The 60,948-nt window shown below is 34.3% G+C and overlaps 1 protein-coding gene across 2 annotated transcripts; it reads right to left on the reverse strand.

The window, feature by feature from the left end:
- Positions 1–26,238: 26,238 nt before the first annotated feature.
- On the reverse strand, positions 26,239–60,014 carry drm (odd-skipped family member drumstick). Of its 2 annotated transcripts, XM_089649307.1 has the most exons (4): positions 59,596–60,014; positions 32,433–33,075; positions 29,101–29,185; positions 26,240–28,541 (listed from the first exon to the last, which is right to left on the reverse strand). In XM_089649307.1, the coding sequence occupies exons 2-3, from the start codon at positions 32,651–32,653 to the stop codon at positions 29,161–29,163; spliced, it is 246 nt and encodes an 81-aa protein (XP_089505433.1). In that variant the 5' UTR covers positions 32,654–33,075; positions 59,596–60,014; the 3' UTR covers positions 26,240–28,541; positions 29,101–29,160. The 2 variants fall into 2 exon arrangements, with proteins under 2 accessions (XP_089505344.1, XP_089505433.1); XM_089649218.1 differs by lacking the exon at positions 29,101–29,185 and having other exon boundaries at positions 26,239–28,541.
- Between the last annotated feature and the right edge of the window lie 934 nt (positions 60,015–60,948).

Below are 60,948 nucleotides of genomic sequence, written 5' to 3' on the forward strand. Positions count from 1 at the left end.
CTATTGGGAAATTGTAACAACCAATTGAGGAATGTTGAAGGTAGAAGAAAACTGAAAGTTACGACTATCTATAAATCTCTCAATTCAGATCATATTTAACACCGTTATAATTATTCTAGGCAACCTTTTGATTAGGAGTTTTTAACTCTGCTTTACACCAAATAATACATTTGGATTAAGAAATTTAAAAAGAAACCATGCCAAATTTAAAAAAAAAACAAAAAAGTACACTTTTCGACAAAAACTCACGAATATTAGCTGTACCCTACCGCAACAAAATGTGTATTTGTAATAAAGGGTATTTAAAAATTGATACTAATGCAACCTAAAGCCCAAAGCCTGTATATCGATCCGCCCATCTCCTTGAGTCCTTACAACTGTCAGATTCTGAAATCATACCATCTTCAAATCATCCTCTATTGTCCCGCCCGACGGCATAATGAAAGGTTACATATCCCTTTGAAAAAACAACTGTTAACCGAAACAATATTCTGTTTTCCTGGTAGGAGGGAGCGCACGTCATTCACGCTACGCTTTTTGAAAATTTTCAATTAGCACTTTAATAGTGCTAATAGTCAAAAGTGTGCACTCATCGCGTTTGACAGTCGCCAATTTGTAACGGCCGTCTTTTTGCGTTTCGAGAACTGTCAAAATGACTTACGATTTTGATCGTTCAAAACAAAAAATAAAATTATTTCTATATTTTTATGTTTGCGTCCATGAAGAGAGCTGGTACTTTGTAATAAAACAAGCTACAAAAAAGTAATCAATAATGGATGTTAAAATAGTTGAATTGGCTCTCATCTAATTATACATAAAAGCAGTAAAACTCGAAAACAGTGTGCTCTGAAGTCAAGATTTTTTCGCATAGATTTTTTGTGAAAAATTCAACTCATCTACTTTTAAATCATCATGAGGTATTGAGTTTTTTAAAAATCGATTTAATTGCAACAAAATATTATACTAACAATCATTCTATAAGAAAAGGGCGTTGGAACTCAAGCAGCCGTGTAGTGCTCGTATAATTAAAAATATAATTCATATACCTTTGAATGAAAGCGCCCAAAGAACTTCGGGAGGCCATTGCACTTAAAATGTATACATAGAAAAAAAGCTTTCACTCATACTAAACAACAGAGGTTTAGGGGTATGCTTATCTCTTTCGACTGCTTTAAGGTTCCCATAGATATTAATGTACCATTTTCCATCTACCGAAATAATTAATTCTTTTATTATTATTTTAACGTCTGCCTCGCTAATCACAAGCCTAACCGATTGGCTACCGAAGTTTGAATATAGAATAGAATATTGTGAGATCGCCTTTTGTTTTTCGATTAGTGGCGGGAATATTTTTTTCCAAACGTCAGTCAATATGATTCAACTTTGTTGGGTTATAAATCGTCTTCATTTATTTTCAGCTAATGACTTCTGAAGATCCTAAACAAAATATTGAAGGCTCAATCAGGTTACTTCGAACCCATCATGTGAATGTGAAGCAGGTTGAATAATATATGAGAATATGAACCTGCTCCACTCCTAAAAATAATATATACAAATAATAAATTACAACATTTCTTATATACTGCAAAGCGTATTCGTGTAATTCAATGGAAGCTAATTATTATTGTTAGTAGTTGGTACCAAAGGTATAAATACATGACTATTATTACTAACTTAATAAAACAGCATAAAAAGCGTAATGTGTTCATAACATCTTCATAAATTAGAAAAAGTGTGAATATAAAAAAATTATTAATTACCATTTTTTAAATAACCAATTATTATTTAGACCTCTTCGTTGTTCCTAGATTCTATTGGGTTAATTTTAAAAAGTTTTTGATATTTCTTTAATCATTTTTTTATATATACATAAATGAGTTAATTTATGTATTTTTTATAAGTTCATAAATGCAGTAATTACCCATTTTATAATAATTATATTTATTTTTATAATCTTCTTCTTTCGTATAGTGGGTGGGTCAAAGGGAGACATCTAGGTCTGCGAGCCAGTCTAGGGCCTCAGGGACCTTATCAATCCCGCCGGGGAATGAATGGAGCGGGCACCGCACCACATTCATACATCGCCGACTCTTTAAGGCCCCATCTGTGCATCATGTGGGCACAGCGGCTATGGGAGCACCTTAACCTATTGATGGCGGACAAGGTTTTGCGAGGCAATGAAAACACAGGCTGTCTCTCGGTGGGGTCCTGTATGAGATGGGCATTTCCCACATTGGCCGTTTGCCACTCAAGTTTCCACCTATTTTCTGGGGTGAGGGGTAATCGGAGTAGCCTCTCTCCTTCCGCCCACAAGGTATTGTAATTTTTTTGTCCATAGCTACTTATTTAACTTTGTTTACTTGTTTGTCTATTCTTATTTTGTTAACTTTCACATTAGTGGTTTACTTTAGTGAAATATGTAAATTATTTTGATTAAATGGTGGTTTATATAATTTTATTTATTTTATTTAAATGAAAATCACGCCACAATATTAATTTCCAAATATTGAAGAAATTTTAATGTATTTTTATAACACCCTCGCCTGTTGAAGAATAGGGAAATTTTGATCCTACAGAATGCAACCTGTAACTTTACTTATATACCAGTTGGTTGTTATTATGAAGCCAGGTTGTTATGAAGCCAAGAGGTGTTGTCCTGAAGAATTTTTCTCTTCCATATGTTTCATTAATTTTTCCATAATTTGATAGTCGTCATTTTTATCACCCACAATGTCATAACTGAATGCTTCTTTAGTGACAACGCTGATACTTTTAGAGTTTCGATATATAAGTTGATTGACGACTGATGGAATCTGTCTGTGTTCTCGAAATGTGTAGGCTAGAAATTTAATACATTTCTTCATATTGACATTAAATGCAAGATTCTAACTTATCCATTCTTTACAGCTTCTATCGGTATAAAAATTAAAAACGTATATTAAATATTATCAACATTGTTGATGAATAACATCTGACATAAACGAATGTCATTTCAATGTAAGCAGATGTTTTTAGATAAAACAACAATAAATTTACTATTTCATTGTAGAAGAAGATAATACCAATAAATCTTAATGAAACATGAAACAGAACAAGACATAGAAAAACTAATAAGTAAGAGAACGACTCCCAGTTGAAACCGTTATCTATTTTATATGGATTAGTATACTATCTTCTTCTTCAATGATTTATTACATTTATGGGTAGTATAACCTTAAATAATTATTAAAGAAAAAGTTGTTCCAATAAATTTTTTTTAATAAATCCACTATTATTTATGTTTCAAGATTGTATGGTACATAGTTTTTTTATTAATTTTCCAAGGTTAACACTAATAATTTGTTTATGTTGCCTGTTTATTTATCAACGACAAACAATTATTATCCAAGTGCCTTTAAATACATAGAAATTATGGTATTTTTTTATAATGCGTAGATGAGTCGCGCGAATCCTGAGTACCTATTTTTCCTAAAACGCCCGGCAATTGACCGCATTTTTTGTTCTGAAATATTAAACGTTATCCATAGGACAAACAAAACTTCATAAATAATTAGCTTTTAAAGTACAGGATGCTTCGCAGGTGTTTTATCACAAGAAAAGCTCATTTCAATATATGCTTCATGGACAAAAGTGGATCAATGTTGTTATTATTGTTAGTCTTATTACAACGATCTCCAGTTTAATTAAAAAGCCCTTTATTCTCGCATCGAGTCTGCCCGTTTAGAGTTAATCAGCTTCTACAGTGGTGGTCCATCACCTGCCTCTCGCCTCTACAGAAGTCATTTCTCTTCGCGGATGAATAAGATGTTATGAATACCACATTAATATTGCCGATGGACCTGAGAAGCCATGATGCGATGCTGTGCCAAGGATGAAATACTTGTTATGTAGTTTAATTAAAACACTCCAGTCTCTCACAAATCGATTATTGTGAGGGATTATCTTTCGATAGAGACTTCTTAAAATAAGATTTTCTTTAATATAACAATATGCTTTTAAAAGAAGTTGTTATTTGATAAAAATGTTTATTACATTTTGTAAAATCTACATAACACCTTTCTTCAGGGCCATTAGTTTTAATTTCAGTTAAATCCACATTTTCGTGTCATCGACAGAATAAAGATTTTATTTTATAAAATTTTGATTTAATTATATCATACACGGAGAAAAATCAGTATTGCTAATTTATTGGGAATCTTTTCAAACAAAAAGGAAGACTTGATAGATTTTCTGTTAATTTTTTAGTAAAAGAGGAATGTATTATCACGATGCCAGAACATGTGTTCATAAAAATCATTATATTTCGCATTTCGTCATTGTATATCATCAAGGCGAATGCGGATGAATGAACTCGTGTTCCGATATATTAGGTATGTACTAAAAATTTATCGGGAAACAGCCTGCAATCCCATTTTTAACCGAATTTGAAGGTTTTAATAAATCAACAATACTCATTTTTCTCAATGTGGATTAACCTTTGCTTAGCATTACACTCTGAAAGCGACGTAGGTACCCATTTTGCGGGCCATGAAAGTGTAATTTTCAACATGTGCTAACAGTGCAACGTAATACTTGATTTTCTAAATAAACCTTTCCTTCAATAATTGCAAATTCACTCTGTGGTGGCATTTTAATGTAAATACAATTTTACTTTGTGCACACAACAATTTAATCAAATAATCGTCATGTTTCATGACGAAGAAACTATTGGTTCTGAAACATGTGCATTGTTTTGATTAAATAGTGGTGTGTACAAAGTTATTTATTTTATTTGAATTCTAAATAAATCTTCAAAAGTGTAAATTCAGCAAAATTTTTGCTTCAATTAGTTTCTTTAAACATTTGATTTAAAAATATTGGTGAATTATAATGGTTTAAATCTTCTGAAGATATAAAATTTAGAGTATATTTAATATTTATGTTCACCGAGTGTTGATTGGTGAAAAAATATAAATGAGTGTACTATTTTCACACCCGCATGGAATTAACGTTAATAATAAACAATTAGCCACTTCCGATCGTAACCAAGATGTGTCGTTTCACACATTTAGTGACCTGCATAAAAATACCGCAGTAATAATGAAGTATTTCCCTCGAGTTCATCGTCGCTCTACGACTTTCACGCCTGACTGCTCGCCATTTTGGTAACCAAATCGCCGAGGGTCCCTATTGCATTACGCCCATGTCAATGTGCCCGACACTACAATGGCAATCGTCCCCGCAATTGTGAATGGCCTGAGAGGATATTTGTTATTTTTATAGCGAGCTGTAAACGCGAACACAAAAGATCGGCACTGCGGTCGATGGGACCGTGACAAATCACGGGACATTAAGACATGGAAGATTGTCCTCGCCTCCGAGAGACGAGAGAAGATCTCGCCGCTTTTGTTTTGCTCGTCGCCTTGGTTACGGATCGCAGCCTCTCTGCTCTCATATGGTCGGGTCAATCAGGCCCGTCGTATTTCCAATGCCCGATAATCAGCGTAATTAGATCTGGTTGTATAAATTAATCGATTGTTATCGTTAATATACCCACCTCAATTTTGGTGTTAATGATAATTTTATAGGTGTATTGATCTTTTTTGTACCTAATATCACAGATTATTGGAGAGTGCTGTGAGGTGGAAGTAAATAAAAGGGGGTGTGTAAGTTGCGGAAGTTACAGTTTACACTGTAAAAAATGTAGGTGAAATATATAATTTAAAATTTCATATTTTGTAAATAACTTAGCATATTGCAATTTTTGTTAGTCTGTGTGTCTGAGTTAGTGATCGATTTAAGTGTAATTGGGTTGTAATTAACGTGTACCGGAGACTGTGGAATAATAGTGAACAAAAGTCACTTATGAATGTACGCCGCATACGGAGAATATATATGGCAAATTCGCATGTTCGTCACTCTCTACCATTGTTTACTGTTACCAGTTGTACAATTAACATATTATTATTGGAGTCTATATTTTACAGCATCTTTCCATTTACAAAAACAAGTTTATTTTATCCGCCATGCAAATAATTTTATGAGTATTAAATTTTATCATCCAACGTTTAATAATTATTGTTCTCCGGAGAGATGCTGAAAGTAACATGACAAATAAAAAATATGCCCAGTAGTATTATTTATCGCGAATCCGCAAACATTCTCACGTTGCATTTCACAAAACTTCATCTTTCTAACTCGATTCTAAAATCGTTAATTTTTAGGTAATCTCTAATCTCAAAAGAATAATTTCCTTCAGGGCCTGTCCAAACAATTGGTATGACACACCAATTGGTATGACACATAGCAGAGGTGATGTTTGTCCAATGTCAATATTAACGGTTTGGAATTCTCTTCGCAAAACCACCAAATGACAGGAAGCGGAAACTCAAGAGCTAACAACTCGTTTTAGCAATTTTTCTGAAACACCATAGTCCAACGATGAAACTATCGACTGAGCATACGAAAAGACTGCGATCAAAAATAATACAAATAACTCTAAATTATAAAGGTCTAGGCGATAGCTCCCAATACAAGATCCTACTACACCCCTGTTGTTGGATCAAGTGACGCAATTTAATTCCGGATCATGCTCCACAGATGGCATTATATTGTGGAGATGAAATATATTTCGAATACAAGACGTCCTATCATGTCATGTGACATATTATAGTCAGTAACGTTTACATTGTTCGATTTCACAAGACACAAGACGCGTAGATTTATTTCACCAATCTGTTCGTGTCACCGAGGAGCTTTTATATTATTTACACCGTGATATTGTATCGCGTAGAAAACTTTATACTAAGCGAGCTAATTTTTTACGAATTAATTAATAAGGTTTAAAATGATCACCTGTTGCAACTGTCTGGAGCCAAAGACATATTATGGTATCTGCAATTTTGGGATTGACATTATGTCACGAAGATGAAAATACTGTGGAGAGAAATGGGTAATATATGAGGAAAAGAAATGGTTAGAGTTAGATAAGAGGAAAGTAATAAAGTATCTGGCTATTCAGTTCTGGTCATCAATCACGTCTAAAGCCAGATATGATTTACACTGCCAAAACTATTATAGCGATTCATTTTGGGTTATTATGCCGTATTGCGCTACCTCCTTCTTTAGCCAATGTTTCACATCTCCCCTGATGATAGACACTGTAATGCTGTCCGAAACGTTGGATAAAAGGGAGGTAGCGCATCACGGCAGAATACTGCAAAAAGATATCTCTGTAATATCTAAAGCCATTTCAAACAACGTTTATATTGTGCTCTTTCACGAGGGCGAAACTGGGAGTATTTTCTACTCTGAAAAGTGCCGCAAATATAATATTTATGAAACAAAACAATAAAATTTACTTATGCACGCCGTGATTTATCAGTGTGTTAACTTATATTTGTGATTACTGATACGTGAAATTATTTTTTTTTTGAATATATGTCAAAATTAATTTCTAGGTATCCTTTTAAAATATGTTTTTATTCAATAATATTCACAATACTGGTAAAATTTCAGTGTGCCATGAATAATTATTCTGTCATTAAATCACGTAATGTACCGACGTGTGGTCCACCAACATTCGCACCGGATGGCAATGGGCACTAGTACCTATTGCATTACCGTGTGGGCGGTGGTGAGTCACCCAGTGCTATCTTCCCGCCAATCTCAATGCAATGAAGTTGTTCCCGCAACGAGAACTAGCGTTACATCTCAAAACATTCGATATATTAGCGATGCGCACAGCAAGGGAGTCAAAGAAAAACTGAGCCGGATTTCATACTTTTTTAGGTGAATATGGCACAAGGGTCCCAATTGCTTCCAGACTATGGCATCCCCAATTGGGGTATATTGTGAGGCTGAAGGTAGTAGAGAGGGGAAATGGATAGGGAAGAGGAAGGTGGTAGAGTACCTGGCTATTCAGATCTGGTCACAAAACACTGCTAAAGTCATTTAAGGCAACATTTCAATTCTTAATGGTGGTCTTACACCAATGCGATACTAAGAGTATCTTCCACTCTGGAACACGCCGCAAGTAAATTATATATTAATTCAAATGAATAAACTGTAAAAGAATACAAATTCATCGTATACAATTTACTTGTGCACTCCGGGATTTGAGCCCGTGACTTTCGGATTGTTAGCCTTACTCCTCGACCATGGAGGCCGTCAGCTTATATCGTGTTTAGAGACCATGTTTACTACTTTCAATTCGTTGGAAAAGTCTGTGGACTTTCGAGTGGATCGAAAATTTTTCCACGTGATGAGAAATAGATAACTTCTTAATTATAAAAAAGAGTTTTTAAACTCTTATGATTTGCACCTCGGGCGTAAACATTCTACCTTTAAAACTCTTCTAACACATTTTTCTTAAATACGCTCAAAATCAGAAGAGATGTAGCTAGTGGATGTTCTTAAAAATCCATCTATTCATAATTCAACTGAATGTTTTTCCAACGAGTTAGTGCAGTGATCATCGAAAATGACAACATGGACTGTAAAAACAAGAAAAAAATATATGATTTTTTTTTCTTAAATTCTAAAAAATAAATACAATTTAGAAATCACGTTAGGATTTGTAAAATATTTAGCAGGTACTGTTAATTTAAATAGTATTGATACCCGATTTCTTACATCTCAATAAATTACCATAACATCGCCTGAATTTTTTTGCAGTGGCTTTTTAATGACGTTTTACACGAATCTTTTTTTCATACCGATCCCCACATGTAAAATATATCGGTTTGGACCCATATGAAAGCTCTTTGCTTAGCACGATAATTATTGTCATACTGATGATTTCATGCAGATAGTCATTAGAAAAGAAATAATAGTTTGGGAGGGTACCTTAAACATAATCATGATATGAAAGCATCTGTCATTTGCCTTTGTTGGTGACGTGAATAAATCATCAGAAATATAAATTACCGAACAGTAATAAACGGATGCACCTGCAATTATTTAAATATGAAACAAAATAAACATGTGACATTTCAACATAACATATAAACGTAAAACAATGACAAATGAAAAATAGTTTCCGCCTTCTTTAACTGTACGAAAATCGGGAAGAACCAAAAGAAAATTGGTGAAAATCAATATGGAACAATTAATTTTTTTCACCACGAATCCATCTGAAGAGACAATCCACATAGAAAATGGACGAAAAAATCATCGTGTAAAGCCACCATAATACAGCGAAACATGAATGGAGGGATTTACACGGAATAATTGATTGGACTAGAGTAATATTAGTAATATTACATTCTTTAAGGCCCCGTTCAAAGATGGTTTGAAAGGGGGATATTTAAATACGAATATTAGACGGATTGGGCTAATATTAAAAAAAAACTATAGCAATTAAGCAAAAATGGTGAAAATATTTAATAGAGCAAAATCTCTCGAAAATGCTTTAGTTGCAATTAAAGATACACTGTGAAGTTTACAAACCTACAATATATTAAATAACATAACAAAACGTGTTTGTAATAATTTTCCGAGCTTACTTTGTGTTTTTTTTTTCATTCGAGCCAATTTCATAAAATTATCTTTTCTGCATTACAAATATAAAGATATGATTTATAAAAATAACATAAATTTTTTAGAAACTTAAAAAGTTAATGTTTTAAAGCCAAATATGTTATAGATTGATAAAAATTCGTAATGCGGGAGCTTAATATAAGCTCGGGTTAGTGAGAAATAACCTTAAAATTTTACTAGCCAAACAACCTTTACCTTAGACCGAACACCCTACATACATAATTGACTATTTTCGCATATCCAAACAGTTCTGATTGTTATTACGTTAGGTGTACACTTGTGAAGTTCCACCTACGTGAAGGGGGTTACGGTAACTATTTTCGCATATCCGAACAGTCCTGATTGTTATTACGTTAGGTGTACAGTGTACACTTGCGAAGTTCCACCTACGTGCAAGGGGCTTACGGTAACTATTTTCGCATATCCAAACAGTTCTGATTGTTATTACGTTAGGTGTACACTTGCGAAGTTCCACCTACGTGCAAGGGGCTTACGGTAACTATTTTCGCATATCCGAACAGTCCTGATTGTTATTACGTTAGGTGTACAGTGTACACTTGCGAAGTTCCACCTACGTGCAAGGGGCTTACGGTAACTATTTTCGCATATCCAAACAGTTCTGATTGTTATTACGTTAGGTGTACACTTGCGAAGTTCCACCTACGTGCAAGGGGCTTACGGTAACTATTTTCGCATATCCGAACAGTCCTGATTGTTATTACGTTAGGTGTACAGTGTACACTTGCGAAGTTCCACCTACGTGCAAGGGGCTTACGGTAACTATTTTCAAAAATTCCAACCCCAGGACATTGTCGTGACATTAAATTGAACTAAATTTAGCATAAAAAATTATTTACATATTTTATTTTTTATATTAAGAAAAATAACAAAACCTGCAGACCAGCTGCTATGTGGCAGCTTTGCATTACTAGATACTAGTACTTTATTTGGTTATTATTAAAATTATTGTAATATCAATGTTTTATGAATAATAAAAAAACAATATCGCAAATAAATTCCATAAAATGTGTTTTACATTTTGTAAGTGAATTCCGCGTAAGAATCCTAAGGACGGGTTGTTTCGGAGAATTTGAACAATTCATCAAATTTCAACATCCACTTTCAAGCTCTGTGAAAGACTGTTTTCAGTTCAGTTCTGTCAAGCAACTAGCCTATAATGATATAATAACAGAACTTCAATAGGACTTTCACAGAACTTGAAAATGAACGTTGAAATTTGATGAATTGTTCAAATTCTCCGAAACAACTCATCTTAACTGTTGGTACCCAGTGAGACTATGTTAATAGGCTGACGGTAGTGTGAAGGGGAAGGAGATGAGATGAGGAAAGTGGAGTGACTAATGCTATTCAGGTCACCAAACACGGACTGACCAATCCTTTTCAACCAACGTATCAATCCTGAACGGTGGTCTTACGTACATTAGAGCGATACTGAGAGTACATTCCAAATGTACTTTATATTATTTTTTAAATAAATAAGTTGTGAAATAACACAAAATCATTAAAATTTACATGCGCATGCCAAGATCTACAAACAATAATATATGAACAACAAAAATTCTGAAACATGATACAAATTCGAGTGATCAATTTAACATATTAAAAATTAACAAACATTAATATCGTGCACTAGTGAATTTGACTTATTCAGACAACACAGTCTAGAGTCTAGAGCCATCCCACCCTACCACCATCCCATCACCATAGGCTAATGTAACTAATCTGTGAAAACCTTGTTGAATTATAATACTATTTTACTAAACATTTTTAAATATTGTAACTATTGGTTTTACAAATAAAATGAAATAAATTAGAGTCACTGCACGCCACTGTACTGATAATATCCGCTAGAAAAATCATCGCAATCGTGAAAATGTCGATTATTTAGCATTAGTGCTTATGCCATCCTCACTTCCTGTCCGACTCGTGTCCCGACCTGCCCACCGCCCCCACCTCCTCATCCACCACCCACCACCCACGCAGTTCGCCACCCAGACCCCAGCCATACTCAGTCTAGGCCCCAGCCAGACCCCGGCCATAACCTGGCTATGGACACACAACCACAGCTGTAGTATTGTGCTGTATTCGCCAGGACACATAAACGCCAGGTGACAGTGGGTGAATTACCGCCTTAGACTGCCGCCCTCTCAATAGAAGCGACACGGATGGAGGAAACTAAAAACTATTATTATGCAAAGGTAATGTCAACAATGCGAAAAGGATAATAAAATCATAGATACACTTGAAACCACCGCCTGTTTATTACCTACAGCTTTTAAAAAAGCGATCGACAACAAATTTAAAATCGATTTTCAATAAAATAATGATTTAAACTTTCTTAAAAGTATTAAAATCTATTAAATTCTCACGAAAATTAGATCAAACCAACACTAGGGTCAAATAGGAAAAGGTTAAAATGGTTTTTTCATTTTATTTTATATTTTCTTTTTTTTTTCCGTTGCATCCCTAACTTTGGATTTATTGTGCAGCTAAATTTGAAGGGGAGTGGTATGTTGGAAAGTATAAATTTGATCACCAAACATAAGTAAAGTCATTTCAAGCAACGCTTTATTGATGAATGGTATCACATAGAGGTTGGATTGAAGCGAATTCCGACTCCACGTGAAAAATAGTTTACCATTTCTTATAAATACTGATTTCTAATCATTTTCAATCTGACGCACTTCAAAGATACCTGGAGTTTTAAATTCAATACCAAGTAGTCTTAATCTCTTTCTAGTAATAGTACTAATACAAGTATGATGCTCGTAAGTTGGTTGATACAATAAGCTTACATTATTCGTTTTATGCCTTCTCCAATGTCTTAGCTGAAAGAGGTATCATTCGCGCACGCTGTGATAATAATATATTGACAGAAGAAAGTACCCGAAGTACATGAGAGAACAGGAGAGCGGAAATCGCACACGTCGAATCCTCCCTCCTCCCCCGTCCCCCGCACGACCCTCCCACCCCGCGCCCTTAGGGCCGCCCCGCCCCACGCGACAGGGCGCCCATTGTGTGCCGGACCTAAAATTATTATAATTTCGCATTAAATCAAAAACACCGTCCGCTATCGAACGATTGACTATTGTTATTGTTCCGAGGGTACCAGGAACGCGAGGAGGCGAGGAGATGCGCCGAATGTACGCAGCGCCGAAAGAATAAATCCATTTGCATAATGTTATTAATCTAGTCGACACAAAGACATGTGTGCTCGAAACGTCGATAAGAGATGTATGGGAATGAAACGAACGAGAAACAATACGTGCAAGGATGGTTGTACAAGGTAAATCATTTTCTCTTGCCATCGCAATATGTTTCACTCTGTTATTTCCGTGCATATTTTGCAGAGGATTAAAAAAATTAAGTATTAACACAGATTTCAACATGGTGCTCACACCCGAGACCAATCTGGGAGGGCAATTCGTTAAAACTGTAAAATAACGATTTCCATAACCGCAAGATGCTAATAAAAAATAATAATCAATATTGTTTCAGTTTAGTATTTAGTTTCCACGGGCAAATTACGCAACTGATGTGTAATGAATCATCACATTTCGTATGAACAATCTATATTTGAGTCGCTGACGTGGGATAAATCTATCCACCTTCTCAGAGAGCTGTGCGGCTGGGAACTGGACCAATATAACATGGCCCAGGGCGGTTCCGAGCGTGATAACTCATTCACTAAGTATGAAAAAACCTGTGCGCTACCTATGTGTACACTAAAATGAGAACTATTGGATGCTGAGTCAAATTTATGTTCACAGAATTGAGATTCATCATTGTATGTTTCGAAGATCCGGAAACTTCATCCTGGTCCGAATTTCGCAAAGGGTTGATAAAAATGTGCAATTTTGTGAATCATTTTTGGTTGGCTCATATTCATTGCCCAATAACATCACTATTCGGAAGTAGCTCGTCTGTGACTGTAGTTGTAGTTGACTGTACTTTTAAACTATTATTCATGCAATAAATATTAGAATATTTACATTATAAATATATCTATAAAACTATATGACAAATTATGGATATTATTCAGGGAAATTGCAATAAATCTTATAGATTTTCACTATGTTTATATTATACCTTTGAAATCACTTTCGAAAACCACAAAAAGCGGCCTTGATACAAAATGAAAAGAACTTCTGCGAAGGTTTGAAGAAAGCTGGATAATTTGTAAATACCTGTAGACACTTATATAAGACAGTATTAGATTGAAATGAGAAATCACAACATACGATCACGCTTGTTCTGACCTAAGGGAGACAAGGCGAGACACATTATGAACAATATGAACTGACGTGGGCAGATTCCGTTGACCCGTGGAGCCTCGTGACAGCCTGGGAACTGGTGCCCTAGGGCGGACACGTGATCCCAAGAGAAAACCTTCATTCATGATCAGCCCACCATTATCACCTGTAGCAAATGTGGCAATGGTAAATGAACAAAGCAGTAAATTATACGTAATGAACAAATACGATAGTTGGTTGCTGCTTACGACAAATGAAATCCGATAGAAAATATAATAAGCTAAAAAAAAATAACGTAATTTTCCACGAATATTTAGTGTTAGTATATGTGCTATATAGTTTAATAATTTTTTACAAAAACTTCCCTACGCAAACCGTACGAATATTATTATTAAAATTGTATAAGTATCTTGAATTTTTAAGATAACAGCGTTGAATAAAAATCAACCCTTGGTAAGCGTTATTCTTTAACTAATTTATATAGACTTGCAAGGTTTTTCACCCCGATAGTTGTAAAAATCTTAGAATTAAATTTAAAGCGAACTAGTTTTAAAATGTGCTTAGCATGGTGAAACTAGTGAAAAACATACCAATTTGTCATACGGCATAAACATAATAATATAGTAATAAATTTCACAACGAATTAAAATAAAAAATCTTTATCTTTAACTGTTGTTTTATTACTATTTTTAATATTCAAGAAGAAAAAAATTGACACGACTGATGGTTGACTAACATCTTATAGACATGATGATTCCTTGATAATTTTTAGTAGTAATAAAATCGAATATTTTTCATTAAATATGCATGTGCTTAAATGTATACACAACATGTTTCGATAATCCTTCTCGTACGCAACAGTTTAAAAGAAACAGAACAAGACTATTGATAAATAAACAGACAAAAATTGTCTTGTAACTCTCGTAAAATGAGCCACGACACGGCACGATAATATTGAAATCTTTATAACATTTTTCTTTTCTCATCTCGGCCGTGTCGACAGGATAAAACATCGCCAAGTAGGCTGGATGAAATCTGATGGTATCGGGATTCAACTCAATTTACATAACAATACATATTGGGCATTGTTCGTCGAGGACCAGTTTGTCCCCCCTTTACTGCCGATGTTTTCAGCGTCAAAATATTATTTATAAATGATGAACTCGTGACGAACTCTTTTGTTAAGTGCGTTTATTATTATGAATATGTATAATGTTATGTAACCACTAATTGATGATAATATGGTTGCGTGTTGAAAAATAATAATTCGTAGAAAGCTATCACTTTGTGGTTTGAGATTATTTATTGAATACATACTACTTACTATTTACTACATCACTTTAATTAAAAACAATATTATTTAACAGAAAGGTGATTTTTCCAGGCTTACGGCAAGAATTGTTTTATGAGATGATAATAAATGCGATGACCTGGCAAGACCAGACAGAAAACGTAGTGCAATTTTATCGCCCCAGAGTTTCTATAAAAAACACACTAACTGTCGTGATACCGAAGAAGATTCCCGAATACACGAAGACATAATTGTATTCCTATTTGAAGACATTTTTTTAATGCTGAAGTAACTGTGGAAGAAAAATACGATTTTTAGAGACTAATAGAAATTTATAGATATTTTTTATTGTTCTGATCAATTATATAACAAAAAAAATACAGTGTGTGGCAAGCCTACGCACGACGGAAGTGAAACTTTTATTATTCTTCTCTCTCTCTTTTCATTTCATTCTCTTTTTTTCTGTCTATTGACATATGTATAAGTAGCATGTGATAAAAAAAATTAAAAGTTATAAAAATATGGGATTCGAACCCGGGTCCTGCATAACGAGTGTCGAACGCTCTTCCTCTAGACCGCGGTTATTACGTATTCGACCAAAATATCATATGGTCAAAATATCTAAAAGTCGCAGCACGAGAGCATTTTATCACTTTAAAAAAAATCACAAAAAGAAAAAAAAAAATGGTTAAAGCGGGGATCGAACCTCGGTTCTTCACGACGAGAGTCGGGCGCTCTGTCTCTAGACCGCGAAGCTGAGTTTGGAGAGTGACCTTAAGTAGGTATATAATATTGGCTAGGCTCCTATAGAGAAATGATCACGGTTTTTCATGACGGTGATGAGTTGGTTTTACTCCGGTCCTCGAAATTGCATAACGCGCGTAAAGAAGTTTCATTTCAATTATACATATATCTAAGTGCGGGTTGTTTCGCAGAATTTGAAAAATTCATCAATTTTATAGTTGATTTTGAAGTTCTGTGAAGGTTCTATTCAAGTGTTCTGTTATTTTACCATTATTGGCCAGTTGATTCACAAATCTGAAATGATGAAAAAACTTGAATAGAACCTTCACAAAACTTGAAAATCAACTTGATCACTTCTTCAAATTTGTGACACAACCCGTCCTTACTGTATATTCCAACACATCATCAATTCGTTAGGATTAATCAAATGAATTTCGTTTATTTGGATAAATATTAGTAATACGTTGTCTCTGTTGCTCACAATGAATCTGCACTGAATTGCGTATTTCTGAACACAAGTTGTAAGACTTTGGGTGATACTGATGACTTAATAATAATAATATCACAGACTCTCGATAATAGCATGGTCCATTCCGGAACAAGATCTCAAACCAGTTTGGATAAGCCATAATAACCAGGGCATCAAATGGTACTATGTGCCTGTAGAACACTGAGTCACAGTTTTTGAGCTGTCCCACTTCTTATGTTTACTTTTCAGAGTCATACACACAGGTGAAACCAGTAGCAATGTTAGTCACCTGCACTAATAAGATACTACATCATGGTGCTTAAATTATGTGGCGGATATTGAGAAGTATTAGACGGCATTCTTTAAACGTGTTCACACAGATTTCAATTTCATTCATGGGGCCTAAAGTTCGAGATTCTCACCTGATGATGATAAATCGGAAACAGAATATTGAGGTAGGCTTACTGTTTTACCAGTGTTTCTTAAAAAACATTCCTTTTTATCTAGCACGGTCGATCGATAAAGGATTTATATTGTCGATAAGCTGATCGTTCCCGAGCACAACTGCAGATCGCTAACGTACAAACCACAGTTCATGCAGAATATATTCAAAACATTTAGTAGTTGTTAACTGCTGTTTGTTCTTTGGCAATCTGCAGTCATGCTCAGGAACAATGACAAGTAACCAACAATATTGATAAAACCTTATATCTATCGATGTTGCCAGGCACCCTGATTCATTTATGTATTTTACTAAGTGTTACCAATTTTGTCAAATCAGTGGAAGTCAATTGCATCATTATTATCTTACTGCTAAGGAGCAAACCATGAATTCCTGGTAATATTTTCTTTTCCTATTTTTATTTTTTTATGTGTATACTGCACATGAGTCCTAAATGCTTGCTTGCTGGGGTATGTTGTAAGCCTAAAGGTGGCAAGTAGGGGAAGGAAATTGATAAGCGGAAGGTAGGGAAGTACTTACTTATTCAATTCTGGTCACCAAACACATCTAAAGCCTTTTCAAGCACCATCTCAACTCTGAGTGTTGGTATTTTGCTGTTCTAGCTGTACTCCCGGGCGTTGCTCGGGCTTGACACAGATTTTATTTAAATCAGACTTAGACAGTGAAGTGTTGAAGGTCATGTGTGCAAAATTTCATTAATCTGATCAATAATCAAACATCAAATCGGCGATGGATGGTTTCATACAATCGACTACTAAAGAAACTGGTGTGGGCTCAAAGCCGTGGTTCAGTTGACAATGCTCCGAAGCAGTTCGACGAAAAAACGCGGCTTACCGAGCCTACAACACATCTCGAACGCCCGAAAGCAGATCAGCATAGAACAAATCGGCAAAGAAATGCAAGAGAATCATTAATAGGTCAAAATTCGAACACGACCTGCAGATCAGCAAAAAGCTGGCTGCCTGCCCGCATGGCAGCAGAGCATTCTGGTCGCTTGCGGGCTCAATAGGTCAGAATTTTCGCAAACCCAATTTGCCACCTCTTATCAGATCTGACGACTCACTAGCAAACACCGCCACCGAAAAGGCTAACCTATTAGGGAAAATGTTTGCGGAAAACTCGACCCTCGATGACGGAGGTGCTGTTCCGCCGTTGGTTCCTCACTGCGGCTTCTATATGAAAAAGCTGAGGATCCGGCATCGGGATGTACTCCACGTTATACGAGGGCTCGATGTTAACAAAGCTAGTGGACCTGATGGAATACCTGCCCTGGTATTGCAGAGGTGTGCTGCGGATATAGTTCCAGTTTTGACAAAGCTCTTCAAAATGTCCCTGAAGTGTGGCACTGTGCCCTCTGGTTGGAAAAAAGCGGTCATTCACCCTATTCCCAAGAAAGGTGACCGCTCCAACACGGCCAACTACCGCCCCATAGCGATCACATCAGTTCTGTCCAAAGTGATGGAACGTGTGATCAACGATAAACTGCTCACATACCTCGAGAAGAACAAAATTATCAACGACCGTCAATACGGATTCCGGCGGAACCGCTCATGCGGTGATCTTCTCGCGTATGTGACGCATGTTTGGGGGCGGTGCCTGGAACGTCACGGTGAGACCCAAACGGTCGCACTAGACATATCCAAGGCCTTTGACCGGGTCTGGCACCGAGGACTTGGCAACAAATTGCCTTCTTACGGACTTCCCGCATCCCTGTGTAAGTGGATTGCTGACTTTTTAAGGGATCAGGTCGATTCAGGCGGTTTCTGACGGTTTCACCTCTTCCTCGCACTCTATAAATGCTGGCGTCCCACAGGGATCGGTTCTGTCTCCGACTTTGTTTTTGTTGCACATCAATGACCTTTTGACATGTGCACCGATTCATTGTTACGCGGATGACAGTACAGTTCATGATAGCTTTTTGTTTGACAGGCCCCCAAAAAGTACACAAACTCCAACGGCTCGGAGGGCTTTGAAGCAGAGAATGGACGGCTATCTCGAGAGTATTTCCTCCTTGGGTAAAAATAATCTCGTCGAATTTAATGTTTCAAAGACCCAATCCTGTCTGATTACGTCTAAAAGGGATCCTAATGATAATCTAGCCTCCTTCAACGAAAGCAATCTTCCGAACAGGCCTTCCATTGATATGCTTTGTGTAACTATAAGTGACCAGCTCAGGTACGGGGGCTACATCGAAGCCAGAATAAAGTTGGCCTCTCAGAAGCTGGGCGTACTGTACAGGGCCTGCAGATACTTTAATAGTACACAACTGCTGACCCAGTACAAATCGCAAGTGCGCCCTACTGTCGAATTTGGCAGCCATCTCTGGTCCGGAGCCCCAAAATACCTGAAAAAAACCCTTGACTCTGTGCAGAAACGGGCGGTCCGTTTGATAGATTCCCCAATCTTAACAAACGGACTGCAATCTTTAGAGCACATTCGTCAGGTAGGTATGCTGTCCTTGTTCTATCGGTATTATAATGGAAGATGATCTGAGGAACTAGCGTCATTGACCCCTTCAGCACCGGTGCGTAGTCGGGATACACGCCAAACGCGCGCCCAACATTTGTACACGAGTGACATTTGTCACATGAGAACGAGTCGCTTCTACGATTCGTTCTTAGGTTCAACAGCTCGGCTGTGGAACGAACTGCCGGCCTATGTGTTTCCTCCCTCCTACAACTTGGGACTCTTCAAGACCCATGTTCACTTCTTCCTCTCCACAAAAAGACCCTCCACACAGCATCCCCAAAGATGACATAGGTCCTGAGGGAAATTATTTTCTTGAGGGCCTCCTGTGTGGAATTAATATTAAAAAAAAATATAAAAACAAACGCCAGCTGCCATAGACAACCTCGTTAACATAAATAGTTGAAAGGAACCCGGCATTTCTCGGGATTTTTCATGGTTTTGAGTAAAATTTTGGGGTTGTGAATTCTAGTAAGCTGGGTGTAGTTTCAAGGTGGTAAAAATAAACATATTTTTAATAATTGACAAAGTATATTTTGTTGGTATTTGATTCACTCGTGCCATATCTTCAACGGGCGTCCCCGACTTCTTCTATCCACGTCATACAATCATTATACCCAAACAATCTAAGCATCCCTTTCTTAATCCATTTCGATTACATCAGCCTTATTATATTAAGCCTCGCTTTACCATCGATTAGGGCCTATTAGTTTCATGTCTTCATCGGGTGACCTCAACTTCTTCTACAATTCACTTCCATGACATACATTCTTCTTACATATGTTCATCACATACATCTCATTTTACCACACATAATTATTAGATCCACTTGATCGTTCCATATCTCCTCGGGCGTCCAGGATTTTTCTACCATGAACTTCCACTACATAATTCAAAATCCTTATAAGATAAACAGACGGTGCAATCTCAGACTGTCATATTATACGCAAAAAATTATGCGCAATTATATTTCATGAAAAATAATTAGTATAATGCGTACTAATGATTACATAAAAAATGCAAACAAATTATATTTAAAAGAGGATTTTCAAATAGGAATATTTACAAAACTATTTTCTTTTTTAGACAGTTTTAATTGAATAAATTACTCGGATTAATATTTTATGATACACTTTAAATACAAATTCACATTAACTGTTAGACATGATGAATAATAAGATATCTCAATTCCTTTGTGAAAAGCTATCTTTATTTAAAAAGAGGTTGAAAATAAAAATATCTACGTTCTGAAAAAAAAAATTTTTCACTAAGTGCATTTTAGTTCTACAATAACATTCTATTTTTTTTACAAAAACATAAATTATATCTTAAAAAACAATACAAAGTATTATATTTTCATATAACAAAATTAATGTTGGCTTTATCTTTCAAAGTACCTAATAAATAAAAATAGTAATAATATAAAAAATTCTTTAACACCTACTGTCGATATGTCTATACAACAAAATGAATAAGTAATACCTAGACAAAAAAATTTATAGTGAATAAGAAATCTTTTTTAATGTAATTTTTACTGTAATGTAATATATTTATATTCAGATAGATTGAAATACGATAGTAATAGCTCTTTCACATTATATATCTGCCTAGTTATTTCACTTTTATATGGATGTAGGTACGTAGTACGTAATTACACTTGTGAACATTTATCAATTTCTATTAAAATGAAGTAGGTAAATAAATTGAATTTGAAAAATCTGAAATAGCCATTTACATACAGAATAAAAATAAATAGAAAACTGTTTCGAGAAAATATTTCGCTTTGAGAAAACGCTCCTCGTTTAACGGGTCGTCTCTTAGGGTGTGACGTTGGTTAATGTTTTATTTGGGCCTTAGAACTTGGAGATTTGAGATTCGACCTTTGATTTTCGGGACTTGAGTTTGGAACATTGAGCTTTGGGATTTGAGCTTAGAGCTTTAGGTTTTAAGCTTTTGAAATTTTATTTGAACTTTTGAGTTTCGAGCTTTGGGCTTAGAGCTTTGAGCTTTGGGCTTTATGCTCTCAGAATTTATTTCGACCTTTGAGCTTTGATTTTCTAACTTTGAGCTACGAACTTTGAACTTTGTTCTTCAAGCTTTGTGTTTCAAATTTTGAGTTCTAGGCTTTGGTTTTTGAACTTTGAGCTTTAATATTTGAGCTTTGAATATGTCTTCAATCTTTGGACTTTGAACTTAGAGCTTTGTTGAGCTTAGTGCTTTAGTCTTTAATTTTATCAAAAAAGTCGACGATATTTCACGTCCCTGGCAAGGCCTGGTCTTCATTCTGAGTTTTTCTTCACGAGAGAGATTTCAGATGGAAACACTAAGGATCCTCTTATTGTGAACTTCGAATGTTAAATGTGCGAAATTTTAACATGATGTATCAAAATAAGGGTTTGGAAAGAGGGATGGGGGTGGTTTTTATATGGACTTTAATTCGACTACGTGTCTCATTCTGGTGCAGAGATATTACGTGAAGTATTCTACGGGCGTCCTCAACTTTTTTCCACCATTCAAACCAACCAAAAAAAAACAGTCAAACGGTTAACTACTTTTCGAGATTTGCGAGTGCATACATAGGCAGGCCCAACTTTTGTATTTAGAAGAATAAGATTATTTTTTTTATCAATGAATTGCGAAATAATACAAATTTATTCAATCATGTTTGCCCGCGCACGCCAGGATTTTAACCCGTGACTTCCGGATAGAGCCTTACCCCTCGACCACGGAGGCATAATTTATGGCGGTTTATAGTTTTTATTTCTGGGTCTTGATAGGCAGGTACTTCATATTCCTCTTCCCCTTCTCTTCACATCTCCCAACTTCGCCACCATTAGCTTCGCATAATCCCCCGAATACGGGATGCCATAATCCCACTGACTTCTGGCAGTTGTCAATATTATGCGGTATTTCACATAAAACTATTCTAATTTTTAGTGATTCGGAAGAAATTTTCGAAAGGAAGGAAATACAAAGAAGAGATTAAGGAATTATATTTAATTTTTATTGTATTTTTCATTTTAAATGTTCACCTTCTAACATAAATACCAGTATTTTTTAATTCTTACTTAATTAATTCTCAAATTTACTATTTAAACGTCGTGCATACCTCGATTTTGTCGGTTATCATTAAGGTCTCCCACTCGGTTCGGTGATAAAACATCTCAATCCAATTTAAATACGTAAGTTTGCAAAACAACATAAATTCATGAAAACACACGTGTGCTAGTATACGCAGCAGGACTTTGGCATAAAATCGTCCCCATTATTAATGCACGTTACCGGCCAACCAGTGAGGTAGCCGTTTAAGTGCTATCTGAACCAATCACAGTATCTTACTTTCGTTTCGTTTATAAACGACGATTTATTCATTCTGTTTGAAATTGTATAAATTAACCAATTTCCTGAGAACCTTCAAGAAAAACGGATAAGTGTGTTTCTTTTTTTTCGTTTTATTGGAATAATAATAACTTTAAGGTCATACCTATAAAGCATTTTAAAGTAATATTAACCCTAGCCTATAAAAGCGATGCACTACGTCGTATAATATTTTAAATTGAGCCGCTATCAATAACAACCCTTACGTAGATGGCGATAAGGTTTAAATTCCCGCTTAACACCATCCAGCTGTTTTGATTTATGCTAGAAAAAAACATGGCCAAAAAGTGCCTTTTATTTTATTTTGTGGATGTTCAAGCATAATTTTTTTTCGATCATTTTATAAATAACTTAATTTGCCACATTATACAATAAAATCATAACCGATAATGGGTTCGTAAGTAGGAGATTTTGCACTTTAAAGCAGTTTTCATAGGCCTTATACATTATTTTTTTCTGGGCCTATAAAAAGACTTATCTAAAAATAATTGATTGTTTTAAAGGCCAAGATGTATTCTACTCGCAGTATTTAATGAATGTATCTGAAACATTTCTAAGCGACCAAATTTTCAAACCAAAAACACATTATTTTGCATTACTACGTATGGCATCGCCTTAACCCGTTATACAATATGCTTCCCATCTAGAATTTTGCCATTCCTAAACAGTGAAGCCTATAACATTTTTAAGTTGGGACAGTGAATATATTATGTATGGAAAATCAAAGTCAGTGCTGTTTTGTAATCACTTTTTTAGTTACAGCAGTCAGATGCGTAAAGAAGTTCAAGTTGGGTGATTTTCACAACTATTAATAATTTGTGCAAAATTTCTTAAATGATTATTTATTTATTTATTTATTAACGCCCTATTGGGCTTTTACATAGTAAGTTGACAGTATATGTATATAAGTGTAACATGTACATGGATAAAATAGCTAAATATAATTTACTCATAAGGTAATTAGAAAATAATATGGTAAAGTAAATCAAAGTATGAAGGCTTGACCTTTTTTTTAAAGCTAATAAATACTACAAGTTAATACTTAGCAAAAAGGTCTAAAATTAGTTGCCTTTTGAAACTCTCAAAGTTATTAACACCAAATATGTCGATAAGTTTACAATATTTGTTTATTTTATCGGAGACATTGTAACTAACCTATTCTATCCGGCATGAAAGTATAGTATGGTATATGTAAACATCTTTCTCTCATCTATAAAAATACATTATTCTTACATATCGTGTAACATCTCAAAAGCCGGCCTTTTTCATCTGGACCAAGCGTCAGATAAGAATTATGATAATTTTATTCGCACAAATGAGGCAAACAAAGGAGGTAATATTAAATTTAAATTGTCCAGGAGCCAAACTTTATTCGGAGAAGACTCACAGAATCACTCGATAAGTATCTTCAGAGTTGTTAAGTGGCTACCTGCTACAGCCTCTTAATAATAATTACCTGGGGTTTCTAAGAAAAAAAGTTTCCTGACATTTGACAAGTTAAAAAAATTAGGATGACTTGTGGTTTTGTTAAGAATGGCACGACATCATGTCAGATATTATAGGCTGTATAATTATTAAGAAAGATCATGAAAAATGTTTATTGTCAATTAAAAATACCGGTCGGTGAATCATGTTTTGTAGCAAATAGCATCAAAACTACCGTGAATGGGAATTGATTATCTATCTACTTTTAGCTCATAGTATTCATGAGTTATGAAGTTAAATACTGACACAAACACCTTTCAATTCAATTCAATTTTGGAGGCGGGTAAGGGTACCGCCGCCCCGGGAACCATTTATTGGATAACCAACACCAAATTCACCCCAAAAGGTGACTTAACAAGGGTGCCCGTGTTCATTGGGTGTTACTTTTTGCCGGCGAATGTGTTTGCCCACCTACTGTGTGGCGGGTGAATCTAGTCGAGATATTCGTTGAAGGAGACCTTTTGACTTCTCCAGCCGGACTCTCTCGACCCATTGCCTAGTATCGCAGTGGGAGGGATGGAATCACACGTCCGTCTCTCCTGGACACATTGTACCCCTGATTCCCATTCAACCCTCATACTTGTTTCCTTCCCATAACTTCCTCTCCTTCCTTTCCATAAAAAACCTTACACACAGCATCCCCAAAGATGACATAGGCACTGAGGGAATTTTTTTCCTCAGGTTCTCCAGTGTGCTGCTTATGTAAAAACAAAACAATACAAAAACGTTCGCCATAATATCCATGCTCATTTGGTTAGCTCTCCAACCACCTCGATTACTAATCATTTTTATATTTATTTCACTACTAACCAATGTCTTTTGCAGCCGTTTCGGGAGGTAACATTAGTATACATAACCAAAGCATTAACTTCGAAAAACCAGGTACACAATCAACCACGTTATTTCTCAACAGGGCCTGTGGATTTGCAAGGTTTGGCAGAGAAGACAGAACGTAATGCCAGACATCTCTGTCCTGGCACACACTCCTTGTTTCATTCTCATTGATACACCGTCTCGTATTTACTCATCTGTTATTCGGGCTCTAGTCGAGATTATGAAAGGTCATGTATTCTAGATCTTGTTTTCCTAGAACGTAACGACTTGTTTTAGAGACTTGTGAAGAATACTTCGCATCAGGTTGAGTTTAATAACATATTTAAGTAATTTAATATGACGAAGGCTCAGATTTCAGCAACCTGTTGTCTGCAGTCTAGACATGTATAGCCATTTGGTAGGATGATGTAAGGTAGCACTTAATCAATATTGCAACCTCCATGCATGACCTTTCAACTGACTTCAAGTTTCGACAAGTTGTTAGCGCCAGCTAAGTACTTAGTAGTAAGTTGGTACTTTCGAGAAAATCAGTTTAATAAGTTTTAAAGTTATTTGAATGCAAAATGTAGTAACATACATAAATAGTAATAATTTGAAGTTTATGCATTTACACTTGGCTAGATCCAACATAAAAAAGAATCCACAATATTTTACTCTTTATTCTGAATTACTGTTTTTTTTTCAGGGCGATTTTAAAAGTATTGTAGACTCGTGATACTGCTTTAGCAGTGACTTGTACAAAAGTAAAATTTGATGATCGTTGAGTTGGAGGATTAATTTACACTTCTCTATGATCATAGAGAATTAATGGATTATTTCAATATTGGATTAAATATTTAAAACTAGTCTCTTTACTTTTAGTGATATTCTGACGCCATCTATGTCCACAAGTCCGAAATATATTCATCAAAGACCCAAACCACTTTTATCATCAACTTATTTACCATTTTATACACATACTTATTTACCTTCTATTAATACTTGAAGCCTCATAATTAAGCTATTTATGTCTTTGTAAATAAAAGCGTGAAAGGAATTACTTTTCATGTCAGATTAACAAGTGACATTATCATATTATAAATGCTTACTCCCATATTACCATTGAGAATCATTTGTGGTTTTGCAGAATCAAGACATCGTTTTAAAATATTCATCTTATTTTCAGGTTGGGTAAATAAAAGATGAGTTAATAGATAATATATTTTTTATTTCTATTTAACTACCTAATATACCGTAATCTACATAAATAATATCCTATTCAATGTAAAAGCATTAATCATAATCAATATGTTTTTTATTATTGATGCTCTCGTCCAAAATATTTTTATAGGTATTAAATATATACTTCCGTAAAAGAAACAGAAAACTCTATTAAGATATTTGAATTTTCATAAATGTTTTTAGTTTTTTGTGTAAATTCTTCCATTTTATATAAATTAATATACAAAAGAAAGTGTTTTAATAAGAAAGTGTGTATTAAACAATTTCTTTTGCAGAAAAAAATGTAATTCTCTATTGTTTGTTAGAAAAATATTGAGGAATAAAAAGATTTACTTGTTAGATAGTTTCAATAAATGAGTTTTTTGTCTCTTTTTAAAAATTACAGCTGCCAATAATAGTAATATGTTTATTTACAATAAAAAGTTCTTACTTTTTTCATAAGGTTATATTAATTAGTAATCAGTTTTTTTTATCGGTGATAGTTTATTTCTGATATGCAGAAATGGTACCACATTAAATTTGTTTAACATGCATTATGATATTTCGATCAAAATAAATTAGATTTTATTTTCAAAAACTATTTCCACATATCCAACTTTGACTCTCAGGACTAGTGATGTTTCCAAAGTTTTAGTATAACATTTATATTAATCTAGTATAACATTTATGTTATTTTTATTGCTTAAGGCTTTAGCCATAAACAATAATATGATTTATATAATAACCTGCCTTGTATATTTTTTCTTTCTTCAGTTTTTTTTATGTTATATTCTCAAACCAATCATATAAAATCGGAGGAAAATTTAAACACAGCAAAAAAATATTAAAGTGGTTAAAGAATATTTTATCAAAATTCTTCACAGGTCAAACAGATAAGCGATGATTTTATTTCTAGTGGAATTCCTTAAATAGTATTGTTCAATAAGATAATAATTATAAAAATAGCATAAAATCAGTTATTCCACTATTTATATACTTAAATATTAGTAGTACCTTCATACTGCACTTAGCATAAATCCCATTACGTACTGATGGATTTGTTATTACTAGTAAAATAAGGCAATATTATAGATTTCAAGATTCTTAGCGGCAAAAATGTAATTCTATGATATATGTTATTGTTATGGCGAGGGGACATTATGTTTTAATGTTAATCATTTTCCAATAAAAAATATAACATTATATGAAAATGTAGACAATGCTGTTTCATTGATATTTTGTTATTGAAGGGAGCCTTACGTTTTTAATAAAATTTATCAAATATTCTCCCTCCTAAACTCAAGTCGTTCAAATTAAATATAATATTTATTTACAAATTACTTATTTTAAGGAAAACATTAATTGTGGAATATAAATATGTAGGCATTAACAGAATCATACAGCGGTGGAAAACGCTTTAAGTTTTAAACTGAGAGACTTTAAAGAAAATATCATTTATTAGCAAAAGTATGTAGTATATCATTCATCACAAAAAGCGTTTTTCACAGACTGAAATATTTAATTAAAACTCATAGATATATCGTAGTATTTCTTATCCCAATAAACATGATATTTCTGAATAGTAGATATAAATATAAATCCTACGTTAATATTGCTTTTAGGAAAATAATTCTACAACTCAACATAAGATCAAAAATTTAAAAATGGAGATTATAATATGATATATTATATAACCCCTTAAAAGGTCCTTCAAGATCACAATTTATGGCTTCTCCTTAGGCAAAAATACTGATAAAAAGCATCGATTATTTTCTTAGAGCCGAAGCTTAATAAGATTATAAGCAAATCAAAAACCAAACTTTATCAAATAAGCTTGTCAAAAGCCTTAAAATAAAGCGGATATATCATTTATGATTCAGTAATAAGACACACCTTTCTTGTTACAGTTCTAAACTGAAAGAATCACTTGATTATGAAAGTAAACAATGTTGATTGCTTATGTGCTCATTAAGAATTGTTTGTTTCGTAAACTTTTTATCAGTTTTTTTGTCTAATATCCTATTAAATAGGCACGTCCATTTAATAGGGTGACACTCCTTTATATCCTGCCGGGAAGTACAAATCCGATCCTTTGGGCAAGTTTCTTCTCATGATGTTCGGACGATTCCTGGCACAGTTCGTTTTTCTATTTCAATTAGTAAATGTTACCTTACTGTACATTTATAAAAAGCGTAATGAATACGTCAATAAAATGATGTATGATGTGTTTCATTTTTATGAACTTAACGTTACAATAAACACAAATAGTTAATGATGTAATAATACTGATGTTAGGTAAGTGTAAATATATTAAATCTTATATTTTTGATACTTAATAAAGCACTACTGCCATTGTTTTAATTATATTTTGAATACGAACTGTAGCCACTGTCTTTAGATGATGAACTGTGTATGGTTCTGTAAGCGAAAATATATATTAGTACAGAAAAAAAATTTATCAATCCAGTTTTTGTTGCTCCTGTAAAATTAATTAATCGTTATTTGGTGCAACCTCTCATTTTGTGATGGTGGTTATAAATTTTGAAAAGAGAAGATTCAATTCCAGTCCAAGCTTTTAAAAGGTAGGTACCAAAGAAACCAGATGAAGATTTGTCCAAAATTTTAGTACAACTATCGGATTCCATTAATCAATTCACCACGTTACCTATTTGTTATGGATACTTAGTTCTAACACTGTGCATTGTTGTTCTTTGTATTGTTGGTGGACCTCCTTCATTCATGATTAATCATAGTGGGTAGTATTTCAGTGCCGGAACTTGGATTTCGACAAATTATTGTTGGAAATAATTTATACAACCAAAGACAAAGAGGGTTTTGCATTGATTTGACATTGCAAAGAGCTTTCAATAAGTTGGAAGCTATAAAAAGGCAGAGCATTTATCAAATTCTCCTGTGTGTCACAAGTTCCGGTTCCGAATAGAAAATAAAAGAGAAATAAAAAAAGTAAAGTTCTTACTCTATGTGTTAGAGAGAGACCGCCGCTTGGGATCGAGGAATGTTGCTGTCCCCCTCCCACTCACCGCCACAAGCATTGACTACATCTACAACAGGCAAGTGGAAAAATGTCTCTTTGATGACAATCGCACCACCAGTAGTCTCAAGACCGTATTTAAAAGGAAAGGCACACATTTGTGGCGCAATATCAATATCAATGAATTCAACAAAAAAGGAACTGCAAAGTGAATTTCTACCGTCCCAATACCGTAATTATCAGTAAATCAATATTTTACACAATATCATTGATCTGGTTGCTTCAAATGTTTTAATCCATTAAGGATGCGCCTTTCCATTAAATGGATTTCTTAATATTATATTTCAAAAGTAGCATCAGAATTCAGAAACACTGCTTTCTCAAAATCAAATTCAATTTAATTAAATTAAAAGAAACGAGATTAACTTTTGCAAAGCATTGAGAACTAACAAGTCAGTGGAAAAATTTAATAAACAATCATTAAAGGGATGTACAAAAGTTAACTTAAAATAAATCTTCGGAGTACTGAAGGTTTTGGGGAAATATTTCTTAATAATAGAATAAGGGACCTCTTTGTGTTATGGGGGTGACCATTGTTAGGATTTTGCTGGTGTGAGTTAGTTAATTAAAGTGCAGGTGGTTATTTAAGCGTGTTAAGTCCTTGCAAAGTGTCATCCAGTCAAAATATTTCGTTACGGGAAAGGGTTTGGTGGAAATTTGGAAGACCGAGGCGGAATGTGCGAGCCGTAAGTGCTCAGTGGATCGTGACATGAATTGCAACTGAAATGCAATTAAATCTCACCAAAACTGACGGGGAAAGCAAGACAAATACCCGTGGGATTTTATGAACTCCTGGTAATGACAGTGTTTTGTTCGTTTTTTGTTGGTTCATGCGTGCTGTGCTTTTCTTTTTTGCGTGAAAAGATGTTGTAATATGTACATAGTGTATAAAGTTATTTTCACTCTTATTATTTATATATTACTTATGAATATTTATTTTCAGCTGGTTTTTAAGAAGTTTTATAAAATATTAAATGCTTTAATTTGATAACAGATGTTGTTTGCAGAGGCTGGTTATTTTTCTAAGTAATTTTAAACGTAGTTATATTTGATGGTCTATATATATAATATGTGGTATATATTGATATGATATAATTAGGTCAAAATTTTGATAATTTCTTTTTATTGTTATAAGGTAGGCTTTATGATTGCACATTTGAAAGATACGTAGCAATAAATCGGTAAAAGCCTTTCGTGCTATCCTGATCTATTGTCGTTTCTGTTCTCCTAAGCGCAAGGTCCGAAAATGCCACAAAGCTCCGTTCCGGGAACATTCTGGCAGGAATTAGTCACGCAAGCGGGATTAGTGTCAAACTTCAACGTTTTTAAAGGGATAAACCAAAAACCGAAGCTAACTCATTGACACATTTTAAAATTAAACTTTTAGAAATATAGCATTTTCGATTTCATTGTTTGGGGAGATACGGGTATGAAAGGGTTCCAAAATTTTCATAAACGTCTTCGGAAGTCAATTTTTAAGATAAAAGTTTTCTTTGAGTTTTGTGTAAGATATGGATTTATGTTTCCCCTTTTCAGAGACATTGTGCCATTCTTACAAAGTAGGAAGTGTCTAGGTGCATTTATTTCAGCTGGGTGGAAATCTTTAACACTATCGCATCGCGTCTCGTTCATGAGAATAAACTCACCTTTGCAACGGCATATACCAACTGGTATGTCATTACGACTCGTTGTTTGTAGGTAGCTATTGAATGCCATGTTTTGTTTCCTCGTTGTAATAAGGCAAACGTCAACCGATGGATAGTTAAACGTGTTTGAACATAAATCTCAAACGCGTTCATGATCCTAAATAATAGTTTTATAATTCATTTCAGTTATTTCAATGTTCACTTTTACTCTGTACAATTGTTTAGCTAAATATTTGAGTGTGATATACTATGTGGTGGTTTATATAATAGCCCGCGTGAGAAAACCTTCACATTTGATTTTGAGTTGTTAATTGAGTCTTCAGAGTCTTTGAGTCTCAAGAGTTGGAAGCCGAATAGTAAATGCCAAAGCTATCTGCCCAGACTAATCATTCAGTTGCTAGACAAAGTCACGCCATAAATACCTAGTAACACGCACGTAATACCTCGTGCTAGATGTCCTCCTGGTATTTGCAGAGGCCGGTACCAGGCTTCCATAACAGCACGAGCAGTTAGCGGAATACTATCCGGGTTTTGACAATCACGTTTGCGTTATTAACTAACCACTCGATATAACAGTGTGTAATATCCCTAACGGTCCGCGAGGAGGATGAAGCGAGGGAGATGAGAAAGGTGATCACGACGCGACGTGTTGGCGTATGGAAATATTACTGTTGCCTTTTTATGCGCGCCTGATCGCTCTCCGGTGATGACCTTTTACCTTCCGCGGTGCTTTGTGTCAAAACCTTTTTTTGTTTCACTATTCACGCACGTTGTATTTTTCTTTCGACATAATCATTAAACAAAGCAACAATAAAAGCTAATTATAATTTCAAAGCTTTGCCGTTATCTGTCAGTTTTTTTCAAATTTCCTATTTCAGTGTTATTATTACGTATGATTCATTTATGTTCACTACAATTATTCGGATAGTTATCTTTTAGGAAATTTTAATTAATTTTTCCAATCTTTTCTCATTATTTTTTGTATCGTAGCCATATAATTAACGAATAAATTCCAATCATATAATTGCATAATGCCTACATGCATATCAGTGAGCTGAAGAAAATTGGTATTCGAACCAGTGATCTGGAAAAGATTTGACTATGACATAAACCACCTAGCGACCGGAGACTGACCACACATGTTACCTTGTAACCCATTTGTGGTGCAATGGAATATATCTTGCATAGGTATATTCATTCCATGAACTTGAATTTATAATTGGATAATTAATTGTTCATTTTTTTTTCAAATATAATTTTTTCTGCACGCTTAACACTTTGTGATGTTAATATGATGATAATTGTATAATATAATAATAATATTAATTGTTCATTCATTTTCCAATAAGCTCCAATAAGTTATTTATGAAAACTTTTAACACTCCTAAAGTTATTTTCACATCTTTTATAATTACAGACGCACTTGTTTTAATTTAGCAAACATAAAACTTCTTATTATTAAAATCATTATAAATTTACGTAATCCACTAAACGACGTGCGAGTATCAGGAGAGCAGAAATAAAGCGGATGCTTGATGTATAGGTAAAGGAACAGTTAAGTGAGTTGTATGAAAGTGTGGGAGGTGTGGTGTGTGTTGGATAAGTACTGACCTGTGCTGGCGCAGGTTGTCCTGCCTCTTGAAGGTCTTCCCGCACACTTCGCAGGAGTAGGTGAGCTCGGGGCTCTTGTGGGTGCGTTCGTGGATCATGAGGTTGTAGCTCTTGGTGAAGCGACGCTGGCAGTACTTGCAGATAAACTCGCACTTGGCGCGCATCTTCCTACGGAAGTCCCGCGTCCTGTCCTCGTTCTCTATTTGCATGATGGCGAACATATTGGCGGCTCGCGTGTCGCGATGGCACGGCTATACCTCCGTATGTTATTATCTCTGAGCGCCTTATCTCGGCGAATGCCCGCCTTGCCAGTAATCCCTTGGCGGTGGAAGAGCGCGGCTGTTAGCTGCTAGCTGCTGGCTGCTAGCCGACCTGCCGAACGCCGGCGCTCTACTACTCGCGTTACCCGGGACTACTCACTCCGTTACGCGCTACGCAGCTACGCTATTCGTACTACTGCGCGACTCCAACCGTAGCACTAGTTACGCGCGATACTACTCGTAGGTACTTCACACAACGGTAACGTTGTTCTCTCTATACGAATCACTCGCGTAGGTTAATTGTTCAAATTGTGGTTTTCACTTGAAACTGGAATCCCGGGCAGTGGTGGCGCCGTGCGTGGTAATGCTCCTTCGTCAGCGATCTGCAACAGAATGAAGGATAAGTTGGTTGGCCGACTGCGATGGTTATGACACACACGAAATCACCTACTTTCCACGCGAGCGAGGAGTCTACCCGCCTCGTGGGGCGGTGAGGCGCGCCCGCTCCGTTACCTCGTGGCGTCACGAGGACCTCCTCGACTGACGTCACACACACACATACACACATCTTAACACTCTACATACTTCACTCTCGCTTTATTTCCTGTTCTAACTCTCTCCCATAATCAGATACTACGTCACATATGAATTTTAATAATAATTTTCCACCTATTTTTTTGGTTTGACAAAATGTTCAGCATGCAAATAATAGATAAGCTTTTTATACACACATTTTTTTCATACATTTTCGAAGATTACGATCTCAATCGAGACGGTATTTCGACATCAAAAAGAAGTCAACCCATTTAATAAACAATTAACCTCGAATCGCTCCCACACAAAATGTCTGAAACATTTACTTTCATAAAAGAATTTCCCCGAGTTAAGTTCACATGAAAGTTGTTTTTAAGTTCACATTTAAAAATGCAGCGAAATTACTCGCAAGGCGCACTACTGCAGTAGTGCTTTAACGGTAAAGAATTGAACTCTCACACGTACCCGTTGCAGTAACGATCGCGGCCTTACCAAACATTATGACTGCAATCGAGTTAAGTATTGGTAAACGAAAATTAGCCATGTTTGGTACAAGAGTGCAGGGCAGACCACATGATATGCCGCTAACTGTTACACGACGTCCCATTGACTGCCTCGTAACCCGCAAGCTACATCGTACTGTTTTTTATTTCGTTATTTTATCCGACAAAATCAATCAGGAAAATCGATCTAATTCCTCGGGTAAATCTTAATTTTATTTATAATACAATATGTACGTAAAAAAAACAAAAATTCGTCTTTTTTGCAAAGGTTTTCGCATTACCTATAAGATATTATGTTGACGTTCTGACTAACTTTATAAGCATCATGTAGGGGTGGGCAGAAGATATGAAACGCCACACATTTAATTCCCATCACACACTCGTTGTTTTCTTATGATATGGTCTCATATATAATATTATGTTGATATTCTAGTGATGTCGCATGAGTCAAGTATTAAATTCACTTAATCGTGCTATATATTTGATGGAATCCCTGACGTTTTTATGCAATTCCAATTCAAACGGTAATTCGTGACACATTTTCTCCAACTCATTAAATTTGTTCATTCATTAAGACAATGAATACATTATAATACAAGTGATAAGGTATATAAAACTATACAGCGTTAAAGTACCTATTCCGTAGGTCCATTCAATATTAGTATTTTCGCCTAGTATGACTACAGTTCTTAATGTTGACTAATGAATACGAGTAATAATAATAAAAGGGAAGAAAGTGTGTGGAAAGATAAAGAATAAATAATCGTATTTACGACTTATTTTATTACTGCCTGTTCTGTAATATTTTTTAAAAATCGAAATTCATATTATCTTTGAATCCGATGGTGCATTACGTTTGAACCCAAATGTTCAGTTCAGGGTTAAAACTAAAATTCACTTAACTGTGAACAGTGGGAACGGGTAAAAGGTTGAACATCGAATGTTGCAGCGGGGAGGTGAACAGGGAGGAAGAATGCGAAAGAGATGAGAAGAAGAGAAAAGCAGAGCTGCCCACATCACGCGCTCCGTGTCGGCCTAGGGCCAGAGAAGGCTTCCGAAATTACAAAGGTCAAATATGATTCCCTAGTAACAAGTTACGAGAATACGTCCGATTCTTGTGCTTTTCAGCCTTTTAACAATACTTCACGTTAAAAGTACTACAACCTCAATAATTTGTATCGAACTCCGAAGGTTCGATTCAATTTATCAATTTGATTTTCTAATGGGCAGAAAAACGATGACATCCTCAATCGGGTAATGTTTGAGAGTAAGGATCATGGTGGAAAAGAGTGAGAAAGGGAAAGAATGAACGGAAAGCACCTGGCAATTCAGATATGTTCATCAAACATAGCCTAAGTCTAAGGTAATTCAGATATGGTTTTATCTCTCCTGCACAATTTTTAGACAATCTTTCACTATGGAACGAGATGCAAATTTACTACTTATTATTACATTTCATGTGTGAAATAGCCCATAAAAGGTTAATTAAACACTATTTACCCAAGTCAGTTAATCTCGATACATCTGTATCAAGAGTCAAGGAGCGTACTTCTCTGTTATCACAGAAGTAAGAATAATAATATGTATCTAATAACTATGAAACTCGTATTACATATCACTTGAAAACCACTTTATTCCGCACTACCACAACGACCACAACTTATCACCCGAAAAACGACTTCATTGTGTTTTGCTTGTGACAACAATGCGTACTAGACACTAGATTCACTCCACTTTATGATTTTCGTAATTGCGATATTACAGTGCGAAATGGACATTGCATCAACTCGAATGGCGTTCTCGGTATAAGCGTCAGAGGAAATATCCGTTTTTATGGTCAACTAAAACCATACCGGAACAAACCGTTGACGCAAAGTGCGTCATTCCCCATTGATAACTTCTCTAAATATATACACATTTTTCATCGATGTAATGGAAAGTGTGGTTTTTTTACAATAACAGGAGTTCCTAGTTCCTAATTCCTGGTTTATGTCGGCCGCTATTAGTAGAATATTAAAGCAATATAAATCATTACAATTATTTAACTGAAACGGAACGTGTTTACTCAGAAATCATTGATTCAATCCCATTATGAGCTCACTTCACTATGATCAATATTACCATATTTGGTGATAGCGAATTTAAAACACAAAATTCGATCAACCAGATAAAATTTTTATTTACGTGTTTTTTTATATTTCACGTCAATCGTAAATATATATTATATCCCAGATGGAGATGTTTGTGAAGCCTTCAACAAAATAACAATGTCATTTATGGCTTATTTAATAAACCATGTTTATCAACTGCATAGAATGTTGCATTTACATAAATAACGTTTTATTGGACCATCAACATTCAGCTAGTTATTGCTGGCTTAAGGATGTTAGAAGTCCCTTGTAACGATGCTGAAACAAAGCTAAATAGTCAAAAAAACATTCCATTCTATGCACAAAGAAGGTGACGAGAGACGTCAAACAAGTTACAAATCCCCGAATGATCGCCAGAGTAAACAAGATAGAGAGATAAATCCAGGTAATTGACAGTTTCTTTGTTCCGCCGAAGATGGGTAAATATCAAACAGGCATCGTCAAACCAAACATCGCGGTTCCTTTGCATCGCTAAGCCGTTTATTACCGATTTGTCGACTTATAACGCTGTCTCGGTTGGTAATAAATGCGGTGTTCTTGGCTTGTTTAAACTGATTTTTCTTTTACTTCCTAGGTTCGGTGCTTAGCAGGATATTTATTATTCGCTATTGCATGTTCATTCACTTATGTTTGATGAGTTGGTGGTACTGCAAGATAACATAGTATCATCAATGTTATCACTTCTACGTAATACTATTAAAATATTGATTTGTAAAACAAACTATGTACGAGGTAAGACAAACTCACCATGAAAAACACTGCATATTCGATCGCTTTTATTGGTTAAATGTACATTATTATTCGTTTCAAAGTATTGAATGAAGGTACTAACCTTCCCTACTGCACAATTCTAACAACCCTCTTCAATAAGGGATGAACGGCTCCTCCACAAATAATGAGGAGTTCAATTCCACCCCAAGCGGTTTACAGTTGACAAATTTACGTGTCTGGCTTACTGTAAATGGAATAATAAAGCGATTCATTATTTGATAATGCTCAAATTATAGGTTTTTAAGTAACAGTTAGGGCGTGAAACGCGTTTTGTTCACTAAAATCTCTTTCGGTGCAGACACTCCCCTTATTTTAAAAGCACCCTTTATTATTCCTTAACCCCTTTTCATTTATCCCCGTAGTAAACTTAGAGTTTAAAATGAACATTTTAGATTAACGGATGCAAGGAACTAAATTTTTCTCGTGAAACCAAATGTTTCTCTAATATATGTTACTCACACCTATTAAAAAAACGATTGTTTCTAATTATATAACTATTCATCAGATTGCATAACACACTTAATAAAAAAATATATAAATGCATAATCATGGTATTTACGCCCATTACGAAATAAATTAAGGAGCGGGTGGTTTCAAAGAATTTGAACAATTCTTTAAAATTCAAAGTTAATTTTTAAGTTCTATGAAGTAACTGGCCCATAATAATATAATATCAAAACTTGAATAGGACTCTCACAGAACCGTCAAATTAACTGTGAAATTTGATGATTTATCAAGAGATAGATTTGAATACTACTCTTCCATAGAAGCGTTAGCTTGTTTTTGGAAGAGGAGTTAATATTACATACACGTAATATTCTTTCTTAGCAAAACAAAGTCTTTACAGCCCACAGGTTACCTAAAATTAAACATGATAAATGGCCACAATGAATGGCAGAATAAACTTTCCTTATATTTTTTACCTTCAATTACAATTCATGATTAAATTTCATAAAATTGATTAAATTATTTTTACCTCAAAGGTAAAAATGGCAAAAATTAAACCGCTTTTTATTACCAAACTGAAAATCGTTAATCATAAAACTTAAAACATTTTTTGCTTTTTTTATATCATAATAACAATGCATATTACTTTACAACGAGTTCACAAACTGAAGCTCAGTTATACCCACGCCCTAAAAAGTTATTCAAGGGGCGTGTCGTGAAGGGGTCCCATTTATATAAAATAAATTTTGATAATGTGCGGATCATTGTTCCCTCGATAGATCCTTTTGACGTGCTTTGGTTGTTGTGAATCAAATGGGTCTTCTTTATATTGTACACAATGTAAATGTAATTTTGATTCAGTAAAGTGTTAGGCCGAGGATAACTTTTTTATACTAATTTTAAGTAAATGTTTATTTTTTTTTTTAAAGTGAAACCGCACAAGAGTACCAACTGCTCCCAACGATCTGGAGCCAGTGAGACTATGGCATCCCTAAATGGGGTATGTTGTGAGGTTGAAGATAGTGGGGAGAGGAAAGAGATGGGGAAGAGGAATGTGGGGAGGTTCCTGGCTATTCAAATCTGGTCACCAAATACGGCTAAAGCCATTTTAAAGACGTTTCAATTCTGAATGGTTGCTTTTCACCAGAGCGATACTGAGATTATCTTCCACTCCGCAAATACACTGTATATTATTTTAAATGAGTATTTTGTGAAATAACAAAAAATTAATCAATAAAATTCATTTGCGCACGCCGGGATTTGAACCCGTGACCACCAGATTGCTAGTCGAGATCCTTACCCCTCGACCACCGTCGCGGCTGTGAAAATATTTAGTAGGCTAATTTAGTATCTGGATAGTTCAGTGTGAACTGGACAAAAATCTAGCGAAAACTAATAATCTAAACTATTTTTATGCATGTATTATCTCATTAGCATAATAAGAAGACCATAGAATTTCTAAAAACTTTGACAAAATTGATATATATGGTAATTAAGATACCATCTTCAATAACGTATCGTGTTATTCCGACTATTGAGGCATTAGATCAACTTGACCGCGTTTTGAATATTGACTTAAAATACTATTATAATTGTCTTTCTACCATCATAAAATTTTTATATGGACTTAAAAAAACTAAACTAAACTTCTAAATACGTGAACATTATTTTAGCATTACCATAAACAGGCGGTTTTATTGAAATTGAATGGCAATAAAGCACAAAGGCATAATGCAGTCCGGGTTCAAGCAGCCTGCGATTACCTCTGGAATGGTATACAACATACACACAGTTACAGATGCAGTCTGTTAACATTCCTGCTCGCCACGCGCGATCCTCATTAAAAGAATTTTGAAAAAACCACTAGTGAAATAATACAAATGGATTCCTGCGCGCAGACAGATGTTGGAGGCTTTCACGCGAGTCCTTTTGTGATCGCGGAGGCTTTTAACGACACCGGCTTTATTTCCCGGATGAATTATGGACCTATCAATACGTCATAGATGAATGGATTCTTAAATACCCATTGTAGCGAGTCGTCGGAGAATGCGAAGAATGAGTTTTTATTAATTCGTTGATTGCGTTAATAGCTTTCTGGGGAGATACCCCCGTCCGACCCGACTGTGGTGTTCGGTGTACAGTGTTTACTGCGCGCGTTGTGAAGTATCGAAATATCACGCTGTTCCTCGGCTCGTAGCTCGTGGCCCGTGGCTTGTGGGGATTGCCTGAGATGGTCGCACAATAGGAGAGCTGTCATCGGACTTCAGATCGTTATGTAAGGACGGGTTCTAGGTCCCGGAGGACTCCAAATAACCCATAATAATATCCTTACCTCTCCTGGATCCCAGCTAGAATTTTTTTCTTAAACTATCCATAACCCCAATTTTTTAAAGACGAAAATATTATATTTATTATTCATTATTTATCACAATAACATTTCCACTGTAACGATAAAAAGATATCATTGTTAGACGATAGTTGTCACAAAATAGAAACACATCAAATCAAAATAATCTATCAAAAACTTTGGTTAGTCGGGCAATGTTGCGCCTGTTCGTGTGTTGTCCGCAACCGTCATAGCGCGCTTGTTCGTTATGCGGCCATAATCTTTTTATAGGCGTCGCGCTTATTCGAAGGAATTTATCGAAATATTTTTACTGTTCCTGCATTCTAAAATGGGATTTTGTCAGCTCATATAATATACAATTATTATCAAAATTAGTGAAATGTTAAAAATATACATTTTTTACCGACTGACAGTTGACAAACTGACAGTTTATTGTTGAAATTGAAATATCTACATTACGGTACTTTCAAAACTAGTCGAAAAAATCCAAACTTGTAGGAAAAATACTTAATAATACTGAATAATAATTAATACTGGTCGATAAATATGATAGGTAAAATATTATATTGCCTAAAATTCCCAAATTCTCAATCGTTTAATAAAAGCGGTTATGAAATATTCGTGGAAGAAGACGATTATACTTATAAACCTAAACGAAACCTGAAACAACAAGACACATAAAAATAAAAGGGTACGGTCTCAACTGGGAATCGCACCCAGGATCTCTGCCTCTAACCACTCAGCCAATGGGACCTAATTATAATGTCTTTTGGAAATCTCTTATTTCAAAATCAGAATTGACAGTATTATCGTCAACTAATTTTTCCCATATTTTTGGTAGCTATCCTTTTGAACGATTACAAAGTTTTAAAGAATTTGTTTGTAACCTTAATATGAAATATTCCCCAATATCGCTCTGACGATCAATCTTATTTTTTTATTGTTATATTATGAACATGTCTACAGTCGTGTCGGGATATTTTCCTGTTCGTTTTAAATTCGCCGCTACATAACATTTTATTATTGTCATTGTGAACAACCGTCAAGAGCGATGACAAACAAAAAGAACAACAGAATCCAATCATTTTATTCAAATTTAATAATTTTGAAGCCCCTAAAAATATTTTTACTTGTCCTTGCATCAAACATATACCTAGAAAATGCAGTTCGTTTTTAAGACAGCATTGAAAATTCTATTTTAGAAAACAGATACTTGGGGAGATATAGCGTGGTATCATGCCGACTGTTTCCGAACTATGACCAAACTGCACGGACCATCAGTGCGGCAGAGCCAATGAAAGTTGTGCGTTTGGTGTGCTGGAAGGAATAAAGGCGGGGCATGCCAGCATCATTAATTCATAATACTGCAATTCGCATCTGAACACAGCGGAGCCCCGCCTTTATTCCTTCCATCACGGTTGCTTATTATAAAGAATAAACACTTTACATATAAACACTGTGCAAATTTTCATTCTAAACACACGTGGATATGATTGTTGATAAATCCCTTAGCATGTTAGGATTTTTATTCCAAATTATAAAGGAGTTCACCAATATTCAAACCCTAATATATGTATATTAATCCTATTATCATAGTCATCTTGAGTATGCTTCTCATATTTGGGACCCTCTGCTCAATTACCTATATACCATAAAGCGCAAAGAAGCCGTTCATAGAAAATTTGAGCACATCTCTTAAACTTTAAGAGTCACGTGTGTTAGCATGTCATGGACAGCTGTATCAAACACACATTGCGTACATGACTTACTTAAAAATTAATGTAAACTAATCAGCTCGGTTGTTATTAATTAATATTATAGTCCCGGGTAAGGAAACTAGAGACAAGTCATAATTTTGCTTGAGACGAGTCTCAAGAAAAATTATTTCTTGTTAAGGCGATGCACTACGTTGTGTTATATTTTAAATTGAGCCGCTATCAATAATAACCCTTACGTAGATGGCGATACGGTTTAAATTCCCGCTTAACACCATCCGCCTGTTTTGATTTATGCAAGAAAAAAACATGGCCAAAAAGTGCCTTTTACTTTTACTTTGATTTTCAGGCATAAATATTTAAATTTTTTTCGATCATTTTATAAATAACCTAATTTTCCACATTATTCAATAAAATCATAACCGAAAATGGGTTCGTAAGTAGTAGATTTTAAACTTTAAAGCAGTTTTCATAGGCCTTATACATTATTTTTTTCTGGGCTTATAAAAAGACTTATCTAAAAAATACACGATTATTTCAAATGCCAAGATGTATTCTACTCGCAGTATTTAATTAAAGCATCTGAATGATTTCTAGGCGACCAAATTTTCAAACCAAAAACACATGATTTTGCATTACTACGTATGGCATCGCCTGAGAATAAACCTCAAGATAATGTATTGGTGTTGATATTTGTTTGTGTACTTTTTTTGATTTTTTCAACAATTCGTTAATAGACCTTTATTATAATTAAACTCTTTACTCTTCACTAAATAATTTAGTTATTTATTTTTGCAATATTTTATATTTCGGCTTTACTTCTGGTTTTTATCACTTTTTTTTCATTTCTTCTATCCTTGTCATAAAACAGACACACTATTTGTATGATACATATATATTTTATAATTATTTATTCTTCTTCACTTAATGTTGTTGTTTACATTTCAATTTTTAACCTCACTAGGACTAGCCTTGTGGTTAATAATATTATGAAATAACATGTTGAAAAAAACAATATTGTTACATTAAAGTTTCTTACAAATAATGGGGTATCTAGTAAACTAAAGGAAACCAATACATTATAATGTAGTTTCTGTATTGGGTGACTATTTGTTGATATTTGTTTTGAAATAATATATTAAGCTTTTTATTAAAAAAAAAAAAAAAATTGTTTTGTTTTTCTAGTAAGCCGCATCTACATAATTTTTGTTTTTTTATTTGTACATGTTTTGATCATTGGTTTATATGTTTTTGTTTTTCTCTAATATTTGTAATGTTATTAAATTGTAATAAAATAATAAAAAAAACGTGATAAAATAAACAAAAGTGGAGCACCAATAAAATATTATTTTATTTTAAACTAGCGCACACCCAATAAAAATCACGGGATAGTCAATAGAAGCACTATTGCGTACGAATATCTAGTTGAAACGAGTTCCACTATTATAACGCGAGTTGCAGTGCGCGGGGACCAAAGTCAGTAGTTCCATTCATTCGGCGTTAGGTAGTTCAAATTAAACTAACTGGAGGTAAAAAATTGCAACCAATTTATTCGCTTCGTGTCTCATCTAAACATAATACATCAATGTTATAGTCTGAATTCTCGACCAATCAGTTCCAATTTCGAAAATGGAAATTAAAATAATTTCCTGCTAAAAATATTATGTTATATGATTTGCCTGAATTCTCCAAACAAACACTGCCTCTTTTTAAAATGAAACTTAAATTCAAAGCAAAAGTTATCAAGTTCATTGAACCAGAGTTACAGAAAGAGTCACAAGCAAACTAAGTATTTTTAATACAAAATTACTATGAGAAATACAACAATCTAACACATTTTCATATATCCTTCAAACTGTGAATAAAAATAACCCTTCACACCCTTGTGCGATATTTGACTACTTTAAGTATTTTATAATAAGCATTCATTTGCATACCAATATTATTTATGTAGCCCCGCCTTTGAATCGTAAAAAAATAATAATCGAGAAATCTTTTTTGTGAACCACGTTCCTCCCCTTCGGAACCTTTGTTGTATCTGAATAAATAGCGCGCATGAAGTTCCGTGAGTCGACACATTCCGCCAAAAGGACCGAGAATTTAACGAAAAGTGTCTTGTCAACATGATAAGAGCTTTAATGTAGGTGAAACTGCAGAAATTTCCTCTTTAATAGATAACTGAAAAATCGAAATGTGGTATTACACACTACTAAATTTATAACAACACGACCACAACTTTATTGAGATGTCATTACATACACGGAGAAAAATTAATAATATTCAATATTTTTAATTCATTAAAAATCTCTTCAAATACTCATATTTCGATTATAAGCGGGATTGCAGGCCCTTGATGAATGAATTGATAGGTTTTTTAATAATCGTTTAGTAAAATTCGAATATATTATCACGATTTCGGAATGTGTGATCATAAAAATTCTAACATTTCCTCATTTCGTCATTGTATATTATCAAGGCAAATGCAAATCCACGCGTTCCGATATATTGGGAATTTAATAAAATTTTACTATGAAACAGCCTGCTATCCTTTTTTTAACCGGATTACCAATGACGTGAAGAGATTTTTTAATAAATCAGCAATTTTTTTCCGTGTAATGTCGAAAAAATATTTAAAGGTGTAGAAACATCCTAGAGCAATAAATTCTCTTCACGAATCTCAAGAAAAAAAGAACTTTCAGTTAAGCAAGTCCCTGCAGAAAGTCGCCACTAAGTTTTTGCAGTCTAACATTTACCTACAAATCTTAATAGCACTGCGATCATTTAAAAGGTTTTAAATGGTAACACAAAGATGGCTCGTTTTAAAATGAATATAAGTTTAAAAATATGCAAAGTGGTAAAAGTGGATATTTTTACTCTTAGCAATTGGTGTTCAGAAATTAGTGGTGTTTTACGAAAGGAAATGATTCTAGACCACATTCTAAGAAGAAGAAAAAATTATTTAGCGCTTTGCAAGGAAGATAATTACACGTTAAGGTGATTTTAGTATTTTTTAAATGTGTGTATCAAAATAGCCATTTATCAAATGTTAAATCAACTCTAGTTATATTGTTTTCCTTGTTTGTTTAAAACGAACTGTCAAACTCTAAAATGAAGAAATTGGAATGCGAAGAACAAATTTCAAAGTCAACGTGAGTAGATTTGTGTTGCCATTATATTGAAAATAATGCCAATGGAATAAATTTCTACAATATTAAGCCCAACTATAAAATTAAAAATAAACAGGAATGGTCCGATTTAGAATTAAAAGATACAGTAAGGATAAAAGGTTAAATGTTGGTAATAAATTTTTAGGGCTCCATTTCTCATATTCCTTTTCTATTTAAACCTTCTTATCTTCAAAGAGTAATTTATTTATCTGAGAGGTTAGTTAATTTTCTATTTAATTTTTACAGTATGATGGTCTTCCTTGTTAAAATTAACTAACTGATCCATGTAAATGTCCTCCACAAGACAGGCGAACTAGCGTGGATGACATTACACCCTTCTCTTGTAAAATAAAAATATAAATAAATTAACACTATTATAATTTTAAAACAACATTAAATTAATAATTAAAAAATATATATTCTATTGATATTTTGTATAATTTGTACCCGTGAAGCTACTGGAAGTAGCTTATCAGCAGGAGCTTGGTTCGACATAACTTACAATTAGAAAATATACTTAGAATCATCTACTGATAGGCCAATCATAAACCCAATACTTCTCAGATTAATTACTTTCTAGCCATACATATCCACTGTATAGTACGTATGTACTTAAATATACATAAGCAACTTATACCTCTTGATAATGAAACTAGAAATTATATATCCGGTAGGTCAGTTTTAATCCCTGATCGTATTATTTTATGCATCTGCTAAGTAGGATGTTATGAATGTTAATGAAATTATGTTAACGATAGTTATGTTAAAATCGTAAAATTAGCAAAGGTTTATAACAGACAGTAATAAAACATTTCCGGTTTTAAACTCACCGACCACAAATCATCGGGGTGATTCATAAGACTTTATGTCTGAGCTCAGTAACTGCTCAGTGACTCGGCAGTGACTTTAGCAATGCCTATATTTCCTATTGCCTAGCACGACTCTATCTAGCCATGTCTATCTTGTCTCTATGACTCTTCTCGGTGTAGATCTTTTACGTGTCATTTCAGATTTAGACGTAATGTGGTAGAGGATATCGAATAACACATGCGCAGATCTACTATCTATGGGCTTAAGGCAATTCACTACCCACCACATATACCACACGAGTCGTTTATTTACAGGTTGACTTATACTAGAGGAGTCAGAAAACAAACGCGTTCTTCTGATTTCAGTGTAATTTCTAAACCATCGATGTGATGGTGAAGAGTTTGTATCACTCGGGTCACGTTGTGCTATATCTTTTAAATTATTTATTTTCTTCGCTATTATGATCAGAGTTATAACATAAACAGTTTTCGAAAGAGAGAACACCAAGCTATTTCTTTGCATTTAAAAGTTTACTATAAACACTCCAGTATAATTTGAAATAATTCTATAAAACAGAAGACACTCTCAGTATCGCCCTGGTGTAAGACCAACATTAAGAATTGAATCTTTGCTTGAAATTACTTTAGCCCTATTTGGTGACTAAATCTGAATAGCCAGGTACTCCCCGCTTTCCTCTCCCCCATCTCCTCCTCTCCCCATCACCTCCAGCCTCACAACATACCCCAATTGGGATGCCATAATTTCACTGGCCCCAGACGATTAGGAGCAATTGGGAATTTTGTCCAATATTGACATAAAATAGAAAACCCTTCACACGATTAAGTTAGGTATTTTTTGGAACAATTAGTTTTATGTAAGCGAAGTGACAATAACCAATATAATACTTATATATAACTAAATGTGTTTTGTAGTTTCGTATAAATTGGTAAAATAAAATAATGAAAAAAAATCATCGTTAAATCATAGATTTTTCAGCTACATGTCTGTGTTAAATTTATTTTTTAAATTATTGCAAATAAGTATTATTTACAAATCTGAAAGAAAATTATATTTGCTTTCAAAAATTTGGTTTCATTTTGGGATACCATAAAAAACAGCGAGCCTACTTGAAAAAATGATGTCAAGCGGGAATATTTGATCATATGGTATTTTTTTGTATAGGCCCGGGAGGAATTACGTCTGATGTCAAATTGAGAGTGTATTTATAATTTTTATTTTTATATTCTGATCCTAATTTTTCCCAATAATTTTACTACATAATTTACGCTAACAGACGTTCTAAGAAAAAAAATTAAATAGGCATATTATATAAAACATAGGGAATCCACTAAGCAACCGCCTGTGTGTGGGTAATATAACAAGAAGTTAATAATAGAATACGAAAATAAATATACTTTTTAAATAAAATAAAATACTAAAATACGAACGTAAGAATGTGATGTAATATTGTTGTGAAGAAATTAAATAAAGTTTTATAATTTAATATCAAATACATAATGTATTTTGAAGTAATGGTAATAAATACTGAAGAAAAAAAATGAAGCTCGAAAGTTTACGAAAAATTTACAGGAATAGTGTTTGACCATCTTAAGAATTCAGCCACCATTATTATATTCATAAGTCATAAGTGATATTTTATAAGTCCTTTGAATTTGTTCTGATAAAAGTTTAAATGTACGAGGACCAATAAAACTACCACGTGTATCCATTTGTTTATTTGAGGGGTGTATAATAAATTATTACTTCTTTTGCTCATTCTATTTTTTTTAACAATAACATATTTTTTAGTACACATTTCTCGGTTAGCAGTTTAACAGTATAAATAATTGACGAATGATAAATATTTTAGTTACTTTGTACAAAGGCTGGATAAATGCATAAAGCGCCCCACCCTATCTTATACTGCCGTAAATGATTTAAGATTGCACAAGAGAAAACTAGACCATTTTCTCAATATTGAGTACTTCCTTAATTCTTTGTCCCAATTTAGAGATTGCTTTATTTATTTGCGATTTCTTCATTTAGATTTGTATCAATAGTGACCCCTAAATATTTAATATTTTTCTCGTTAGCTAGTTTGTTGCACAGTGAACATGTTTCTTGATTGCAATTTGTATTGTGGAATCTAATTTTGAGGTTATCGTTTACTTATTGTATATATATATATATATTTTTTAATAAGTGTTCATAATAATATTGTGTACTTACATAGTAACACTACACATTGTTTACCCTTTGTATGAACGGAACAAAGAATATAATATAATATATATAATGTCTATCACTTCGAGGTCAGGTGATTTTATTAAATAACTCTTCAGAATTAACATGATGTTTTTACACGTATTTTATATATCGCATCGCGTACCGGTCGGCATGTAAACACAGGCGAATAAACGAACAAACGGCTAGATAATAAAAAGCTGTCTATTGCTTAAATAAATGATTCCTCTGATTTTGGTGACCTATGAGATTGTCATCAGGCATCACCTATTGTTTCATATCTAAATGCAAAAATTGATGAAAAATAAATTAATTAATATCGGTGCCATCTTTCCTATTTTTATAATTTACATTATTTATTTCATAGTTCATTGAAGCAATCTAAGTTCTCACGCTCAAACTTATTTACCAAGGTTGATAATTATTTTTATACAAGTGTTTTGAATTCTAAAATTATGTGATACGGAGTATATACATACAAAATTACCATGGGTATTAATTGATATTCCCATAGAATTATAATCCCAGGGTATCGTGAGGACAGAGGGCGTGGCTGTATTTCCCAAGTAGTTAGTCACTATGGGAAACCTCCAATTGTTATGATTGGGAGGCAAATCTTTACAATGGGTGTCTAAAGAAACATTTGTACTGCGTTAGATATGTGGATCTCAGATATAATCAAATGTTGTAAACGTACTAATAGGCACCTTTCAAACAAAACCTTTATTATAACTGTAGCAAAGATACCAATTTAAAATCTCTCTAAAATTAGCAAGTTACCGCAAGTGTGTTTAATTTGTGTGTAGACGCTTACACACAACTGAGAAATTGACACCATCGTAACTTAATACGTAGTCGGCTGCAAACAAACGAGAGTGGAATTCATCATAACGGGTGTTTTAATTGTAAATTTATTCACGTCACACAAACAAACGGAACAATGTTAAACAGTTTTTTTGTCGCTTTTATCAAATTTGGGTCACCGAATCGTGAATTAGGCATCGGCGAGCTTCGAATATTTAAAAAAATCGAATAAACAACAATCTACAAACGCTGATCGTAGATTTTTTTGGTTTTTGAAATAGGTATCACTGCATAAACTGGAAACCAAAGACCACGTTTTTTGTAGAAACAAGTATATTTTAAATAAGTTTTCACACGATCCGTCTAATTGATTCAATGAAATTAACTACTCCAGCAAACACGTTATCATCTGATAAAAATATAAATTATCATTTGATTATCAAGTTGTTGGACTGAAAACGGATTTTATTGGGTGAATTTATTTATTTTTTTGTAATTACCTAATGATGTCCTTTGTCTATCTAAGATTTTTTCTCCGTTGTTAATGTTTTTATGTATTCAATTATTGAAATGAGTTCGAGCGGAGGTAGATAGTAGATTGGTCCGCTATCGGGAAGACATAAACGGCGCGGGTAATCGCGCGTTGTTTCGACATTCCTCGTAAACGGTTCATTTTCAAAGGTTTCCCACCGCGAGCGCGGGCCTGCGAAGGCGGGTGTAGTGATGGTGGAGAAATACCAGCGCGGGATCATGTTCCCCTGGCGTCTGGGAACTGCGCGTGCGCCCGGGGCGGCCAGTCCGGCCGGGGGAGAGCCGATATATCACAGCCCACGCGGTGGGAAAACTATACCTCCAGGATCTCATGCGCGCCTGGTACCTGGTACATAGCGGCTCATTATTTCATTTTTATTGCGTCACTATGTTTCATTTTTATGTTTTAATATTCTCGAAATCTTTATCATTTTTATTTTTCAAAGAATTTCAGGGGGCAGAAAGATTAACCCTTGGTGGGAGATAATATTTTGAAGAAGCGTGTAGTGGTAGAATAGATTATAAAAGCGATTATGACTACCACAACATGGGCCAACACAATTAGCCTAGTGTGATAGTCAAAAAAATGTTCTGCATTTTCTAAATATTTATTAAATTGAAAAATAATAATAAAAAAATGATAAATAATGAAAAAAATTTTTTTGCAGCTTGAGTCTTTTTTAATATGTTTTCGTTTTAGCAAACTCCCTGGCCTTAAGTCCTACGTAGGTACCTACAATTAATTATAATATATATTTCTAAATAACTAAAGGGGAGGTACTACAAAAAATACTCTCTTTTCAGTGAAAATACACAAACTCGGTTCTTTGTTGTAATTGGATTAATAATTACAAATAAGATTGAAACATACTTTACTAACTTTGAAAACGTATCAATTAAATAATAAATGTTTGATTTAGATAAAAACACAGCTTCACTTTCAATGGATAGACCTAACAAAAACATGTTGTTGTTTTCTCAGAACATTAGGTACCTATCTTCAAAGTGGCACTCAGAGAAAGTAAGAAATATTTTCGTTTAAAACTGGCTATCTTCCGAAACACGTAGTCCGCCCACACGCAGCCAACACAACACGGCCTGTATTGCCATGCCCCATGCTGCATACACAGTAGTCTCCCAAACATACACAGTAGCCGCGGCCGCGTATACAGTCACTATGTGGCCGCTATATACCGGTAGCGATTCGTTTTTTAAACTCCCGATCTCGCGCCTCTATTGGCCGCCGCGTAAACCAGTAGCAGACACCCTTCACTCGCGAGTTGAATCACCAATCATAGCGCGCTTGCATAATAAAACGTTTTGTCAAGAACGAAACAAATCTTCTACAATAGGTACCTACCTAGATACACAATAAAACCTACTTACCAAAGAGTTTTTTTTATTATTTAAAATTGGAACCTAATTACAAACATTGTTGTAGTTGTTATATTTTATTCGATCGTTTTAAATCTATGGAATTATGTAGGCATAAAGTAGGTATACTCCAATGTCGAATATTTCCATTCAATTTTAATCGAGTGACTAAGGCAGCCGCGGGGGAAACATATTATATTATTTATTATAAATCATGCGGTAGGTTTACTACCTATTCGAGATTACCTTGTTAGATACATCCTTGTCCTTTTGAGTGAGTCAATGAGAAAATATCTTGCAATATGTACATCGTGTCTTTCAAATTTGCGTCACAGTTGTTCAATATTCAGGATGTAAAAATATATAGAATGAGTCCACATTTTCGTTGATGCAAAAAAAATATGATTGTTATTGAGTCATGGGAATAACATGTTTAATTTAAATAATCATTTCATTTAATATCCGTAAATTAAACTTATGGAAAATATTTTATTAACGTATTGATGTATATTTAAAATACCTCCCAACCTCTAATCTAGCATCTGCTTGTACATTTGTCTCGGTTTACCTTTCGTATTATAATCAGCCTGATACACAATTTGTAACATACTAACAAAAGTTACTGGTTACTAATATAAATTATTCCTAATTTATTAAAATTCTGGTCAACTATTCGTATTCCTGTTAAAAACGGGAATACAGGCCAAATGAATTGACAGGTTTCAATTAGGATGTCGGTACACGTTTTCATGAAAATTCTAATATTGTATAGTTTGATCATTATTTTTAAGAGGAAAATAAAATTTGCATGAACACGTGTTCTGATATATTCTGAATTAACTTTTTTTTTTGAGGAAATTTATTGAAAACAAGTTTTTAACAGGATTTCAATAAATCATCTATACTTATTTTTCTCCGTGACGTTTACAAAAAAATAAGTTAAAAAACTACCTACGAGTATTTCTATGTACCTAAGTACTTACTTTTTTATACCTATACGTGGCTACTTATTAACAAAATTAATCCATTATAAGATTATTTATAAAATAAAAGTAGTAGATAACTTAATTTTGTTTTAAACGGTGAATTTAAATATTTACTCTACGCCTATTTTTATATTTTTTTTTGACTGCATTAAAAGGTATACGTGGAAACATTTTTATGGACAGATTGGACACAAAACATATTGCTTTTCTGATTACCAGCTCCGATGTTCCAATCGCCTATTACTCATCCGCGAACTAAACCGTATTTCCTCGGTTACGTGGGATCACCGATCACCGCTCACCGTCTCGAGATGCTGGACTCCTTGTAACTTTAGATATAACATAACCGCTTTCGACACCTACTGCGCCACTCAAATATCGCTAAACTATAAAATAAGCATTTTACGACCAATGTTAATATATTTTGTTACTACTAACGATAAGTTGTTATCACCGAGTAAGGAAAACGACTGTTCAATACAAATTAAAAATTCTTCGTAATATATCGGTATAAGAAGCGACCGACGTTATTCAAAGCGAGTTGTTGACGAAATCGAACGAAATTTTATAACATTCGGGTTTGTGTCTTTACCGCCCACTGGTGTTTTTTTCTCTAAAATAGGTACAAATCGACTGACTTCATATTTTTCTTGTAATTGGCTGTGCAAAGCGAACAAAACATGCAAGTTTAATATTTCCATTAGAAGCCTTGTTTTTATTTGTTTTTAAAAATAGACATGAACAACACGACAGACTGTGCAAAGATTTGTAAATTTATATAAGTGGATTTTGCTGCATTTTTATGGTTTTATTCAATATGTAACTTCCAGTTCTTTTGCTGACTCTATTCCAAAATGAGTAGGTTTTGCTTTTGATATAAGCTTGAGTTTTGCATTGAAACAAAATAAACACAATCTTTTAAACCCATTGAATTTTGAAAGAGAACAAATTGCATGACCGTTTCGAATTAGTTTTCAGCACACTTTGGTTGGCTGCATTGGTCGCGGTGAAGGCCTCATTTTACCCGCCAAATTTTAAAACCATGCCAAATTTTACTGCGCCCTCGGCCGTAATAGCTGGCATAACTTTACTCCCAATTTGCCTCAGCAATTCACGTTTCCAGAGCGGAAAACCTATAAAACGTAATCGTATTCCTGGGAAATTATTGTTGTTTGCGGAAATGCAAACACATTTACAATACGTTCTGTAACATTTATTTATCTACGCTAGTTTACCTTAAGTGAGTTCTAACTTGACTCCGCAAAATAATAAGTTTTATAAGTAAAAACCTGAAATCAAAACCAATCATTCCCAACTGAAATCAAAATACTAGTAAGGATAATCTAAATAGTCAGGTTGCAAAAATATATGCAAACAAGTGAACGTATTAGGACTGTAAAATGATAAGGGAAAATAACAATATAAATAAAACTTCTGTTCTCCGATCGTATTCGTGAATTTTCTACCGGCTGTGTTCGGCTCGCTTCGGCTCGTGTTGGCATTTCCGTTTGCTCGCGGCTACCTCAGACGCGCGCGTAATACGGTAGTTAACTTAATAGCCCGTGTAATAAGTGGGCAGAGGTGCTCAAGGGAAACCGCCATCCGTTCAAACTTCTGTGCTCCTGTTACAAAGTAGAGTTACTGTATTCGAAAGCTCTAAAAGTTTTCATTCGTCCACTTTCTGCCAAACTTATTTACTACTGAAGATAATTTAAAAGTTTCGATCATTTATATTCCTAACGAAGATGTTGTGTGAATGGTTATTTTAGAAAAATAAATCTAGAGGAATGAACCTAAAGTTTAAAAATACCCTTGTTGTAACAAGCAGGAAACCCAAAAGCCTTAAAAATGTTCAATTTTTGAGTTAATTTCAATGGAAAATGTCTACTAACAAATCTATCAAAAAATCTTTCTGAAGTAAATATGTATAAACAGTTTACACTGTAGGAGAGATTACATTGTTACAGCCTAGTAGTACTTTAAAAAAATCTCCACATTATAACTAATGTGACACAAACAGTCTTGTTATTTTAATTTTTCATGTTTGAGCCCACCCTATGAATCCCAATAGCTGCCGGCTACCGCACACGCGCGCGTAGCTCAGTAGCTAACTGCCTGTCGCCCCGGGCACACTTCAGTACACTACATCCTTTACGCTTCATGCTCGCCTGGTATATTATGGATTCTATTAAGGCAGATACGTGTATGCGCTGGTAAAAAAAATATTGTTGCGAATTTTTATTAAACCATTATTGGGACTAAATTGTTCTTAGATAAGTGTCTTAAATATCCTTTTAAACATGAAAAAATAAGACACAGTCGAATCTATGAAGTTATATCATGACGACGTGTATGTACAAACTCCACACAGTACAGATTGACCTTTTGTTTAATATATTCAAAGCGTAGAAGAACGAAGAGAGAGAACCTCAGCCACCGACCGTACAAATCGTTCTCACGGTAAATATTTTGGTTAAGTTCTCATCTGGGCGATCCATTAACATAAAGCAAGTGGATCTACGATGCACGTCTAAGTTTTAAGACTACAATTTATACGGCGGCAGCTTTAATATGAGTTGAAAAAATCCGTGACCCGATTATTATGAGTGAAGCTAAAATATCTTCTCAGCCGAGAGACTGGTAGAGTAAAGTTGATGCCTGATGTTGGGCCAAAGTCGCCCCGGGCTGTGGGAATCCGCCCGCTTGAACGTTCTGCGACTGATTCTAACTCGTAATGTTATGTTGAATAGAAGGATATATATTTACCACTTTAATGGTATCCTAGGTGTTAATCTAAACGTGAATACCGAAACACCCGGCAATTATATAACCGTTTATTTGCTACTTTGTTTAAAAATACCATTTGATTCAACGATTTTGAATTATATAAATTAACATCAAAGGAAACGGCATGAATATTTATTAAAATAATATTAGTTTTTGGTTAGGATTAGGTATTCTAAATATAACTACTACTATTGGTATAAAAATATATTAATTCTATTTAACTTCCTTGTTTGTTAGGGATAGTTAATTCTCGTCAGAAAATGTGTAAATTATTGTAGGTACGTAAAAACTCAGCATAGCTTTGCAAATTGTGTAAACGATATTATTAAAAGGGGGAAGATTAATTACTTTCATCAGGAGATTTTAACCTCCCATCCATTTTTTTACAAAATATCTTTACCTACTCAATATAAAATACATGACTTAACAACCGCAGGTAGTTACCAAAGAATTCTTCCGAATTTCACGTCACTAAATCGGCCCTTGTTTATTATAAAACATTGTTTTAGAAAATGAGGCTTTTTTTTAACCGTTTACCTTCCCAGCCTTCTTCTTAAGGACCATATATTACCCGATTATGGGTTCCTTTGTATCCATTCCACCACTATTTACTTCTTTCTTCAATTTTTTTTCATCCCTGTGGGAATATTCGAGATCCATTGACGGGCGCACCGTAGCGAAGTTTTTTTTGTTTGGAACAAACAGGACACACACGCCGTTTCCTAATTATATCTTTGACAGGTACTCTTGTGTTGAACAATGTACTTTAATGGTGTTTTGTGAAAATATACCCAAAGTCACACTGTCTGCTTTGGGTGGTCAACTGTGTGACATTTATTGCTGGTTGAAGTCAAATAGTTTTGTTTGGCTTTTTATGTTTTTCCTTTATCGATTGCTAAATTCGGTGAACGTGTTTTTCAAACTAAATGTGTCTATTGTCAAAAAACTATAACTTCTTGCAGTTTATGTGAGTAGAAAAATCTCTACCTATCCTAATTATATTTTTTACAAGTTTGCTAAATTACCTACAATGTCATTTTTGGTTGGAATTTGGAATGGTATCAATAAATATATAAGCAAAATGTGTATCGCCAATAAGCGCCATATCCATCGTATTTATTCAATTGTTTGATCAGTGAAACGAAAAACCAACAATAGTGTTGTGTTGTTGGTTCATTTGTATTGTATATTTACTAAAATCACTTTTATCTAAAATAAACTCCAGTTTCCGGGCCGTTTTATGATTGCCTGGTAAATATATGGTTTGGCCATCGCTAAAGCTTTCAGATCTCTCACTTATCTTGACTCGTTTTGTTTACCCTATTATAAATAATATATCAACACGGTTTGAAGATATTATGATTCCAAATTCAGGATCTAGATACGGCAGGCTCTTGAAAAAAGTCAAAAGCTTGACAAATTAGACAATACATTTTTATGGACACTAAGAGAAAAAATTTCTCCTTTTAAATTGAAAAAGCATTGAAATTTTGTACTCAAATACTTCACGCATATATGTTTTGTATATATTAGGTAAGTAGCTGTTAGTAATGTGGATTTATTTGTAGTGAATCCTAAATATTACTTTGAAATTTTCTGTCTTTAAGAAAAAGATTATGGGATTCTTCCTCTGCAAGAAGACAAGTTTTTTGTCGGGCAATGCTCTAAATGTGCCGAATGGCGCCCAAAAGTGACAATAAAAGCACCCAAAAAGATACACGTGATCGCCACACTCTAAAGCTCGGTATCAAACACAATTGGGTAAAAGGCGAGGACATGTCTCCCAAAGGACTGCTCACAGGCACCGCCACCACAGGGATTCTCTCCCCAAGTGTCCTGCGGGACCTGTAAGGTTCTGTGGGTACCAATATTACGTGTATAGCATACGATGCCAAATCAAACGACAAGTATTTTTCCTGTTTATACTGCAGCTTACCTCTCCAACGAGATGCGTCATCGCTTTGAACGCCAGGAAAAATAGTATGTGAAGCAATGCGTGATTGTTCACCAAATATTATCGTGTCGCCGTGCGTAATAAACGCAGGAAAATTTTTAAATATTTTACTGTACTTGAATATTTATCAGTATATATTATTTGGCTTGGGGTCAGTTTATTCATAGTCCACTTCAATTGGGAAACCACCTTATTAATAATAATGCAAAATAACCTTTGTCTTGTTGTGATGGACACAGCGTTACTTTTCTAGATTTTTATGTTTGATAGAAATTAATCGCTGCTGATTTCCACAATGCATTTGTTTTGTAGTTAATATTATTTTCTATTTGCATTCAAATTATAATTATTCGAAAGGTATGTATAATAATGCATACAGATAGAAGAAATAACAGTAAGATCAAATATTGTATTATGGTACTTAAATCTTAGATATACCTTAATGTATAATTTCCCTCATACAGACGCAATACACTAGTGTACACGGGTATCCGGTAAAATTAATATGTTATTATTTTTTAATGCAAAAATAGACTAGATAGTTGAAGTGACAGTTTTGATTTAATAATAAGTAATAAGTAATTAAGTAATAATTTTAATAATAATAAATGCTTTATAATATTCTCTATTTGTTTTATGTAGATATAATCATATCTTTTCTGGAATCTCCCTTGCTTGTGATTTCATTTCAATATTAAATTTTATTATATTAATAATATGAAGTCACCAAAAAAATTACAAATATATTATTCTATTGTGTTTTATTGCAGTTTTGTGGTTTCTATTTCAGTTGGTATTTGGTGTCAGTACGTTTTCTATTTCTGATCTCCCTATGTTTTGTATCCACCTTTTTTATTGGAGTTTTAAATATTATTACGTTGTGATTTTTATTTCGTGTTTTTTAATTCACTTCGATTAGCTTATTTCAATTGGTTGTGAGCAAAAAACATGATTTCTAAATAAAATACGTAAGTAATTCAACTTCAATGTCACACACTCGATATTTCGATACGCTTGGCCACAAAAGTCGACCTTTTCAACATTCGATACCTATTATTTGGTCATTTATACACTTTGTTGCAAAATGCAAAAAAAATACATTTAGCGACACAGGCGCTGCATCGAACCCTAATATCTTTTGTTTGGCGCAAAGACAGACCAGAGAATGGCCGTGTGACAGGGGACAATGACCAAGAAATATGAGAGTGGTCAATGAAAATTTTGTATGGATGGGTTGCCGTACCTGACAATGGAGGTTATATATTACGCGCAATTGATTTGACATAATGTGGCGTAATATTATCGTATAACAATTATTATGCCATCTAACTGATGCTTTTTGTATAGACGGTGTATCAGAAACAGTATAACATATACATAAATAAAGATACAAGATAAGTAGCTTTCTAAAATACAATGTAGCTTTCACCCTTAGTGTTGCAAATTCGTCAGAAGATCGCGCGTCGCTTACTGTAACATGCGTCGCAGGCATAACTAAATTAACAAGATAGGTACTGACAACTTATAAGCGTGTTTACCTTTTCTAATTAGGCAAACTATTTTCTTCATTCATTATGCTACCATAAAGATAGCACATGAAGACATAATTTACAATTAACCACGAAAGCCGACTAACATAAGTAGAATTTTTGCTTATAATTTTCTTTTGAAAAAATGCTACGCGATGTGTAAGCAGTTGCATGATTGTTATAAAGGTCGTAACATCTTCTATTTTTTTATATTTTTTATAAACCTTCTAATAATACAAAGAGTAATTTATATTGTTAGTAATATTGGCAGTAAAAAACACTAAAATGTAAAAAAAATTTATGATGCCGATGTTCTAAATATTCTGCATTTTTAAATCCAACATTTTTATAGATAAACACTACTTTGTTTTTTATAACGGATAAGGGTGTTGAATTGCTTCTATTGAGGTAGGCAAGGGTTGGTTTCCCTTAACCTTAGGTATGTGGGAAGTTATGTAGGTAACCCTTCTTGAGTGCTCTTGAACATCTAACAAAAAAAAAAAAAAAAAAACTTACCTGATCTAACAAACAGTTTGTGAGATGGTTACTTTATTATTTTCATTTTAATGATTGTGTTTTTAAGTTGTCTCATAATTTTATATAATTGTAGCAATCAATAAGTAACATCATGGACAGTTACAAATAAGATTTATTCACATAATTAACGGGAAATAAAATAAGCAATTGCTCTACTGTAAATGTGGTAAGTTTATACGAAGGTACCTAAACGATATGGTCAACTAACATGATTTAACGTTTTTGATTAAAACAGGAACGACGTGTATCTACCTACTTATTAAAAAGTAGGAGGGATTATTTATGATTACCTACTCAAAGGGTTAGGTTAAAAATGTCTTCGTATTAAGTTAAGTAGCTCGTTAAATGTATCTAGGTGCGACAAAGATACGTTTATGAACATTTTTTTTATATTTATAAATATTTTGGCTCTTAATTTATACCTACATAAATATACTCACATTTGATTGATAGGAACTCCTAGTAAGCTACGAGTTTCAATGTGAGATGATCTAGGTGCATTATTATCTTTTACACTTTTCTTCATGAAAATATTTTAATAAATTAGCCTGCGTGATACAAGAAGACAAAATAAATCAATTAACTCATCCGTATTTAGTTTCAACATAATTGTAATCTGACATTTTCACGAGTGAAACCGATACATGACATCGGTGTTGATTGACAATTTCCTTGAAATTTCTAAGTAATATTTAATTTAACCCTTTGATTTTAAACATGTAATGAGATGGACGAAGCATAGTTTTTATTCATTAATGCAAATATTTCATAATTATTTAAATTTCAAGATCATAAAGTTAATTACCTACCGATTTACATGTAAAATAATACATAGAAGGTGACAGTACGCAGGACGACAGGACGAAGTTAAAAATGAAATGAAAGTATATTTTACTGTGTTGATATTTTTTTACTGGTGCGTAAGAAGTTTAGTGTGTTCTATAATTCGCTGAGAATAAATATTTAAAAGTTGAAATCTGCTGATAAAGTCCACGGTGTGGATTAAATATAGAGGTACATTCTGTATAGCGAGACTTATCTTAATTTTGGTGCATAAATATTTATCTACAGTGCGTTATCCCAAAATTCACTTAGTTTTATTGTTCTGTGTGACATTGAACCGAATGACGATAAGATGTTTGCAAAAGGAGTTTTAAGAACACTATAAAAATACGGTCGCATGTACTTATATAAAATATAATAAATACAAGGAAAACGTATTTATATTAAATCATTTTGAAAGAAATATTCCCTTTCAAACAGTACAAGGAAATAATATTTGTATATATTATTAAATACATAACAGCTAAAATAAGAAAAATATAGAAGTCCATGTGAAAATGATATCTAAATACAAATTTCAAAATACAGTTAAAATACATATTTAAAAGCCATCGGATTAAAGTTTAATCAATCACCAAACAATACATTCAGAATAATCAAACATATTAAAGCAACTGTAGATCAACATCATTTCACGGTGGTCATCTAGAGGGTAATTTTTAGAATTTTTAATATCATAGACATTGAAATTCCGTGAGTTTAATCGTAAAAAAATAACCCACAAATAATAATGTCTACTTTTGTTGAGCATAATCACTTTCGGTGCTTCAGTAAAATGTGTCAAGCGTGATTTTAAAATTGGCTGTAAATCAATAAAATAAACGGCGACAGAGAAACGATTAAAAGATGAAATGGCTTCCATAAACTCACCTGGTCTCCCGCGGCGCGTGCAGTAGCGGCAGTGAAGGCAGTGAAGGCAGTGAAGGCAGTGAAGGCAGTGAAGGCAGTCAAAGCAGTCGCGGCAGTGAGGTAGTAAGCAGAAGCAGTAAGCAGCGGCAGTGAGGATGAACGGTGATGAATGCTAAATCCTGGTGGGATTAACGCGACAAGTCTCTACAACGTCCCAAGCAACAGTGCGGTGCAAAAGGCTATTTATCAAGTCCAGCTCCTGTAATACGCCACAGTGTCTGGTCTGGCTTCGTGACTCTAAATACTTCGTGAGTGGAAATGGAGCGAGTTCCTCCGTGGCTTAATGCTCCAACTGCAGTGGCCGAAGCGAGAATAAAGCCAGAAGTCCACATACACTGGTTCAACTCCGCTATGCCAGTGGTAGCGAGCTTCTAACTGCTCCCAGCTTGCGTGGAAAACTTCCGAAGGCTCTATATGAGATCACCCGGCTCCCACGCGGAACTGCGCTCGTCTCTCTCCGCGCAAGCGGGCCCCATGCAAGCTAGAGCGGGACCTCTACCAGACTCTTTCCTTTCATCTCGAACAATACCGGCTTCTTGCTTTTCTATACTGAAAAAAATCACTTTTTACGAAGATGGCACAACACAACGCGCTAGTCTCTTCTCCGGCGGATAAAATGGTCCAACGAAAAAAGGGATAGGATGATTTTGGGAGGTTCTCTTCTACCTGAATATTGCTAGCTTCTTCTCCGCTGCCCGCGAGGATGCTACCTCACCTGTGTATTGGTGAACTGCGACAGTGTGTGTGCGGTATAATCTCACCGTGTGTGGGTGGGATTATCTCGGTGTTGGTATCAGAGGTCTAAAGTCACGGCACGCGAAACGAGAGCCAATCTGCTAGGCGCTACAAGTGCTCCGTATCATATCATCATAGATCATTGAAACACTGAATTACGAAAATCCGAATCTAAAAACTAAAAAGTTACAAAGATATAACTGCAATCAATTTCAACTCAATCAAAGGCAATTCATATTGGGGAAGTTATATAATCAATCTCTTATATTAAGCAACAGTTCGTGAAAAAGAGAGGTGTTTTTGTAGTAACTTAAGTGCATCATTTATCTTAAATAATTATGCAATCGGCATCCAACAGCTATTTGATATTAAATTATATCTTCGTACACATAAGCCTACATTCTTGACATGAAGTACTTCGCTAATTAACTCTTCTCAAGTTTGTGACATATTTCTGAATTTTCTGAGCAAACGATTAAAAGGAACACCGCCCATATCAAACACAGTTAATTATTCCTTATACCGAAGCGCGTATCGAAACCACAAACCGCACAATGTGTATAATATAGTCAACATTTT

Source organism: Hesperophylax consimilis, chromosome 1, assembly GCF_061612785.1.
Source record: "Hesperophylax consimilis isolate HC1 chromosome 1, BYU_Hcon_1.0, whole genome shotgun sequence".
Classification (NCBI taxonomy): Eukaryota; Metazoa; Arthropoda; class Insecta; order Trichoptera; family Limnephilidae; genus Hesperophylax; species Hesperophylax consimilis.

Excerpts from the sequence above, each read along its gene's own strand:
- drm (XM_089649218.1), bottom strand. The coding sequence starts at position 32,653 with ATGTTCGCCATCATGCAAATAGAGAACGAGGACAGGACGCGGGACTTC. Across the intron at positions 28,542-32,432 it reads GACAACCTGCGCCAGCACAG|AACCATACACAGTTCATCAT; the intron begins GTCAGTACTTAT and ends TTTCGCTTACAG.